Source organism: Zosterops lateralis (genome assembly GCF_965231275.1).
Source record: "Zosterops lateralis genome assembly, chromosome: 3".
NCBI lineage: Eukaryota > Metazoa > Chordata > Aves > Passeriformes > Zosteropidae > Zosterops > Zosterops lateralis.
In genome coordinates, this window is record NC_139764.1 from 80859008 (window position 1) to 80919955 (window position 60948).

At 39.0% G+C, this 60948-nt stretch overlaps 1 protein-coding gene across 1 annotated transcript; it reads left to right on the top strand.

Moving 5' to 3' along the window:
- The first annotated feature begins 26564 nt into the window (after positions 1–26564).
- On the top strand, positions 26565–60369 carry ELOVL4 (ELOVL fatty acid elongase 4). The gene is made up of 6 exons (XM_083857791.1): positions 26565–26797; positions 45841–46028; positions 49274–49354; positions 55886–56057; positions 58274–58401; positions 58899–60369. The coding sequence occupies exons 1-6, from the start codon at positions 26698–26700 to the stop codon at positions 59172–59174; spliced, it is 945 nt and encodes a 314-aa protein (XP_083713917.1). The 5' UTR covers positions 26565–26697; the 3' UTR covers positions 59175–60369.
- The last annotated feature ends 579 nt before the right edge of the window (positions 60370–60948 follow it).

Consider the following 60948-nt stretch of genomic DNA (forward strand, 5'->3'; position numbering starts at 1 on the left):
TTCTGAGATTAAGGCTTTGACAAAAGTGGTCAGTTTAGGCCAATTAGTCAGATAGTCACAAGTTATAATCTCTCCTGCCTACATTCTCGTCCAATTGGACATGTGTCCCATCTTTCCCAAAGACATGAAAGAAGTCCAGTTCAGAAGAGACACAATTGTGCTGGGACAGTCCTCTGACACCTGCCTGGAAAGCAGCATATGCTAGTTTGTGCTGAGTTCTTCTGCACAGCCCTTAGACTGCATGTGGTTCCTATGTGACTACTTAAGCATGGCCAGAGAAACTTGAATCTATTTTTGGCACTCCCTAAAGAGTGAGAAAACCCTGAGAGACTCCTATTTACTTCTTAATGAAAACAAGGGGTGTGGGCAGAGGGATATAATCGGTCAATGCCACCCAGTTTAAGAAACCTGAGACCTGAGTTTGTTCAACATCTGTTCTTGACATCTTCCCTCATAAATTCCTTACTTGAGACTTAGCTATTGTTAGGTTTTGGAGAAAACACTTAGACTATCAAAAAGAACCAAGTGAAAATATTTTTACTTGGGCAGCTCAAAGTAGTAAATTTAAGAATATGCATTGGTGAAAGATGCCTTTGTGTGCAATACCAGATCAGGGCTTAAAGTTATTACAATATGTCACCATTGTTCACTACATTATTAGGGTATTTCAGAGAGGAGGTGGGCCATAACACAATAATGTGTATCAGTCACTTTAACATGTATCTTTCCAAAGAGCTGTAATAGACATGTGAACGGCAATCACCATTGTAGCTGTGATGGGACATACAGGTATGGTATCAGACACTTCTTGTTTCACTGTCTGAAAAAAGGATTAATAGTAAACCACACTGTTTATTGCCAGATCATAGGATCCTGCAGAGAAAATAGAATACAGATTTGTTTCTGTTAATTCATGAGTCCATGTGACCATTGGGGTCTTTAGGAGGTTAGGAGAGCTATGAAGTGTTGGCCATGGTGCTCCACAGACTGTTAACGGCTGATACCATTGCAACTGTTAAAAGACTCCTTTACCACAAACAGTGAAAGCAAGAAAAGATACTGCATATTGTCAATTTGAACCAAATTGTGAATTTGGTTATTATGTAACACTGTGAAGTTAATATCTAGATTTCAGTAATCTAAATTGTGCTCTTAACCAGAAGGACATGAAATGACTTCTAAATATTTAACTAAGAAGCCATTTCTTATCATACTTATCAGGTCTTATATGCAGATTCTGTTAGCCAGTGTACCTGTGATATTTAGTAACAGAAAAAAAAAATAAAACCAACAAGAATAAGAACAACAACAGAAGAGTTAATTTTCCAGAAATCATCAGCTGGGAAAAAAAGAGTAGAATTTAGAGCATTAGAGAGATGGAATGTGTTTGAGGATAACTACCTCCAAGAAGGCAGAATCAAGGTCCAAGAAGCTTAGACAGGGTCTTCTGAGAATAGATCCAGCATATAGTAACATTTGCCGTGCCCCTCAGGTGTAATTATGACCCTATTTCTATGCTACCTCTTACTTGCAAGCTACTTCTTTTCCTAGCATCTCTTTTCAACAATTTTATAAAAGACTGAGCTGACAAAAAGCTAATAAGGGAAAGTGTTTTCTTTACAAGTCTTCCATTGTCATACTAACTTACAGCTAAGGCTTAGAGTGTGTTTTTTTTTTCTTCTTCTTTATCTGTGAAAAATGATGATGATAGTAAAGGATTTCTAATCATCTCAGTGCCTCATATGGAAGATACTATTATAAGTATGTAAATTGAGTTACTCTTATTATTGCATATATATAAAAATGTATTTGTACTGGAGCAAAGTGTCCCCTCATAGCTAAAAGAAGTAGGCTTCAAAATTTATTTAAATATTCAATCATTAATACTCCACCCTCTGAATTATCAATGCATCCAAACAATGTATCATTAAGCCACAGAGATTGCACTTCTGACCTGTTAATTAAACCTTTACTAATGGCCTTAAGACGGAAGGAAATAAAACATTAGTGAAATTGATAAGTGAATAGGAGGAGTTGGAATAGAAATAATATATAACAACCTTAGAAGAATAAAAAATTGAACCACATCATAAAACAAAATTATCAAAAAGACCCCTGTAAGCATTCAAAAAGAACAACTTAAGTGAGCAATCAGTAATGCTGCAAGGGAAGTGAAGATGATGTTACACAAGGGCTTAAGTATGTCATAACCACCCCCCAAAGTAATGGCATTTTATGCGATTGAACTCTGAAAAAGTTCTCATGAACTTTGTTTTTCACCCCTTACCTGATTTCTCCCTTTTCTGTTGTAAGTCCCTACTTTCATAATGCAGATAAAAAATCCAGAATACTTATTTAATCCCAGTGAAAGTGGGATGCTCCACTGAAGCTGTGCAGCTCAAATACACGTTCCTTTTGATACACTCTGCTACGGGGAAAGTGACCTGAGGCCATGGGATGAATGGAGTATCTCAGACTGGCTCACCTCTTTTCTCAAGCAGCATGATCAAAATATTCAAGGGCAATTACTCTCAAAATCATCTCCTAACCCTGGAAACAGATAAATTATTTTCTGCCTTGAAAGTTCTCAGTGTTTCTGTTGATAATAATGAGAAAACAACTCCAGTGTTAACAACATGGAGTGTTTGGCATTTGCCCCACATTTAGCTTTAGTGGAAGACTCCAGTGAGACAAAGCACTCATCTGCTCATTTCAACAGATTCTCCTGTGTTCAATGAACCATGAGTGTGCACAAACTACAGCTGTACAACAAGTTAATGATCTGCTAACAAAGAAGCTTGTCAAAACTTTTGCTACCAGAATTAAGAGATCAGATTCAGATTTTCTGATTTTTTTTAGCAGCCCTGGACAGACTGCATTGAAAGCATCACAGTGGCTCCTTGGTGGTCCAGTTGGATGGATATTTAAAATGAGAGCAGATTCTAGTACCATACTGATAGGTCAGCTTTGTGTTGCATCATGTTGATGTTAATTGTCTTGAACACTCTTTGGATTGTACTACCATTGTACATTGGTATTGTTGAGAAATAGGAGCCTGTTTTTTCCAATCATATAGGAAATAGGCATTAATCAGATTTTGCCAGTGAGGAGATAGGACGTGAGATGCAAAGTGTCTCAGAAAAATACCTGCTTGTGGATACTGCTTAAGCTGAAGTCACATAAGTAGTTTTTTAATTACCAATACAGCCAAATAATCTCATCAAACAAAATCTCATCATAATCTCTCTTTCATTGATTCTGCTGGGAGATTATTTTCCTCAATTTATTTCCCTCAAAATAGTCATTAGTTGAGTTGAATTTTGTGGTTTCATTTTTAATATTTCAAGAAAATAATATTTTCTCTGCAAGTTTTAAAGAGTGAGAAGTTTTAAATTAAGGCTTATTTTCTATTTCATGAAAACATAAAACTTTGGTCAACTGAAGATAATCATTTAATGATTCTTCAGCTATTTTGGGGATATGTTCCAGTAAATAGAAATATAAACTTTTCTCGTTTTCATAATGTAAACAGTGAAGTATGGTAGGATTTGAAATACCAGGGATTGTTTCCATTGCTGGAATTGAAAATAATTATTAAACTTCAGCAGAAGAGAAGCAAACTGAAATTTTAGAATAGATTCAAAACGGATTTAAATGCTGTTTCTGTGAAGCATAGAAGACATAGAATCATAGATTGTTTAGGTTAGAAATGACCTTTAGGATCACAGAATCCAACCATTAACCCAGTATTGCCAAGTCCACCACTAAATCATGTCCCTAAGTGCCACATCTGTGTGTCTTTCAAATACCTTCAGGGATAGTGACTCAACCACTTCCCCTGCAGTCTGTTCCAATGCCTGACCACCCGTTGAGGAAGACATTTTCCCTAATATCCAATATAAACCTCCTCTGGCACAACTTGATACTGTTTCTTATTGTCTTTTTCTTGTTAATTGGCAGAAGAGACTGAATGCTAAGTAAGAGAAGGAACCAGAGGATATTTTCCCCTCATATGGGGGATATGGGAGGTCTCATCTCTGATGCTCCAGGGGATGCCCATTTCAGTCCCTTTCTTCGATCTCTCCCTTCTTTGAAGTGATTAGATTTACTTATAACTGCTATTATTCCAGCAACAATTAATGCTATTTGCAAAGCAGCTTGCTGCTATGAGCAGTTTTACTACAGCATATTAGTCAGTCCCTGATCGTTTATATTATCTCTTTCAGAAAAAATGTGATTGTGATCTGACATCCACTTCTCATGATGTACTGCTGAATACAAATCTCCAGATGTCTTTCCAAAACAATTGTCCAAAAAACATACTAGTACTGACAGTCTAGTCCCCAATACTGAGTTATTGAAAGGTCTAAAATTGTGATACCTAGTGATGTTTTCCTGCAAAAAGAACAGGCTTTTTTTTAGCTGAAAATATGATTGAAGATTACACAGAAGAGCAAAGTGAATGAAAAATTTTAGTAGGCAGACTGCCCAGAATGGAGCCTCAGGAGATATATAAAGGAAAAAAATTGGATCTAAGCCTGACAAACATGAAGTACCTTTTAAGATCTTATTACTAGAAATAAATATGTAACTGATTTTTATCACAGCTGTAAATACCAGCATGATTGCCAAAAGATCCACCTCAGGACATCCTCGTTGGAACTCTTAATTTTAGCTCTTAAATGAGCTAACCTGGTTATTGAAAGCAGTCCAAGGGCAGCAACAGAGAAGAATGTGGGTTCTATGCACTGCTGAGAACTGTTGAGCTGAGAAGCCATGCACTATCCTGCACAGTTCTCCATGCTGTCACTGTTGCTTCTGGTACACAAATAGCATTTTTAAAGGAATACCTATAATATATAGCACAATAGTGGATACTGCCTGATAGAAAGTGTTGCTTTCTCCATAAGAATAAGTCTAATTTAAGATATGATGTAAATTTTGTGCAGAGTCATCTCTCTTATTCTGTCCTGAAACAAAGGTAATAATGAAAAATCAGGTTATTTCCCTGAGAATAAGATGTTGCAGGTTGACTATACACTTCCCTTATTGATGGGGTATGAAAGCAGCAGAGAATTAGGAAAGGAACCATAGTTTCAGTAGCAAACTGTGCTTGTGTTAACTCGCTGCAGCAACACCCCCTCCCAAGGTTTCTTAAGGATGGAGGTTACCCAAAAAGTAACACATACATTAATGGCATGATGGAACCAATCACCAAGAGTGATTGAATTCAAGGTATGAGAGTTGAAATTAGCAATTAGCAAATGTCCAGACACATGATACCCATAAAAGAAAAGATTAGAAGGCTTTGTCCACCCTGTTTCTATTGGGTATATTAGCAGCATGAGGAGACATGCACAAGTTGGTTAATCCAGTAAGCAGAGATAAACCAGCAGTCAAGAAATGGCAGTACAGTGTGGGCCAGGAAGGAATGTGTTAGATATTCACTGGATAAACCTGGAAACTGCTGATTATCAGCACTGTGGTTATTTGAGCTACCCGGAGCACAGCCCACATAGTGGTTCTTAGCAGTGCTGCTGCTGTCCATCCCATTTGTGGGTGAGCACAGAGAGAGGCCAGTGGAGGCAGTGGGTTATGCTATGCAGAGCATTACTCTTGGTTGCCTGCCAAGGTAACTCCAGGCTCATTGGAAGGGCTGACCTACATGTGGTAGTCTTGCAGCAACACTTGTTTACATTGTGCATGGAATAGATACCCAGAGGTAAGACAAGACAAAACAAAACTTTTTAAAATTAAGGCAATGAATAAACAGTTATCCTACACCTAGACTGCATCACAAGAGTATTTGTGCCCAGGGAGAAAAATACAAGGGTAATCAAAGGGGGATCCCCATAGCAGTGTACATTTCTGATGCTGTATAGGAGAGAAACCCCATCAGTTGTCCAGTTTATTACCTTATGCCCTGGGAAAGTTGAAATTCAAGATTATGACACTAGGAAACCTTAAGACAATTGTCTTAAGCAAGCAAATGTTCTTATTATTGCTCATACTAAATTCTTCAAAACTGGAGTAACAGTCACATGTAGGCAAGGTTGCTGACATTTTGACCCTATCTGGTATGTATTCCATATATACTAGGAAAACTGGATTATTGGCTACAGCAATTACTTGGTAGGACATTGTCACTTAACCTCATTCTCAGTGAGGAAGTTCTGTAGTTATGTGGTGCTCCAGTGTGTGAGCATGAAAACTAGTTTGAAAAACCTGTGCCCATTTGCAGTGGTGAGAAGGGAATTTAATTATGACCAAATGAAATATCTTGATTGTCAAAAAGAAAGGTCCGTAACACCAAAAAGCGATGCGAGGGCTGACTTCCAAATAGAGAAACCTGCCAGGAACCCTTCAAGCTCAACACTGTTTGAAGGATCATGTTGGAAACTTTAGGCTATTAGTGTCTTAAATCCCAGTGGTTGTTTAGAAAGTACTGAGGCCATTGAAGATGGCCTGAGTTTTGAACAAGGCAGCAGCAAAGATCAAGGACTGAGCTGCTAGCATAAAGAAAAGGTGTGCTAAGGAGATGACTGGAATATGTTAGAATTAGCAATTAATATGAACTGTCATTGAGTGATGTAAGGGAAATATACAGTACAGTTGTTGAAAGTGGTTTCAGAAGATGATCTCATCATTTCTGTAAAGCCTAGATCCTGCGTGTTTACAGGTATTCCTGATTGCCCAGCCACTAACCAATACAGGCCTCAGTACCAACTCTTTCATACCAAAATGTAATCTAACAGTTTTAGGATGCCTTAGAAAACCAGATTACAAATAAGAGTTGTCTTATTCACCAGAGTTATTACAAGTCCCTGAGTCCCATATTTCCAAAAAAGTGCTTGCTGTTTCTCCGAAGTCATGATATCTGAGTCCTTGATTTATTTGATTTCTCCACCAAAAAGACCCACAAAGCATCTTTTAAAAAGTCTGCCTAGTTCTCACCCATCATTAGGCAGACACAGGAACATTTTCTCACTTATGAAAGCATTACACTTCATTTTGATTTTTTTATTGGAATCTGAATTCCCAGGTCTAAAAGTACCACAGTGCTTAATATTAGCTGGCCAGAAGGCTGGCAGAGCAGACAATAGCATCAAATCTGTTTTTTCCCTGGTCTTTATCTTACATGTCTTCCGATAAGAAACCACATGTGTTCTCATACTTGTACCATGAAGGAAGATCAAAGAGAGGAACCTATCAGCCAGTTACTGTGGGCTAAGGTAGGGTCTGATTTTAGCCCAATTGCCCACGTTAGCATGCACTACTGTCTGGTTTAACCCCCAAAGAATATGGGCCACAAGTCACCTCTCAGTGAGCTCACTTTTACCACAAGGTGAGAGTAGACACATAGGGAGATACTGATGAGTTGATATGTGAGGGCTTCAGATCCCTAGATTACTGCTTGCCTTCTGCCCCCTTGCTGTTCTAAGTTTGATTGCTTGTAGGTCAGGGACAGTCACTGCAATTGAGAAGAATAAGTATTTCCATTCAGGAAACCCACAGCATCTGGCTTAAAGGCGTATTTCAAGATTTCTGCACAAAACAAAATACTTCCCTGTTTATTTACAGAGATGACATATTCAACTGCAGTTTCATGAATGCTGCTTACATAGTAAAGATAATAGGATCTGATTACTTTAAATTGAATATTTTCTAATACTATCATGGATTGATTTCCAGATTGATTTTTTTATGTAAAGTATATATTTTCTGGGAAAATATGTTACAAAAAACTCTGTAAAGGCCAGAAAAAATATTTTATAGGACTGCTTTGGATGTTTGAAGAGAGAACCATTTTCTCTCAAATTTGATTTCTTACAGTCTTCAGTTATCTACCCCAGTTACCATGACTTTCCAAAGATAATTGAGTGTCTTTTCAATTACATTGGCCAGTACTTGTGGGTGTCCCATCAGGTCAAGTATGTATGTATGTCCATTTTATTTAAATAGTCCCTAATATTATCCTCATCCACCAAAAAAAAGTCTTTCTTGCTCCAGAACCTTAATGTATCTTGGCTAACTCTGAGATTTATATGAGAGGATTTTAAAAACAGAAAACTTAAAAATATGATGGCATTGCAAAAACAAATTATTCAATTCTCATGTATAAAAATCATGTGGTTAGTGAGTAGGGGCTCAGACATGATCTTATTTTTACATGTGGTGCTGGGGAGTCTCAAATTAGTCAACAGCAAATGACTCATTTCCAAAAACCCAAGTCACTGAAATACACAAAAAGTCACAAAAATACCTCAGACTTGAACAAAATGCCTTTATTTTTTAAGAGGGAAAGAAAAAGGTGTTTGAGACTTAACTTGATTGCTATTAATCTCTGTTGGGAGGAAAAAGTGGATATTACAGTGGTCTATAATTTAGTGGGAAAAAAGTTCCAAGGAGCCAATGTCTGGAAGATAAAACTGGAGACACAGCACTGAGCATAAACACTGACATAAAGCTTTCAAGAAAATTTGTGAATAATCACCTTTGAATGGAATTTACTCTGAAAGAATTCTTTTTGTCAAAAGTTTCTTTGTCTCAATACAAATGTAATGCAGTGAGTCTGATATATCAACACAGATGTTAATTTCACAGTCCTGTCTGACTTAAATCTATTACATAATTCATTCCAGAGGTCCTTAGAGTGAGTTTGAGGCCAAAACCAACATCACACTTCAAATACTACTTCCTGACCTGACAGGTATGGTTGATGCTGCACATCTAAATACCTCAGTCAGGCTGAGGTATCTCTGATCACTCTTGAGGCATGAACACCAAAATTAGATGGGAATCAAAAACACACAGTGCATGAAAATAGAAAAAAAACGAGTAAAACATGAGATCATTTTATCAGAAAGAGAAGAGATCCCACTAAGCAGTGAACATTTTAAAACTCCTACTCAACAACGTTTCAATATAATTTTGGTACTAACGAAGTTTCCATGGAATTACATCCATTTTTTGTCATCATGGACTAATCATTTGAGTGTGTACATTACTCTGCATTCTTAACAACATTGCAGCATTGACTATGGTGTTGATTTCATTCTAGATAAACATGCCAGAACTATCAAATGCATTGACATGATTGTTTTATATTTATTAGTTACTTTTTGCTTCCTAAATGACTTACCATATGCTGAGTGACTGGGTTGTGTAGCTCTATAGGCGGTGTAATTCATATGACATGAATATTTTGTGGAAATTTTTTTTGCATTAGAGTTTCTATCATTATGCATCTTAGCCTTATCTCTTCTCTACTCCATCTGTTTAAATGGTGAACTTATTAAAGTTGGTTTTAAAATAAGATTTCTGAGAGATGGTTGTTTCAGATGTGACCTTTATGCTGAACAGGGAATACATAATTGTTGCAAGACTTACACAGCTTTTTCTGGAATTATAAATTTATCAAAATTTTGCATCATAAGAAGCAAAAAGAAAGAAGAAAATCAGCTCCATTGGAGAATTGAAGAGCTTGGGAATTGTTCTGAAGGAATAACCTGAGCATTCAGGTACAATCCATTTTTAATATACTTTTAAGAAAGGTGGTTGTATTGTACTCATAAGAGAAGCTACAGTTAGATTTACATGTGCATTGCATCTCTGATGGAATGATACTGGTTGTACTGTTTGTGTTTTCTTCAACAATCCCATCCTCTTGAGAGAATTCCTTCCCAAGTAACACTGTAAAAGTATACTCTTATTCTCTCTGTCTTCATATCATTTTTCCCAAGCAGAAAGGCACATCTGTTTCATCACCTACATCTGTCTTGTTTGCATCCAGATGCTGCTGTACTGCTGCATGTTTCACTCCTGTTCCAGGAGACACCCTACCAGCTGGATTGGTGCTGGAGCCAAGACTGGTCCGTCCTTCCTTCCTTCCTTCCTTCCTTCCTTCCTTCCTTCCTTCCTTCCTTCCTTCCTTCCTTCCTTCCTTCCTTCCTTCCTTCCTTCCGTGTTTCCCTCTCTCTTCTCTTTCACCCTACTCCTTATTCAAATTCCACCAGTGTTTGTTTATAGTAGAAGATAAGGGACTAACTTATATCAATTTCCAAATGTAAAATTTGCTAATAAAACTTTGTAAGTTTTTGAAGACTCTCTAAATTCTGTTGTTCTTTTCTGACCACAAGCATCTGTGACTGTTGGGTGCTCCCTTTCCCTAGAAGTGTGTGGGAAATGGATTTGTAGAGAATTCTCAAAGCCTGACAGAAGGCTCACATAGTATGCATCTGTATGCAAACTTTGAGATAAAGTATGCTGACTTAGAAAGGCGATGGAATAGGATAGACATCGTTGAGAGAGAAATTGAACTAGAAACAAGTTTCAAATGAAGACCTTGGAAATAGACTAGATATTTTTGAGAAATTGAACTATGAAAGATGTATTGTAGTAGGACCCATGTGGGATATTTTTAGGTTATTGGCTTAGAACCATTAGCAGCATTGTGTGGCAAAAACTGATAGGCCAAAAAACACTTAAAATGTATTGTAATTAGGAAATAGTTGACTTCTGATTGTGATGATGTGAATTGTAACATCTGTATTGTCTCAGCCTTCTCATGAGACTGAAAATGGAATAGAAGTCTTTAAAATGCCTCTCAGGAGCCCCATCTCTGGGTCAGAAAAAGGGTTAGTCCAGCAGGAGTGAGACACCACACATACAAAAGCAGGCCTTGAAATGATTCCTCTAGGTTATCTAGGAAAATTTTGCAAATATCCTTGAAATAACAGCTGTCTGGAATGGGACTTTCCAAGTGTCAGTATCATCAGTGGTACTCAAACTCATGTTATTTATCCATTAAATAAACACATGGAAACTGAATTACTGTGGCTGCTATTCCATCATTCTCAAGTAGTACTCAGCATGAGGTTGTGTATGTATCACAGAGTCACAGAATTGTAGAATCATGGAGTGGTTTGGATTGGAAGGCGACCTTGAAGGTCATTTAGTTCCACCCCTCTTCCTGCCATGGGCAGGGACACCCTCCACTAGACCAGGTTGCTCAGAGCCCCTTCCAACCTGGCCTTGAACACCTCCAGAGATATAGTAAAGGTGACATTGTGACATTTTTTTGTCACAACGTCATTTTGAGGATGTTTGCTCTTTGGGACAAGAGAGATTTTAGTCTCTTACTTCTAAAGTCATTATAAAGCACATGGTATCACAGTAGCTGCAAGAAGGCCCACAGACCTGCTCCTACTGTGGTGCCAATTGCAGGATGATGAAAGAATGTGCAGGCTGCAGTGAAAACATCAGTGTGTAGGGAAACACCCGGGTGCAGTCTTGGCCATGTATTTGCAGAATGCCAAGCTTACAGGGTGAGCACTTGCACACTAAATGTTACCTTTTCATCACCTGAACAGATAATGGCAGGCTCTGGTTGCATACATAATCCCCATACACACTGAGCTGTAAGTCTCGCACACACACAGACAGAAATTCTATCCCCTCCCTCTACATCTAAGGGGAAGCAATCAGGGAAAATGAGGGATGCCTCCTGCTCCCACATCCCTAGTGACATAGCTAGGAATGAAGGAATGCCAGGCAGCCCTTTGTCATGTTGTGTGTTGTGCACTGGTGTGGTATGCACATCCACTCTGCTGTTATGGACTGATATATGTTGTGCATCAGAGACCTCTGGGTTTATAGACTCTACCTACATTAAATGTTTTTGGTGAGACAACATGTTTCCCTTTCAGTTTACAAATACATAATACCATTTTTAGGGTACCCAGCCATTATGTACAAAAGCAAAAGTATGTGCAGAACAACAGAAAATAATTTTAATAGAAGAGGTGGAAAATGTTCTCTTCTTAATCTAAGCAAATAAACCCTTGTTAGGAATTGTTATCAACATGACATGCATCTAGTCCCATTTGAAAGAATGTGCATTTGGAAGCCTGCTCTGAAGTGGTGTGGGGCAAAATAAACAGAGGGCTCTATTAAGAATTTATTTTTCTTTATTAACTAGTAAAAACTTTTAATAACTGGGAAAATGTAAGGAAGATTTGCTAGCGAAAATAATAATATAACATGTATGGCATCATGGTTGTTTTACCAGAAATGGTTTCACTATTGCTTCATACTCGGTAGGTCCGGAACACATTAGTAATAGAGATTGAAAACAAGCAAACTATGGAAAGCATAATTCCATCTGTTAATGCAAAGAAAATTTCTTCATTACCTGGTGACTCAATAGTGTATTAAGGACTGCAACATGTGTTTGTTATGGAAGTTGCCATTGAAAACAAGCATTCACTAGCATCTCACTGACCACTGCAATTCTGGTAGTATGAAGTTGTCTGAGGTGTCCCTTGACAGCTAAAGGGAAAATTTAGACAAGCATGAAAAGAAGCTGAACTATGAGAGGAGTTCCAAAAAAGCAAATGTTTCACAAGCCTTTCCATATCCCTCTCAGTCAGAAAAAGCTTGCTGAAAAATGGCACAAGCCAAAGACTGTTAGTGTACCGAGTTCCACAGTCCATCCATTTGAGATAATTTTTCAGTGTTAGTTAATTTATCTTAGTTTACTGCTGTGTTAAAGCTACAAAAATGTTGGAAGAGATGGGTACTCTTCCTTAGTATACCTATATCTCTTATGTTTCTGCAAATTGCAAAGACAAATTGAAAGAGGCCCTAGTTGTAAGCTTATAACACTTCTCTCCTCCTCCATAGTTTCCCAGGTACAGGAAAAAAAAAAAAAAAAAAAAAAAAAAAAAGTGGTGCAAGAGAAATGTTCTTTTCCCATCTTTACACAAATACAAACCATAGCTGTAAACCAGTGATAAACTCAGTGCCTAAACCTGGATACTGTAGCAAAATTCAGGAGTCTCTTCCTGTTCTGTTACAACTCACTCATGGCAACAGTGAAAAGGATCAGGGGACTTTTTCCTGTTATAGATTCTCTAAGACACAGCTTTTACTTGGTTCAGTGCCTGTAGCATTCTGCAGAACATCTTCTAGTTCACCCACTGCCAGAGGCTGACCTCGAGGTCCATGGTCATCATGGTCTCTTCTCCTACCTTTCTGCCATTATTAACATTCAGCCTCTTCAGTTACTTTCACCTGTAACCTACAAGGAAAGGTTGAGAGAACCTCTGTTTGAAGTTATGTCACAACAGATGACGGTGGCTCAAGGAGCTGGCTGTTGGTGGCTCACACCAGCAGCTAACCCAAACCATATCATGACCCAGATTGCAGCAGGAAAAGTGTGGCATTGTGTTGGATGGCATAACTGTGATGAACTGTGTAGCAAATGGAGAGGGACACATGGAAATGGAAAGTGAAACATTGTGTAAATGTCGATTCATTAGGAAGTTGTCCAGTACATAGAAGAGTGAAAAGGGAAAAAGCAGGGAAAATAAATATGTGAAGAGAATTATATGAATAATACTTTGAAACTAGTTTAGCAACATGTTTGCTCCTTTCATATAGCAAAACAGGAAGTTAACTGCACAGGGTTTCTCCTGCAGCTCTGGTGATACTCACTGATGAGTTGAACTGTAACTCAGTACAGTTACACTCTTTGACTTGTGCCATTTCTCACACTGATGATAGGTTTAAACATGCAAATAAGTTCTGGGCAAGAATGGCAGTAGAGGAATGAAGCCAGGAGGGGAGAGGAGTGTTGTAGGGGAAAAATACACAGCAAATCTGTGTTGAAGACAAGTTCATACCTAGGCACATCAAGCCCATTGAAGGTGTGAACAAAACCTGGCATCAATAGAACATATGTCCCCAAAATAAATTGGCAGCAGGGATTGTTCAATATCCTGAAATGAAATTAACTGCACTAGCAAACTCCTAAAACACTCTCTGTCTTGCTTTCAGCCTAAACCAGCTGGGCTTCTTCCCAGCTGTTCTGAAGATTTGTCCAGGCTGTAGGACTCAGACACTGTCAGCCTGTCTTCATAGAAGAGGTGCTCCACTCTTTTGATCACTTTTAGGGCCTTCCTGTGGACCTGCTCCTGTGCTAAGGACCCCAGAGCTACACACAGGTGGGGTCAGAGGAGAGGGACAGAATCACCTCCCTTGACCATCTTGTCACACTTCTTTTCATACAGCCAAGGATATGGTTGATTTTTGGGGCTGCAAGTGCATATTTCCAGCTCATGTCCTGCATCTCATCCACCAGTACCTGTAGTCCATCTTATCAGGAGTATCAAATTGTTTCTTTGCTGAAAGATTGGATTCCACATAATCAAAATAAATGAATCATACAGACACACAAATATGTAAAGTATGTAGAACGGGTATTTGACCCTTGCCTCTGTCTTCAGTCTGGCTTCATCTGTACCAAATTTAGTGTATGACTGATGTGAACTCATAAGGAATTACCTTGTGCACACCACACCTCAACCTATTTACTTTGAATAGGCCGGAAGCAAGGACAATATTACATTGTTTGTATTGATTTGGGAACCACACCTTGTGATTACCTTATCTTTGGGCTATGATTGTGAGGCTTCCTCTTGTATTTACATTTCTGCCACTGGTTTTCTGTGCAACTAGGGACAACTTATTTAAATATGCTATGGCTCCATTTCTTCATCTCTAAATTGGATGCAATTCTTTCCTCATGAGATTGTTATGAAGACACATTAATTAACATTGATAAACAGAGGATATCCTGAGGTGAATGAGATAGATACATGAAAAGTATTCTTATTATTCATAGTATGACAGCACATTCTGATTGTATGTGCACAGGGAATATGCACACCAGCTCAGAATAGGTGAAGTTTACCTAACATAAGGGTGGGATTAGTTTTCTTTAGTCACCTAAAACCTACTAGTCACTATTGTAGGCTTTTTATATCATTGATAGAGACAGAAAACCCCAGGCAATGAATTTTTTATCTGAGGGTGATTGAAAACATCTTCTTCTGCAAGTATCTATTTCTCCCCACTGCATGTGGAACCTGGAGCAGCTCATAGAACATTTGCAGGTGCACAAAGTGACACCAGTGACACTTAGTGACACTAAGCACAGACTTGCACAAACTGCTGCTGTTTATTACTTATTCATTAGAATGATGAGGCTAAAACATCACCTATATTGTACCCACCATATCCTTTAAAGCTGGCTTGGACAGCCACATAACAAAAATCATACAAGTGTGTACCCAGCTCTATTATTGCACATGGGGGTTCACACTACACTGTGTTTCTAAGCATACAGACACAACACTGGAGAATCACCTGGAAACTATGGAAACTCCAAGTTCTGCAGGCATGAGCTCAGGTTTCTTTTTCTTCACTGAATGCATGGCAAGCCCTAGCCCAGAAACTGAATATGCAGCAAGGATCCATTTAAATTTAACATCAGAGCTGAGCTAACATTTGGAAGAAGGAGAGAAGTAGGAAGAGGTGAAGGAGGTGAACCCATCTCAGGTATCCATTTAAACATCAGTAAGATCAGTAAGTCATTGTTATAGGTCTATACCTATGTAGGAATATTATCTTGGCAGCCTCTAACCATAACATGGACCAGATGCCATATTCCCTAGCCTTCCCTTCTATGGCCAAAGCATTTTTCATGCAGCCATGTCAGAGTGTTTTAAAACTGCCAATATCCAACTTGCCTGCAAGATATTTTTATCTAAGCTTATTTTGCAAAGCCTTCATGGTAAGGGCTCTGTTCCTGTTGTAGGTATGATTTCTAGCATAAAGGTTCCAGTTCTAGTCACTATGGCATTACAGATAAACCATTACTATTTCCAATTAATAGAATATTTTCTCAACCTTCTATAATCCATAGTTGTTATACAGTGGATGTATTCCACTCATAGCTAAAATTCCATTTATACATATGTTAGACATACAGAATATTCACATGTTGGGGTATAGTGCAAGATAGTCTAACATGTTTACTATTATCATGCAAGAAAAATCTCTATACATTTATAAGTGCTCTATATGGTTTCGTGCTTGATTTTTCTAGGTAAAATGGTCTTCCAAAACTCTTGTGATGACCATATTGGATATTCTGGCTGTACTGTAACAGCTGTTATTATTATTAATCACAGTATTGCCATTTCTATACAGTAGCATAGTTGTGATTATTATTACACCTGTACAGTCATAAATACTCCTTTTCAGTATGATTTAATCTTATCATTCATAAATTTGAGTAAATTTAGGATTATAAGCACTACCTGATCATAAATCCTGTATGATGTACTGTGAGATAGGATATACTGAAAGTACAGCTCAGGACATGTCACATTTAAAAAAAAAAACAAAACAAAACAAAAACAAAAAACAAAAAAAAAAAAAAAAAAAAAAAAAAAAAAAAAAAAAAAAAACAAAAAAAAAAAACTAGGGATAGATTTCATTTTTACTTGTCATGCGAATTTTTTCTGTCAATTCTAACACATAAATGCTGTTCACATGGAATAGAATACAGTTTGCATCTCACCTAGACACTTCTCAAGTCACCAAGTAAAGCTATCCTATTTAAAACACTTGAGCTAATACTATAATTTAATGGATACAGATCTTTAATTATATTGGTTATATTTAAAATATCCAAACAGCACAGAAATGGAAAACTCAGAGTCCACGAGTATTAAAACATTAAAGCACTTGGCCAAATGACTCCCTTAAATATTAAAGTTGATTTTTCTCTAATCTGGAAAGACTCATTAATTTAATGTGCATTAGAGAAAACATGTTCAAATATTAAATTCGTTGATTTCACAAACCTGTAACTCATTATCATGACTCAGGTTCAGCACTCAATTAAAAAGGCAAAAATTTGATTTCATTAAAACAAAAATAAAATGTGGAAGCAATTAATGGCCACCAACCACATATTATGAAGTACAGATTTTGTTAGATAGGCTTACTATTTGAAGATCAGAAGTCTGACCAATAAAGACAATGGTACTAGCCTGCAAGATAAAGCTTCTGCAAGTATCTGAATTATGTGAGTTTAAAAAATTAGAGGTGCAAAAACTAGTTCATTTAATTTATATGGATTAACAAGTAGCTAAGTGAAAGTCAGGGTAACGACAAATGGACCATAAGCTGTATGGAGTACAATATTTTCTGAGATAACATTGACAGATCTGGCATTCACATTTCCACAAAAATACTGAAAACTTGCAAAAACTTTGGGGAACAATATAACATCTGGAATAGTCCTAACACTAATCATCAAAATAAGACTAATCTGGTTTGCAGTCCAATAAAAAAATCAAGAAGTTACTAAATGAAGAAATATGAATGGAATACCTACATAGAGAAGAGATTACTGACAATAGACTGATTTGTGCAGTAGAGCTGAGTAGGTATAAAAGCTGCCACTGGAAATTCTGACAAGTAAAAGTAATGATAAGTAAGAACCTATAAGTAATTAATTCAGAAAAAAACAGAGAAATGGAAACCCTTGTATGCCACAGATATGACTTCTTTTTCTTTGCTGCAAAAAGTTATATGGAGGCTATTTGATAGGCAGCCAGTCTGGGCTGAAACCAGAGCAGAGATGGTGACAGCAACCAAGAAGGATGTTTCATTTGCTTCTTGACACAGTAACCAGCAGGTGTGAGGACCACGTCCTCTGCGCCGCAGCCAATAAGCAGCTCAGGGCTGGCACTGGGTTATGCATGGACCTGCACTTCGGCAGAGTTTCTGGTGCACTCCCTTACCCCTGTATCAGCAAAATACAGGAGATGGGCTCTTTTACAGTCAGGTGCTGTCATGCACTGCATTTTTCTTCAGGTACTGATATTGTACTGTGTAAAATAGTAAAAAAATTAAAAGTATCAATTCCCCTCTGTAGTTAAAAAGCCTCTGTGGCGTTTGAATACACCCCTGGAGCTACTTCTGTACCTACAGATACCCCTCCTAGAGCATGCTGGCATAATGAATGCTACTATATATAATATATAGTGCATAGATACCAGTACTGTTCCATGCTGTTATTCTGTCCAATACACAGGATGGCATTTGTTGAATTTCATAAAATGTTTGTCAGCCCATTTCTTCAGCTTGTTAAGGTGACTCTAACAGCAGACATATCCAGCACAATGGTTGCTGCCTAAATTTGGATATCATCTGTGAACTTGTGGCAGATACAAGCTGCTCCATTGCCAAGGCTATGAATGGAGATGTTGAATAATATTGCTCCCAATATGAATGCCCAAGGAATACCACTTGTAAACAGACATCACATCATTTTCAGCTCATTGGGGTTTTTTTACTCACTTTAATTCACTCAGCTAGTGAATTAAACTAATGGGTAAACCTACTGACTCTGTCTATCTAGTTTAGCTCCAAAGATGCTGTAAGAGCAAGACAAAAGCTTGCCAAAGTGAAGGGCATCCACTTCTCTGCCCTCATCTTCAAATCCAGTCATTACAATGAAGAATGTAATTAGGTTGGTCAAGATCAATTTGCCATTGGTAAATCCATACTTTTTTTTCCAAACACTTTCTTCTTTTATGTGCCTATACATGGCTTACACGAGGATTTGCTCCTTAACTGCCACTAAGATGAAAGTAAAGCCAGATGGTCTCTCTTTCCCCAGCTCTTTCTCCTTGTCATCCTGGAAGATGAGTGTGACATTTGCTTCTGCTGTTATTGGAAACTTCTGGTCACTGTAACCTCTTGAAGAGACAGAGAATAGCCTTGCAGTGGTATCAGTCAGGCTTCCTACTTGGCTCTGTGTTCAAGTTGCATGGGTAATCCCCAACTCAGTCTTCCTCTAACACTGGTTATATTCCACCAAACATATGGAAAGCCTGAGAACAAATTTTGCCAATAAAAACTGGAATGTAAAAACCTCCACCTTTCTGACCCCTTTATTATTAGGCTACCTGTTCACTTGGCCTTATTCTTCCTCTTGCTGCTTCCTTCATGTACTTCTCTATTTTTGACTCTGGCTAGACTTTAGTTTTTTTAATTCAATTGTTTCAGACTTGAGCATTCCTTCTGTATTTATCCTGAGCAGCCCATGCTGCCTTCTGTGTCCCATAGGATCCCTTTTTCCTATCTAAGCCCTGTCAGGAGTTCCCCATTGAGATAATGTGGCCACTTCACATCTGCATCATGTTCTGCAGACAGAAGCTGATGCTTCTCATGGTTTGAGACTCACTCTCCTGGGCTCCTTTTCCTTTCAAAGGAGCAGCTCCAGGGAACTTGCACAACAATAATCTCCCTGAGGTCCTCTTCTTTTAAGTTAGAGTTGATGTCACTTCTTGCCTCTTTTGCTTTCCATCTTCAAATCTTACGGCTTACCAGGTCTAGACCAAGCAATCCTGGTTATTTTGTTATTAGAATCAGCTAGGCAGAAATAAAAACAAACTTTATTATTCAACAAGCTTATTTAAAAAGAAGACAATTTTTTTTATCTTGACATGTATCAATAAATTAATCCTCAGAATATACACTACTGTAAATATATTATTGTATTCTTATAATCCAGCATTCTTGGCCTTCCTCATACTGGCCACTTTCCCAGTGAAAAGGTGAGTAACATACTTCTCTTTGTGTTTCTGCTGTAAAAAATATAAAATAGGTGTCTGTAAAGACTCTGCTGAATTCAGTGGAGTCCTATTCATTTACACAAGATCTATTCCAGGTGTTGATTCATGAACTCTTGAAATAATTCAGATACAGAGCTATCCTTTTGTGTCCATGTGCCTCTCATTACCTCTGATTTTTTGGTAGATATTACAGTATCTGATTAACCTGTGTCATTTGGACATACTTTAATATTGCCTCTAACAGATAGATTCTCTTCCAATGTCAGGCTTCCCAGGTTTTGGGTTTAAGCATCCTGCTCTATGACATATAGATAAGACCTAATATCTTGAGACAAGACCTGAGGCAAAATAAAGATTTGTGGATAGATGCAGAGGTCATAAAATGTGCATGCAAATAAAATGTGCATGCTGATAAAATGTGCTTATTTGCTGCACTTACTCATAGGCAATAACTGTCTTTTAAAAAACATGATGGTTTAAGGTGTCAGCTTCCCTTCTGTGAGTCCATTTATCTGCCACGTAGAGCTGTGACTCTTACCTTGGGGACAGGTGACTTCATTCCCACCAGAGCTTTGTAATCCTGGTAAAATCTTCCTGAGTATTAATTGCCTCTTGCGCTAAGAATGGATGGCTCAGAGGCTAACACCAAGCCCAGAGCCACAACACACTGTAATGGGCAGTGCAAATCCCTGCAGGAAGCACAGCGTGCCTGCAGAGCAGCCCTCCCTGGGGATTTCCCTGCCTGTCACCAGGCAGGAGAGATGGATGGGTGGCAACTTGGGCTGAGTGTGAAGAGGATGTGGTTGAAGATGATTTCAAGGTCCTTTACAAAGTAATGACTGTATTTCTGATTTCAACAACTAAATATTCATATGTTCTATTATATTTTTCTGCTCTTGCTTTTTTCTCTGGAAACACTATTGTGTTGTACACACACATACACAAAACTACTACAAAATTTTATACTGCAAATCCTGACAACTAAAAGATTTACAGTAGTCACTGCACAAAAACTTAGAGCAAGAACTCATATGTTTATTAAGAAATGTGGAATTTCACTATACAAGTGTAGGAAGTGTTACATTATATACGTTTGTCTTGCCTTCAACTACCTGGTGGATCTTCAGGTTCCTTCCAAGTAGTGTCCTGAGGCTCATGCCCATGCCTGCATATGGCACTGGAAAGACCAGTGAACCCTGGCTTTACACCAGAGAGTGGCCAAGACACAGCTAGTTTAAGGGACATGCCAAAAATTTCTGCTGTATTCCATTCCAAATGGCTGGAACTGGTATCACTTTTCTCTAAGTTTGGTTTCCTCATACATAAAATTAATAATGCCAGATTACCTCGGTCAGGCTATATGGCTAACCTACTGTTTATACAATGTGTAAGCCTGTGGCAAATACTTTCACATGATTTTCTGAGGATGAGACAACACGCCTGTAATGAGGGCTGGCACTGACGCTTGTCCATCCAGAGCGTGCAGATCCACAGCGTATCCCCCTGGCAGAGTGAAAGGCAGAGCGTGGGCTAGGTCACACCAGTTCAGAGGCTGACACAGCCTTTGTGTAACTCCTTTACTACAGTTCTGTCCTCTGCACTCCACACAGGTAAAGGGTATGGGCAGCACCATCGTTACCACCCATACTCACACAGCTCCAGCCAGAGACAGCACAATGGCACCCAGCTTGCATAACCAACGCCCTTCCACCTGACTACATTGCTATAAGCAGCTTCTGCAGGGGACTATGCCCTACATTTCAGGCCATTACTAGTGCAGAAGCAAAGGTGCAAGATCATCCCTACAAACAGCTACACGCCTTCAGGAGGCTGACACACCCAGTGAAGTGGGTGCAGTAGCAGTGACACACACCTATGGAAAAGGCTGGATTTGGTATTTAGCGACTTGCTGCAGATCTGACTATACATGTTGCTGTCATTTCAACACAGTGCCCTCAAAACATCAGCCCATAGTTTAGCATCGTCCTTCTCCAGCATGTACACATATGAAGCTCTCATTGCAAAAGCCTGCTTGCCACACCTCACAAATGATAGATGCTGTGACAGATATCATAGTAGATAAAAATCTTAGCTGTGTAAAAGTATGAGAAACCATAAAGAAAAGTATCATTAAGGCAGAGCAAGGTAGCATATTTACAGGGCTTTATCATCCTCATGTCTGTTGAACACTCATTTTTAAAAGGAAGCTGAAACACAGGTAAAGAACATATGTGAACCTGCTGCGTACACAACACATCTCATATACTGGATATACACATTATCTTCATGGTTAGTGATGTCTCCCACACAGGAATCAATTATAAATTAATCTCTCACAATGGCACTGGGAAACACTGGACTAATGGCTCCTGTTCTGAACCAGCACTAAAAAGCAGCAGTTTAATCTGAATGCAGCTCAGCATCGCAGGCCAACACTTCCAGTCTCTGCCCTGACTGCAGTAAATGGGGTTAGTTGTACAGTTTAGGAAAAAACTCTCAATATAATGATCCTGAGTCAAACCACAGTTATATTTAATTGAGACTAAAGCTGATATGGTTTGGGAGAAATCTGCCCACCAGTTCCCTCATCTTCTTCTCGTCACCAAAATTTTATGCAGAAAGATGAAGAAGAAATGTCAATAGATATAGAGGGCCCTTTGGAAACAACTTGCATTTACTTCACTGGGAGTGTTTAATCTGGCCCTTGACCATTTAAACCAGAATGTTAAACATACTTTAATTCTCATATTTCTGTTAGAGCCACAGTAAAATGGCGGATGTTCAAAACATGAAGTTGACACATTTGAGGAATCCAATTCAGTACTGGTCACAACAGCAAGGTGGAACGAACCTTGTGGGAACTTTTATCAAAGCTAAGTTTTGGTCAAAGCCTGCATGGAGCATTAGCATCTCTGGACACTTTCTGATGCATCACTCCAATATATTTCATTTGGAAAAAAATTCTTTTGATGCAGTTAAATATATGACAGGACAGATGGCATCTAGCAGATGGTTTAGAAAACAAAAAGCAGGATCTGTTTCAGATCCCCTGGAAGACTCTATGTGCTGTGGAATACCTGTGTGCAAAGTTACCCCACCTCAAATTATGGAATTAACAGTGTGTTACGTAATAAACAAAAAAAAATTAATTAGTGCTGAAAGACACATTGTTGGTTTTAATGTTATTATTTTAAAGAATCATGGTTGTATGAAAGAAGCTTCTTTTAAGCTTTTATAGTATAAAGGTGCCTTAAATCAGCCTCTCTTTTAAAGCAGATAGTAGTTGGACTATTGCATATGAATACACTGGAGCCTGTACATGTTGATTCAAAGATCAAATGAGGTTCTTTTGGCTCAGCAAGCAGTCTTTATAAGGCATATCAACTTGAAAGTTTTAACACAAGGAGCATATCAGCTGGACAGGCTGTGCAAGAAAATGCCATGCACTGCAAATTAATGTGCTAATTTTTTTAATCATTGTCTCTCCTAGGACTTTGATGGAATCAAATAAAAAAGCATGAGAATTTGCTAATTAAAGTAATTAAAACACATTTCTAAAGTTAAATGCGTTTTCAACATTTAAATTTAGTCATGCTCAACACACATAAACTTTATGCACCCTCTTTACTGATAAGTGAATAGGTTTTCCCTTACCACATCATGTAACTTTTAGATCTGTCAAATGTGTTGATTCAAGCAATTTTATGCTTTCCCACCTGTTAAGTTCCTGGTCATGGTGATTCTCTTTGTAGCAAGGCAGAATTCTTTTACTGCTGTTTTTGTCTTTTATTGAACTGCCTGGAGGAATCGCTGTTGGCAACACCCAAAGCTCTGACTGCTTTCTTCGTACTACACTTCATAAATATTACCAAATATACCTGCATTACATTTTTTCCTTACAGCAATTTCATTGCCAACCTGAAGCAAAACCTGAGTGGGAATACTTTCAACTAGTGCAGAAGCATCTGCTGATTCATCAGTCATTATGATAGCATATGCTTCACGGAAATTAATGAATAAATGCATTTTTACAAACATGACTAAAGGCACTAATCATTGGGAACTTGTAACATTTCTATCGCTACTTTTTTCATGAAGATGCAGAAAATGGCTTGAAACAGGTCTGAAATGAGACATCATTGGGGGTTTTTTACAAAAATATCTTGAAGAAATATAAAGTTTGTATCTGGAATGGAAACTGGGAGGAGACCTTCCTAGAGCCACCTGTCCCACAACTTCCTGTTACCTTCTGCACCCTTCCCAAAGCACACAATTGCCTACTCCCAGCACAAGCACCCTGGAGCACTGGGCAAATGGCTGGAGCACAGCTGGGAATTTATATGTTCCTCTGGGATCAGCTGCCACAGATCAGCCTTTTCCTGGCAGAAATTTGCCCATCTGAGATGTCAGGTTTTAGGAACATGTAGATTACTAAGAAGAAGATCACAATACTGGCTAACTAATGATATTGAAAAAGCATCATTTTCTGACTACCATGCTGGAGATTTCCTTGGAGGATATTTTGATACTATGCCTTTGGGTGCCTTCCTACTTCTGCTTTCTTGAAGTAGAAGACATGGTCTCAGCATTCTTAAGGCAGCATATCCTGCTGGATGCACAAATGCAGAAGACTAGCTGGGATGTGTTTGAAAGCCCCAGGCACAGACCTTAATCTTAAAAGCATATTCACATATTTGCAGGCTGAAACTAATGAAAATAGTCATAAATTTCAGCAGGTTTTTTAAAGGCAATCTCAAAGCACAGAGGATGTTATTCTAGTTAGATAAGTTGTCTTCTTCCTGTTGTCCAAACTCTGCAACTCAGTTGTGGCTCCTCTCAACCCTTAATAGCTCTGTAAAATTATCTATGTACAATGATACTGCTAATATAAAGGATTTAATTGCCACCACGAAAAGTTATCAAATTGGAAATAGATGAAACAGTAAATTGGATTATATAAACATTTTATAAAAATTTTATATAAACATTTTATAAAACATTTAATAAAAATTATTAGTGTCAGTTGTGCAGAAAAAGAATTCCACAGAATAAATAGGTATTCTAATAAAGAAGTAAGCATATCTAGGCTATAATGTAAATAATTATTAACAGAAATATGTATTCATATTTCTAATATGTCTTGTTACTTTTTTATTCTTAAATAGACTGTGGATCTCCACTCCTTGTGTTGGTGGCACTCTCCTAAGTCCAAATCTTGCCCAACAGGGCAGGGGAGTGCAAATCTTTGTCATGTTGATTCACAAGTAGCCCGTGTGGCCAACGCAAATGGCCACATACCAATTTGAGGATTATGACTCAATCTCCTGGTTTCCTTTTGATTTAAATGATAATGTTACAAAAAGTTCTGAAGCTGTGCTTTAGACAATGCTAACCACATATCAAGATGTCCAACAATACACTCCAGTGGTTTCTCCTGTTGGAGGCACAGGAAACACAGCTAACTGTACACTGTCTGCCTGCAACTCAAGGAGTGGGTTGGTGTTCACCTTGCCCTACCCAGTGATAGATCCATTTCAGAGCTCTCGCCAGACCTTCTGCCATGAACAGCACCGTCAAAATAAGGCATAATTCAAGTCACTGTAATTCATGAAGAATTTTGCTTGATTCTTCTCATGTGAGACAATAGCAGCTGTCCATATGTTATCCACATGCGATGACCTTGCTTCACTCCAGCTTCCAGCCAGCATTGGGATAAGTTGGACTTCCCTGTCCATCGAGCCTTCAGGTGCTGACATAACTCCTCTTCCTCTTCCTAGCATAGGTTATCCCTACTGCCAACCCCCTGGTTTGGGTGCAGTGACTCTGCTTCCAGTGGAGTAACTAGTGATGGGCGGTGTGCCTCTCCTGCTCTCCTGTACCCAGGGCTGGGATGGCAGCAGCCAGAGCGGTGCGGGAGTTAAGCCGGGGGTGACTCACCCAGGAGGAGGAGTGTGAGCTGTGCTCACCAAGACCAAGTGACAGCAAGTGACAGAGGTGCTGCTGCACTGGAGGAGAGAGAGGCAGACACCATCTGATCTGCTGCCTGCTAGGAGGAAAGCTTGCAGCTTGTGTGGAGCAGGCCCCCTCCTGCCCCTCGCTGCCGAGGGTGTCGTGCACCCCTCTGCACTATGCAGATCATGGGACAGACAAGCTGCCAAGGAGGAGATAAGAACCAAAGAGTGTGAGCTGGTGCCCTCACACCAAACAGAGGGTTTGCTGGGACTGAAGCACAGGATGTGGAATGGATGCTTCTCTTGCAGCACCCAGCAACGCTCCGGGCAGCTGAATCTCTCTGCTCCATAAAGCGACCATAAAAGGCCTTGTCCAGGAGATAAGGGGAGGTGTGCCAAGGGCAGCTAGGTGGCGGCTGGAGAAGGCTGGTCAGGGAAGTGCCGCCAGGTGGTGGGGCAGGGAGGTAGCGAGGTCTCCTTGCGGCTGCCGGTGTTACCCGGAGGAGAAGGGCTCTCTTAGCAGAGGCTCCTGGAAGCATTACAAGAGCCTCGATACGCACAGACGGAGGTAACGCCAACACCGCTCACGTCGGACCCTGGCGTGTCTGTCAAGGGACAGCAGGAGGGGAAGGGAGAGGAAAAATCCAAACTGCTCCAAGAGAAAAGAAAGAAATTAAATAGGAGTTGGCTGAAATATTAATTTCCCCCTCCCGTTTCTGGTAAAAATAAATAAATAAATAAATAAATAAATAAATAAATAAATAAATAGGGAAAAGAATCCTATTTGACACAGAAGGGCAGAGCGATACCCGGCCCCTCGGCGGGAGGGAGGGAGGGGGTCCCCGCGCCGCCCCACCTGTCCCGCGGGCGCCTGCGCGGTGCGGCCGGGCCGGGCTCTGCGGGGCCGCGCGCTGCGGGCAGGGGACGGGGCCACGTGACGCCCCCGCCCCGCGCCGAGCCGGGAGAGCCCAGCCGGAGCACCGGGAGCACCGGGAGCGCCGAGGAGCTGCCCGGCCCCGGCCGCCGCCGCGCCGCCCCCCGCCCCCGCGCCCTCCGCCCTGCCCGCGGGGCACGGGAGCCGGTGACGGGAGCGAGGCGGAGTCTGGAGGGAAGATACGGAGAGATAGAGATTTAAATCACATCCCCGGCTGTAGAAGGGGCAGCAGCAGCAGCAGCCCCGGCGCAGAGGCACGGACGCACGCGCCGAGACAGGTCTGCCGGCTCCGCCGCTGCTGCTGCTGCTCACCATGGGTGCCGCCGCCGCCGAGCCCCCCAGCGCCATGGGCCTGGTGTCCAGCGTGGTGAACGACACCCTCGAGTTCTACCGCTGGACCTGGAGCATCCGAGGTAACGCGCCGGGGCGGCCGCGGCCCCGCCATCGCCATCGCCGTGCCCGGTCCCCCGCCCGCTCCCGCTGCCCCTGATGCGCGGCGGCTCAAAATGGCTCCGTCTCCCGGGAGACGCGGAGCTCCGGCTCCGGGATGGGCCAGACCCACCCCCGCTCCCGCCTGCCCCCCTCGCCCCTCGCTGTTTGTTTATCCGCCGTGATCCCGCGCAGCGGCCCGGGCCGTGCGGGCATCCATCCATCCATCCATCCATCCATCCATCCATCCATCCATCCATCCGCGGCAAGGGGAGCGCGTCCCCCGGGGGGATGGAGCCAAATCCGCTTCCCGGGGCCGGGCTCCCCCGGCTCCCTGCCGCCGCGGCTGCCTGGGGTGCTCCTCCGGGGAGCTGCTGTCGGAGGTAAGCGGGGCCCCCGGTAAGCGGTGCCGGGGCTCAGGCGGTCTGTGGCTCCTGCGGCAGGTGGGAATCCCGCGTCGGCACCGCGTGGAGTTCAGCAAAGGAGATGAGGAGATAGACGGTTGTTACCGCCAGTGCAGCAGCTTTTCATTTTATGTTAAATGTGTTTGGGTCAGTTCTGCTGTTTTCCGTTTTCAATATGCTCCATTCCTGTGTTGGCACTCCACGACTGCAGTGTGGCAGATGCTGAAGGAAGAGTAAATGTTTTGGAATATGGAGAAATATGCAAAAACAGCTTTCAGTGCTGGGACAGCAAAAGAGGCGGTATCTTGCTGCAGTGACCGGTAGCTCTGGAAGTGTTATTGGTCAGCGTGAATAGTTCTGTCTCGTGTGTCAAACGACAGGAGTCGAAGCGTTCCGAATTGCTGTTGTGAGTAGCCACTGACAGCTGACAGAAGGATCATTTGCTCCTCCGGATGTTTTCCCCATTTTTCCGTTGTCCGCACAGTGATGAGGTTTAGCTATTTTGAAACACACAGAGCAAAGCCGGAGTGCATGCAACTGTGGATGTATTTCAGGGCAATGTGATAGCTGGAGATGCGGGGCCTTCATTACAGCCGGGAAGCTCACTGCATCAGCAGTCTTTGCTTTTCCGCCCCCCTCCCTTCTGCCATCTGCCAGATAATAAATTAATCTTATGTTATAGATGGAAGGAGTTCAGTTTTTTTCACAATTTGCCTTTCCATAACTTCTGTGTTTTGCAATATTTTAAAAACTGAGCCTGCATGCATATTTTTCTCTTCTGTTTTTAAAAACTGCTAGAATATGAGAGCAAATAAAAATGCTTGCAGCAGCACTGCATTGTAATCTACCAGTGTTTGCTCCCTTTCTCTGACTCTTGCAATATACAATTGTTCATAGGCTGCCAGGTAATACATGAAAGAGATGCTATTCTAGTCAATGAATAGTATTTTCAGATGGATATAAAAGCAGATGTAGTACAAAGTTGATAACCTTATAGACTACTTGATTTATTTGGAAAAAAACCCTTCAAGTTATGATGTACTTCCTGAACTTCAAAACTGTTTAAGTCTGTCAATAGACTGTGTCTATTGTAAGCAAAATGATTGGGGGGAGGTGGGAAGAAGAAAAAGCAAGTAAATGTAAAGAATGTAATGATAAGTAACTGACAATGATAATACCTATAGAGCAAAACTTTTTTCTTCTGCTTCTTTGAAGGATGTTAAGCAGTAGTAGGATGACATTGTTATTGCCCCTAAAAATTGTGTAAGTCTTACTGATTTAATAATGGAATTTTTTTTAATTTTTGTTTTAAGTTCGGTAGCACTGCTGTTAAAGCAGGATTCCATTGTAATGAAGTAATCGCTCCTATTTTGTGGAGTTTCTTGTTCAGATTCTGGATTTCAGCAGGTCCCTGCAAGGTTACTTTTGGGTAGAGCCTAAGTCACATGAAAAACACATTAGAGTTCTTATTTATACCCAGTAGTATGTGAAACAAGATTCTCCTGTAGTTTTCACAGTCAGGTAGGGATAGGTGAAACGTGTAATGTGTCTCATTGTAGTTACAAGATAGCTCGGGATAAGAAAGTGTTACTCATGAGGCAATGCTGTGTGGTTGTTCAGTGAAATAATTTTTAATGCCCTAAGTTCTGCAAAAATGCCTATTCAGTTTGCTACTTTTCTGCATGTTTCATTGTTCAGACAAAAATAATTGTCTCCATTTGGCATCTCTGAGTGAACATACAGCATCCTTCCGGTGCCTGAAAGGGGATGTGACAAGAGAGCAGGAGAGGGACCTTTTGCAGGGGCATGTAATAATAGGAGAAGGTAATAGCTTCAGACTGAAAGAGAGTAGGTTTAGGTTAGGTACTAGGAAAAAATTCTCCCCTGCAAGGGTGATGAGGCATAGGAACAGGTTGCCCAGAGAACTTGTGGATGCCCCATCCCTGGAATTGTTCAAGGCCAGGTTGGATGGGGCTATGAAGTTCTAGTGGAAGGTGGAAGTGGTCTCTGCATGTGGCAGAGTAGTTGGAAGTAGATGATCTTTAAGGTCCCTTCAAACCCAAACCATTCCATGATATGTTAAAATTGTGAATTCAGCACTGTTATGAATTCATGCAATTCACCTTTGTGTTAAGAGCTATGACAGTGATGTTGCTCAACAGCAAACACAAATTATGGTATGCAAGACCATTGCCTAATGTTCAATATCATTAAATAAAAAAACTATACCACGCAGCAAAGTTGCTCAACAAATGATGCTATGCAATAGCATTACACAATAAATCATACTGAAACACTACTACACAGCAAAATTACACAACGAAATGTGAAGAAATTTGATTCCCACTACTACTCCTACACTTATTCTCTCCATTTCCCACTTCCATTTTTTATTGAACACCTGTGCATCTGTAGCCCTGTTCTCTGTATTCAGCAAGATTTTCTTGCCAGCAGGTGTTTTCTCCTGCTGCCTTGGACTCGTGTGATAAGACTTGCATAGAACTGTGCCAGAACATCCCACTGAGTCTTGTGCTGTTTTATTTTTGCACATTAAAGATTTGATCATTTTCGTCCCCTACTTTGTGCTATTTAAAAAGCAACTGACCTTTTCTGAGACCAAAAATCCCCAAAAGACCAAGTATATGATGAGCCTAAATGGATTTTGAGTTGATATTATAATTTCTTTTAGCATTAAGCACATGCTGTCTAAAGCTGATTTGCTTGTGGGTTTGGTTTTTTAAGTCTTGCATTTGGGAATAATAGCAGTGTTCTGTAACTTTTTCCCAATGTATATTATCAAATGCATTTTCAGCATTAACTTAATGCTTTTGCTTGTTTATTTGTTGAAAAACTACCTTTTTTTCTCTCCTCCCCTGACTACTTTTCATGAAAACTACCCCTTCCATTTAAGCTCAAAATCCATTGTAACCATATATTCACCTAGAAGGCTAAAAGGACACAATTTAGGAAGCCATAAACTTCAAGAAGAGATAAAAAGGTCAAAACCACTCTTAGCAACTCTTAGCAGTCATCAAGAGGAAAAAACAATAGGTGGTCGGAGGAACAGTTACTATCAGGAAATATGATCTAGGAATTCCATGCCCTTGTTTCTGTAAGGGCATGGGACCAGTTCTATGTAATTGCCAGGGCAGGGCTTCCTTCTTTCTCTCAGCTCGAGTAGCTGGTTGGGGTTGGATTTGCCAGGAAGGATTAAGGGTATGATTAGATGACTGAGCAAGTGACTTAAAGGGAGGTTCCAGGCTGAGTCCCGGGAACTATTAGGATGAATAACGCAGGACACGATCCAGGAAAGAAGAGTGTGGAAATCTCAAAATGTGGGTGAAGAGACCATTGTCAGTTGTTGGAGGGGGAATAAGAGACTGTGGCTTGAAAAGAAGATTTGTGAAACAATGTACAAGATTTATTTAGAGGACCTAGTTAATTTGAATGTACTGAGCTAAAGAACAGAAGGCTTTACTGACTTTGGGTGAGAATGATTGTTCTTGGAGCTCAAGAGTTTAAAGGAGGCAGGGCCATCCCAGGCCATGTGGAACAGCAACTATTTACAGCTGTTGCAGTTAATAAGATTACAGACTTTTTCCATCAGTAGGAAAGGAGAGAGATGCAAACTTTCACTTTAGTGGTAGGGTAGGGTTGGGTTCTATGTAGCATCTTGTTCAGGGGCAGCATCAACTGTAGCTTTTATCAGCTGGGTCAGAAGTGTAAGGCAGTGAGGACAGAGAAGATGGGAAACTTACAGCTGCTTGCCAAAAAGTGAACCAGTGAAGCAGCTTCCTTGAGAAAACCAATTGCCATAAATGCTTTAGCCAGATCTTGGGACTAATTTAAAAATGCCCAGGAAGTTCAAGTTAACTTTCTTTTTCAGTCTAGGGAACAGAACCAGAACAAAACACGTTTCTTCTTCCCTTCTACCTTCCCCCATGGAGAAGCCAAGTATGACCAGAAGATCCTGAGTGTTTATGCTAGAGAAAAGTTCAATGAGGTGCTTAGCAGAACACTCTGAGTGCAAGTAGTCCCTTGTAGCTGAGGATTTGTGCCAAAGCTGGAGGCAAGTAGAATCCCAGGGAAAGTGCTTCAGACGGTGATGATGGGGAAAGAGAACAAAGGGTGAGATTAAGGTTCATGAAGTCTGTTTCACAGAAACAAAGCAGAACGTGTTCCTAAACTTTCAGAGGGCTGGCTGAGCATCAGATTTGGTGATCTGGCACAATACTTATCTTGCAGATACACTTTTCTTCTCAAGAGAACAGTTTTTTCAGTCTGTGGCCATGATTGGGTAAAAGACAAGGATTAGACATGGGAGAAACACACCAGAAATGGAGAAACTGTCTCACTGGGCTGGCTGTCTTGTGGCAGAAACAAAAAGAAAAAACCTGTGGCAGAAGCAGCACTTGGAGAAATTGATTATGAAAGTAAAGATTGTTAATGCCTAAATCATATTAAACAGCTGTCAACTAAAATGAGCAATAGGAGCATCCCAGTTTACTTGATTCATTTGACTTTTAATTGCCAGTTAATGAAGGGAGGGAATTTATTAGTGAAAAAAAAAATTAAGCTTGGTGTTGAAGGCAATTAGCTGGGTGTTTGAGTGAAATTCTACCCCCATTTCATCATCAGGAGATTTTATCAGGTTGTACAACTCAAGACATAATCAGAACTAAACAGATACCAAGAATTTTTGGAAGTGGAAACATCATTCAGAAAAGTACATTAGTGAGGGGGAAATGTCTACTTAGAGATCTTGGGTCACCAAGCTTCAAGACCTTGGTCATGAGGGAGTAGCATCAAGCCAGATGAACTCTATCGGTGAGAAGCTGAGTTACGTGTGGAAGACTTCTCTTTGCTAAAATGAAGGAGAAGTTGTAGATATGCAAATCTCAGCTCCACCAAAAAAATGAAACAGAAGAAAACCTTCAAAGAGCACCAGCAAGAATGTGATACAAACTTCTGTTTGAACACTCATCAGCATATTCTAGAAGGAAAAGGAAATGTGTAGACAAAATGACAAGAACATAACTGAATGTTTGAAAATTAATTCTAAAACTGTGTAGGTAGTGTGTCTTGAAATATTTGAAGGAAATAAGTTGTTATGAGTACTCTTAAAGGAGAATCCATGGGAAAAAGATCAGGAAGCAGCTGTATGCAGAATTTAACCAAGATGATTGTGTGACCTTAGTACCTACTGCAGAAGGCCAGATGACTAGATGTATAAAATTTGGCACATGATAAATTGCTGTTGTGGAGTTCTCAGCAAATCCTGATCTTCAGCTGAGGCATCGTGAGGTGTAAATCACTCTGTGGTCCTGGAGCCCCATAGTGCAACCAGAGGTGAAGAATTCTTGAGAAGTTGAAATACCCTTGCTATTGAAGCAGATGCAGTCATCCTGGAGACTCCACTGGTTACGTGGATCAAGGATAATGGCTGAGCTCTTTTCATAGCTAGCTGTCTCTAGTTGGAGTATCTCGACTAGGAGTGTTCATAGTTGTCACCCAGCATGTATGCTGTGCTCAGGGTGGAGAGACATGTAGCCACAGGGCTGTGGTTATACATATGAACAACCAGAAGAGGTTGTATTCAAGGTAGCTATGCAATGCTGTCCTGTGCAACCAGGGAAGAGTGTCAAAGGCTGCATAAGGACAGGTAGTAGAGGAAGCTTAGGGAACATAGGATGTAGTTCCTTTTAAGGTCTTGTACATCAGGAGTCATGAGGAGTAGGTGAGGCACGACTCCACTTTTTCCTCTGCCAGTCCAGACAGGTTTTTGGAGTTACTTGATTCAGATGGATTAGGAGAGCATTTAGATAAAAAGTGAATGAATGAAAAGACTCTAAACAGATATGGAGAGGACTTCAAGAGGAAGAATTTGCGAGGATGCAAGGCTAGGGGAGGAGAAGAGGCTGTTGTGTGTTGTGAAGAGTTTTTTGAGGTAAGCCAAGTAGGGTTGAATGAATTCCTGAATGGCCTGAAAAACTGGAGCTAGATGAGAGTTCATTTATCAAAAAAAAATTACTATTAGAAGAGTGACAGCTTTGGCTTTTAAAGAGTATTGATATGGGTGGAGTGTTCCCAGAGCACAGAAATTGTGACAGAGTGATTTTAAGGACAGATCTGTTCCATAAGATGGGACTTCTCTGACTAGCGAATGAAAAGGCTTCACTTTCTCAAGCTGTATTTGGAAACCAAGTTGGAGCTACCACTGCACTTCATAAGGAACTCTTTGAGTGGGATTGTCTGACTGACACCTCGTTTAGGAGGATGTAGATGCTGAATACAGTTACTGGATCTTGTGTGCTGACAAGTGGGTACAACTATGCTCAGTGTTGTCAAACTCAAGTGCTTTCGAGTGTATGAACTTCAAAGTCTTGTGGAATTTTAAGGATGTAAATGAATGCAGCTCTGAAATTCAGGCTTGGCAATACTTAGGTGTTAGCCCTGTTGGGGTTTTGAGTACTGCACCCTTGCTTGTAGGCAAAGCAATAGGTAGTTGCAAGGCAAGCCTAGAGATGAATAGAGTGACACTGATTTGTATTAACTCCTTTTGTGTGTGCTTGGATCTCAAGATAAGCATGAGCTAGATTACCTTTCTCTTATGGAAGGTGAAGGAGAATAAGCTACCTCAGTTTGGCTTGCATTTGATGCAAGATAGTGACACACCTGTGAGCTTCAAATGCTCTTCAGTTTGTTTTGCTTATGTGCCTGCAACTCAACTTCTTTCTTTAGGTACTTGAATAATTTCAGTGGTTTTATCTTTAACTCCTGTCCTCCAGTGTTCACTCTCTCTGTGACATTGTGTCTGCTTGTATCATGGGTTTCTTCCCTTATACTGTGTTTGCATGGCAAGGTTTTGTTACTAGGGGGGCTATGCTGGAAGCTTTCCCCATGTCCAACAGAGCCAATGCCAGCCCATTCCAAGATGGGCCCACTGCTGGCCAAGGATGCGCCCATCAGTGATGGTAGTAAAATCTCTGTGACAAGAATCACACCATCAAAAGCAGCATGGCCAGCAGATTGAGGCAGGTGAGTCTGTTCCTCTACTCCACTCTTGTGAGACCTTAACTTGAGTACAGCTTCCACCTCTGGGGTCCCCAGCACAAAAAGGACAGTGACTTATTGGAGCAAATCTAGAGCAGGTCCACCAAGCTGATTAGGGGGATAGAGCACCTCTCCTATGAGGAAAGACTAGGAGAATTAGAATTGTTCTCCCTGGAAAAGAGAAGGCTTTGGGGTCACCTAATTGTGTCCTTCCAGTATCTAAAAGGAGCCTACAAGAAAAATGGAAAGAAACTTTTTACAAGGGCATGTAGTGAGAGGATGGGGCAGAATGGCTCCAAACTGAAGAGTAGAGATTTAGATTAGAAATGTTAGGAAAAAATTCTTTACTCTGAGGCTGGTGAGATACTGCAACAGATTACCCAGAGAAGCTGTGGATGCTTCATCCCTGGGAATGTTTGAAGCCAGATTGGATGGGGCACTAAACAACCCAGTCTAGTGGAAGATGTCCCTGTTCATGACAGTCATATGAAGTGGATGATCTTTAATGTCCCTTTCCGAACCAGGCCATTCTATGATTCTACAATAATATATTTAAGAAGAAGGGGAATAAAAAAAATGGCACAGAATTAATTGCAGCCAGAGAAGAGAGGAGTGTTGATAGCTTAGACAAATCACTCTGCAGACATGGAGGTCAGGGAAGGAAAGTGAGGAGGTGCTCCAAGTGCTGGAGCAGAGATTCCCCTGCAGCCTGTGGGAAAGACTATGGTGAGGTACCTGTGCCCCTGATGCCTGTGGAGGTCCATAGGGCTGCAGAGATCCATCTGCAGCCTGTGGAGGAACCTCACACCAGAGCAGGCTGATGCTGTAAGAAAGCTGTGACCCTATGGGAAGCCTGTGCTGGAGCAGGCTCCCAGCAGGAAGGATCCCACACTGGATCAGTTTGTGAAGAACTGCAGTCTGTGAGAAGGACTCAGGCTGGAGAGTTTAATGGAAGACTGTCTCTTGTGGGAGCAACCTGATGCTGAAACAGGGGAATGCTCCTCCTAAGGAAGAGGTAGCATCAGAAACAACATGTGATGAATTGACTATAATCCCTATTCCCTGTCTCTCATTGCCACTGGCAGGGAGAAGGTAGAGAATCAGGAGTGAAGTTAAGCCTGGGAAGGAGGGAGGTTTTTTGAGAAAAGTGCTTTTCAGGTTCGTTCTACTTCTCATTGTACAACTCAGATTTTGATTGGTAATAAATTCAAGTAATTTTCCCAAGTCACATCTGTTTTGACAGTAATCAGTTTGTGACTTCTCCCTGTCCTTACCACTCTTTACAACTGCCTGAAAGGTGGCTGTAGTCAGGTGGGGGTTGGTTTCTTTCGCCAGGCAGCAACTGACAGAATGAGAGGACAGAGTCTTAAGCTGTGCCAAGGGGAATAAAGGTTGGATATTAGGAAAAGGTTTTTTATAGGAAGGGTGATAAAGTACTGGAATGGTCTGCCCGGGGAGGTGGTGGAGTCATCATCCCTGAATGTGTTTAGAAAAAAATTGGATGTGGCACTTGGTGCCATGATTTAGTTGAGGTGTTAGGGCTGGGTTGGACTCAATGATCTTGAAGGTCTGTTCCGACCTACTGATTCTGTGATTCTGATTAACTCTGATTTTCTTCTATTTTCTCTACCCTGTCCAGCTGAGTGGGGAGTGATAGAGCAGCTCTGGTGGGTACCTGGCCTTCAGACAAGGTCAAACCACCACATCCCTGGTTTCACTTTCTGTTTCAGCATAATCATGAACTCTCCATTGTTTGGTTTGTTTCCATCATATTTTCCTATTCCTCTTATCTATTTCTGCTCTATCTAAGAAGTGTGTTCTTCCAGCTCTTGCACATGTTGTGCTTAGTTTACATGCTTGACTGTGGTGTTCTTCTATTTTTTTTTCTGCTTATAGATATTATTTCCTTGATTCCTTCTCTCAATTATGACCAATAAGAAAAAGTGTTTCATTGCTTTCTAAATGTTCCTAGAATATTGCTGGAAAAAGTGATTTTATAACCCATGTCTTTCACTTTTTCTGTTGAGCCAGGAAATCTCTGACATGTTTTTATGTCATTGTATGCTTAGAATATCATTGTAACACCTTGTATTTAAATGGTTTGAAGTAGCATTTAGTGGTTTACCAGGAACAGATGTGCCCAACAGAAATAGTCACAGAGTACCCCAAAATGCTTTGATAATTAGGTCAGGTTTTTTTCTGCTGTGTCCCATCTCCATTTTAGTGATCCCTGAATTTTTTACGAAGACTGAGAAACTTTATTGCAGAAAACATTAGAGAAGCCTGGAAGGTTACCATGTGTTACCATGGAAGGTAACACAACTGTAGAAGTGGAAAGACTTAGTTGTAGCAGTCATTTGGACATGGATATTATGTAGCTTCCAAGCTGATGATTTTGCTACTGTGTACTTAGTGAATGAAACATACAGACACTGAGCATTCTTTTCATCATTTTTGGGTTAAGAACATTTTGTCATTCAGTTCATATTTTAAAAATCCACATTTCAAAATTAGGGGGTTTTGTGTGTGTTTGCTGGTTCCTCACCCATGATTTGTCTTTTTTTCTGATGTTAAAGGGATGTTGAGGAATTAAATTCTGAATGTTTTAGTGTTGTGTTTTTCCTTGGAGGCTTTGACTGATGTATTTGTGTTAAGCTAACAGAAAACCTAATGTATCTCACAACTGTAAATTTACTTCTGCCTCTGAACTTTGAAGAGCTAATGCATTTCAGTAACTCCTTTTGTAGTTCTTAATCAAAACAAAATTCTCATCTCATTCATCCTTCTGTGAAACCAAAGTGATGAGGAGCATCCTTGTGATAGCACAAACAGAAAAAACAGGTCTGAGAGCTATCTGTGAGAGAGCTATCAGAGAGCTTTCTGTGCAGCTTCTTGCAAATTTTCTCCAGTAGTTTTGTGGTATTATTCTTAGGTAGATTTTGCTTGCTCTTGCTGGTTTTCATGCATGCTCAAGCACTGCATTTAGAACTCTCTAAATGTTCGTCTATGACCCCAAATAACTATGTTACAAGAGCAGCGGTGTAAGTGGCTTATATTTGCTATTAGTTAAGCATCACTGTCCTTCCAGTGTGTTAGCACATTAGACATGTATCAGTGCTGAATTTACTGTCCACTGTATGCTGAGTGTGTAACATTTGACTCTACAGTGGATAAGACCTTGCAGAGTTGTTACTGAACTGATGTTAATAATCTTTCACATTTTTCAATGAACTTATGTTTAAACTGGGGGAATCCAGTAACAATATCTGCTATGGAGAAGATCATCATACCCTATGATCATCCCGTTCAGCATTATGAAACTCTGGGTGGGCCAATAGACTAATCTGTTGTTGCAACATTGAATGTGCATAAATCCTGTGTTTGTATTACTGCTTACTGATACCCCTACAACTATTTTCATAGTGCCAAACTCCAGCACTTTTGTGTGAAGTAATTGCATGTCCAGTCTGAGCTCTGAGAAACAGTTTTGGCAAAAACCACAAAAGTTTGAATAAAAGTAGGAGAAAAGTGTGAAGTGTGTTTTGTGCAGTACCTTTATTGCTTTAGAAATGCAGAGACATAGACTGGATTATAAAGTTTGCAGCTAGTTTATAAAATTACATTGTGCGGTAGGGTTGAGGGTTTTGTTTGGTTTCATCTGTTTACTCCATAACTTATAATATTTAAGAAAAAGCATGCAGATATCACTGCACTGGGAATACATCTTGCATTTGTGACGTTTGGAAAAGAAGGTTTGGCAACCAGAAGAATGCTTCATGCCTCGAGGGCTTGTATCTTACAAATCATGTGTAAGCTTCATTGAGGATTATATTTTTATTATTCCTCAAAGCAGAGAATTTGTACTGTCCCCACAAGTAATCATAATCAATGGAGAAGATAAATCAAATATAATTTGAACATGGTAATCTCTTTGGACTTGAAAATCCTGAGACTTGATGGTAAATTGTCATGTGTCCTGAACTTCATAGTAATTCCATTATTATCCTTGTCTTGAAATATGTGTACCATATAATTGCTGTACATAGGCACAAAGACAATATGGAATTAATGACTGAGTGATAGGAATCCTGAGAAGACTAGAATGCTGGTCAGAATAATGGGAAGGCTAGTTAAAATACATCTGGCCTTTGGACAACAATTTGGGATTAGGCCTTCTTGTTACTTTAATGGGAGTTTATGAAACACCTGCACATTACACAGGTGTTCAGTAGCTGCAGGAGATGTTGCTCTTAGCTGTGTGGCATTTTGATTTTACATTGCCATATACAGCTTTTGAGTAGACTAAGCAGTCAATTGCAAAGCCCTGAAATTCAAAACAAAGCCACAGCTGTTTGTCTTGCCTTGTAGTCTTGGTTTTAGGACAGGCATCTCTCATTTCTGACCACAACAGGATTTTATACAGCAAATTTAGAATATGTGGGTTTCATTGTTTTGATTCTCGGGGTATGTGCTCTCATTATTCGTTGTGCTTGAGGCTGAATATTCTTATTCTTGCACCTTAGTTTTATGTTTTATGGCTTGTTAAATGACAATGCTTTGTCATAAAATTTTGATGTCTCTTGTTCTTGACCCAAAAAAAATAGTTTGTTTCTCACTAGTTAAAGCTTAAGGATAGACAAAATACTTAATTCAGATGGTTAGATTTATTATCAAAGTTTGAAAAAGAAAAAAAATTTGCTTTCTCTCTACTGTTCTACTAAATTAATTAAAAAAAATTACTTAAACCAGATCAGCTGTTGTACTTTTTTTGCTGGGTTTTGGGAACCTTTGTCCATATAACATCCTGTGCATGTCATCCTTAGGTTTACCAATACCATACAAGGGAAGAAATTCTTTACTGTGAGGGTTATGAGGCACTGGAAGAGGATGCCCAAAGAAGCTGGAAGTGTTCAGGACCAGGTTGGATGGGGCTCTCAGCAACCTCTAGTAGGAGGTGTCCTTGCTCATGACAGGGTGGTTTGAAGTGGATGGTCTTTAAGGTCCCTTCCAACCCAAGCTATTCTATGATTCTCAAATCTTTGTTTTCTTGCCAGTCATTACTACCATGGATTCTGTGACTTAATGATAATACAGAATTTTTTGTGTGATAGAGCAGCAGGTACAAAAATGATGGCTCTACGAAAGAAAATTATGATGAACTAGTTAAAGTTTAATCCTAATTTCTTTGGCTGTAGAGAACAACTTTATGCAGTGGGTCTAGTTAACATTTTACAGCAGGCTGCTATATGTTCAGAGGCTTGCTACCTCTGAAAAGACATACCCTGTACTAAAATGGGAAATTCTTCTAAGATCTCTTAGCTTATACATGTGTTAATGAAAGCTTCATGGCCTTTGCTTTGTAGGTGATACTAGATAATTTCTGAGTTAGGTACAGGTATCTTTGACCCTCTCAAACTCCTTAGAAAGCCATAGTGACAGAAGACTGCAGACATTGCCAAGTATGATAGATAAGAAAGCAAACTGGCCATCCTTTTTCATCCCAGTCATTTTGCTTTCATGCAGCAATCTGTCTGCCCGATCCCTCCTAAGAAGACATGGACTTTTCTTTTGCCTGAAATGTGGATGAGGCTACAGGGATATCATTTTATTTCATGCAGTAGCTTCAATCTGCTATTACAAGATTTCTCATTTAAAAAAACTTTATAAACTGAGATTATTAGCAACAGGACAAGAGGAAATAGCCTCAAGCTGTGTGTGGGGAGGTTCAGGTTGGACATCAGGAAAAATTTCTTCACTGGAAGAGTGGTTAGACAATGTAATGGGCTGCCCCAGGAAGTGGTGGAGTCACCATCCTTGGAGGTGTTCAATAGATGACTGGACATGACACTTAAGTGCTGTGGTTTAATTGACATGGTGGTGTTCAGTCATTGGATGGACTCAATGATCCCGAAGGTCTTTTCCAACTTTAATGATTCTGTAATTCCATGAATTGAGGATTAGAGTGCAATTTATGCAGTGAATAACCAATAGCAAAGCAGGTAAGTTAATTCAGGCAATGATGACCTAAAAGAAAAAAATCATTTGGGGCCATATGAACAGCTCTATTAAAATAAGTGAATAATTTTTTTTTTTCATTCTATAGATTTTTGGTTCAAAAATAAATGGCCTCTCAATTTTCACTCTGCAATGCTGCTTCATTATCAGTCTTCAGTCTCAAACTGTGCAGCCCATGTAGTCATGTACTGTTTTAAAGGCTATGTTTATATCTTTAGCCGTTGTTCTGAGGTATTAGTTAGTCAAAGAGTTTTTTTCTTGAATTTTATACCAACTGTTAACACTAAATCTACTTTTAAATTATCCTGATGCATTTACTCAGTTTAGTTTAAAAGCATAGGGTTTAATCAGGTAGATTCTTATTCAAGTTTACTTTCAATGGATCCAGTCTGAAGTGGTTGTGTAGCCAGAGTGAATCTTATATTCACTTTCTAATAAAAAAGTTGGAGAAGTATACTGTATATTTATCTGTAGCCAGAAAGAAAAGGGAGAGGGAGGGGAGCACTAAAGCACTAAAATTATGGAAGGGATCTAGTGAAAACTTTGTCAACATTTTAAGGTATCTGAAGTTATGTTTCTCACCTGGTTTTTTATATATGTGCTTTCATTTTGTAATTATTTCAGTAAGAGTTGTGGTGGAACTAACAAGATGTGGGAAATTCTTAGGTAATTAAAACACTGTGGTTCATGGAACAGTACTTCAATTAGGTAATACTGCTTTGCCTTCCTTATATTGTGGGGTTAAAATTTGACTTGTTTAAGGAAATTTTTCTTAAACTTGAGGTTGGCTTTGAGAGTACTTTTGTTAAAATAAGGATGTTCTGCAGAGAGCTCTCACAAACCACTTTTAAATGCTCACTGTCATTTCTGCAGTGTCTTTAGAAATGTAATGAGACAGATGGATGTGCTGGATTGGCACTGTAAGTGTCTTTGCGCTGAGAATAGTATCAATAGCTATTAATAACTTTGAAAGTCTCTCCAGATAAATTGGTTAGTACTGACCTTATAGCTAAGGAATAGATATGTTGTTAAACTAAAAAAAAAGATTTTAAAAGTATTTATTTTGAACCTAGCATGAACACAATGAATTGCAATAATCATGTATTTTAGTAATGTAATATTTTCTCTAAAACTGATTTTAAAAGCAGAGATAATCACCATTGTACTGTTTCAGGATTTCTCTAGGTGAATATAAAACTGATTGTGCTATGCATTTGTTTGCTTATTTTTAAGGTTTGTATTTCTTGGAGAAAGAAAAAATTGATCATAGCTAAGTAAAATGCAGGAAATTGAACCATCTAAAATTTCTTCTATCAGAAAGGAAATGCTGAACCATGTTTAACAGAAATGCTTGCATATTAAAACAATTACAGTATGTTTGACAAAAGTTTCTTGCAATTTTTAACACTAGAACACCATCACTGCAGCCTTACTTATTGAAATTCATCTTCACTTTCCATCCATATTTCAGTATAGGTTAATTATGTCCTCTTTGGACGTTGCCAGGCAGGATATTCAGTCCTTTTCACTGGTCCTGCTCTACTTCTTGCTTTGAAGGAAGAAATCAAAGGGGTTTATGTGTGTATTTTTTGTTAGTTTCCCCACAAAAAGAATTTCCTGCAAAGGTAGGTACCTCAGGACAATTTCAATTATTTTTATATAGATAAATAATAATATATATACTTACATGTAATATATAAATCTATAAATATATAGATGTAAGTTCTTCTGGGTTTTGTCTTTGCAAAGTGAAAAGTTAGAATGTATATACATGAAATGACAGGAAAGCCTTGTGTGTGTGCATATTCCCTACTATTTCCTTACATAACAGTAATTTTCTATCAGTAACATGTTAGCAGATGCCTTAGTCTAAGCTGGTTTCATTTTTGCTATAAAGTGCAACCCTAAGTGTTTGTTCTAAAATTTTTTCCTACTTTACCAGAAGAGCACTGTACTACAGGCTGTGCCATCACAGCAGACATTTTATTTGTGATGGAATTAGAATCTGGGTCTTGGGATTTGAAAGACAAACGCATTAATCCCCTGAAAGATTCAGTCAATCTCTGTCAATTCTAATCAGGTAAAGGCACTGGTCTTTTTGCTTCACACCAGTTGGAGGGATTTTTTTTTTTTAATTCAGAGACCTGGCTTTTTTATTTCAAGCCAATTTCATCTTTGAGGTAAAAATGTCCCTATTCTGTGTGAAATACTGCAGGATTTTGTGCATTCATATATCCCCTTAAGCTATCGCAGTTCTCTGTAATTTGCAGAAATCTTTTGTGGTCATCAGCACAGCTAGTAAGTAGGACACAAAATTATGCTGGTTTTGCTAAAACAGGCTGGGGGATGGGAGGGAGGAAGGTGTTGGAGTAGCTTGGAATGTTTGTCACTTGAGCAGATGACTTAGAATAGTGAATATATCTTGGTTTGAAAGAAAGCGTCGGAAAAGAAGTTTGGAGCAAAGGTCTGCATTTTACTGGGTTTTCTGTGTAGAACATGGACAAGCAGGCTTGCCAGGTAAACTGAAATGAAATTGGTTTTGTAATACCTTCTGTGCAATATGAATGATACATGGAGTTGACTTAGGATGCAACAAATTACTTTGCATTATCCAGGAGAGATCCTGTGATGAAAAAGTTCTGGGATTAATAGTATCATGTTTTCTGATGCCACAGTATTAGTTAAAAATAATTATATGCAGAGGCTCCTAGATGGCCTCAAAATAAATGTAAGGTGATGTTTGTAGTTAGCACAGTAGAACAGACTCTTCTACTGTTTTGGCCAGGATGTACTCCAGAGCTGAACTGTCTACTGTGTTCCCTCTCATGGAAGCATTTTGTGTTTTAAGTGTAATTACTTGTCCTAGGAGAGGGCAGGCCCCTGAAATGGCAATGGTAGATTCCCTGGGCAGTGTGTTACAAGATTTTTATCAGTAATACAGGTTTTTCCTGTAAATACTTCAAGACTTCTCTGAGATGTGGTGGCTCACTGTCCAAAAGCCCTTTGCAGAGGGAAAGTAACAGGCTGAAACCATGATAGGGAAGAGCAATGGCAGCTTCTCAGGTGCTCTTATGTAGTTAACAGAGTTAATGAAATATATCTCTTGGTTTTCTCCAGTAAAGTTCTTCAATTTGTAGTATTTGTGGAAAATAGGTGGAAGAATTGTTTACGGTGCTGATGAGGTATGAGGCAAAGCCTACTTGCAGTTGGATTTTAACATAAATTGTCCCTTTGTCTTTCCTTTCACTCTCTAGAGAATCCTCATTCTTCTGTCTAGAAGTCTAGAAGTCTTTGTCTCCTGACACAAAAAGAAATCTGGAATATGTCATGGTTTCCTATTTTCAGCAATGGGTGGTAACATTCACCTCCTGGCTAGAATTCAAACCTTCTTCTTTCACATTTCTTTGTATTCCCACTTTAGTGTGTAAAATACCATGAAACAGTGTGTTGGAAAATAGAAGACAGGTTCTCTAATGTGTCTTTTCCTCTTTATCCTCTTTATATTGCTTATTGCAAGAAACCTGGGAAAGCAACTGTGTCTCTTGCCTCACCTGCTCTTTAACTCTTTGTACACTACAGTGAACAGAGATCTGGAGTTGATAAAAGCATATCACTCATTGACTATTCCCAGAGCTGTCTCTTAACTGACACCTTTCTTCTTGTTTCATGATGAGTCCTTGCCTATTACTTGGTACTAGGTAGATTATGAGATTCTCTTTTTGTGTTATCTTTCATTCATAAATTCAGATTTGTAGATCAATCGCTAAAGGCAAGAAGGAACTAAAGTGTAAAGGATGTAAGAGTGTAATAATTGCAATGCAATAATGATTTCAGCTTTGGTAGTTGGTGTTCTGTATAGTTTCAGGAGCTTGCTGAAAAGTTAAATGGTAACTGTCTTCTCTCTCTCTGTTCAGGCCCTCTTTTATTGCCTGTATTTCTACAGCTGATCTATCTGATTTTTTGATACTCCTTCCTGTAGTCCTTGCTGTATCTTGCCCTTGGCTTCTTTTGGTGGCTGTGGCCACAGGACTCAATCCCAACATTCTGGCAGTATCAGTGTCCTTTCTTGAAGTTTCCATGCATTAGGATGAATTTTCTCTTCTGGTATTAACAACTGTAATGGAAGCAGTTAGGCTTCTCTTTCTTCTTTTCATTTCTTTTTAGGCCTCCTAGCATCTTGGAATGTGCAGCTCAATTATTGTTAAATCATCTAGAAGTAAGAAGAATCTGTGTTCTGCATGCTCTCTTTTGATCACTAGATCACAGTACTTGTTGTTTATTAGAAATAGAAGGCCTCATGAAATTTGTTCCTAAAATTAGGTTCTAATTTATGGCCTGAAGTACAACAATGGAAACAATAAAGAGGAGTAGGAGAAGTAATGACACCACTGTTCTGTCACTTTCCTCATTTTCTTAATAAGAAAGGTTGTCTAACTTGCTGGTTGTATGCCTGAGATCAAGGATTAATTAACAGTATAGGGATTTTTCATGGTCTGTGACTTACAGTTCTCTAAAAGAAACTTGTCCTCTAGGTAAATCTCTGGGCAGCTGCATTTGTGAGTTTGCCCACACTTGACTGAAGGCAGGTGTTTCAGATGTTTGAGCTTCCCAAGGAGCCCTGTGATGTGATTTCCATATGAACTGTAACTGGCCTAAGCATCTGGGAAATAATCCAGTTAGTATCATAGAACTGTGCAGTATCTGAAGTTCTGACAGTTCTGAAGTAGTTACCTTTTATTTCTTGCTGCAGCTTGATATTAACCTTCAGGGCAGGGGGGGACACGTGACACATGGGACAGCACAGGCTGTCACTGCTGTCTCGCTTCCCTCCTCTAGCAGAGCTGTCTTCTAATCCTAGATGTCACTGGTTCATCAGGCTAAGACTGCTTTTTTCATACTGATCCACAACTTAATATAGCATATTCTGTAAATAAAACCTTTGTTTCTCGTATGGCAGCACAGATTGACTAGAACCATCCCTTTAGAACTTTTATTTGGTTGTTTTCTGGTAACACTGTTAGTATTCTCTCTGAAACATGATACTGACCTACATCAAATAGCAAAGGTTATCATCATACAACCTATATAAAATTGATAGGAGACTTTCTAGTGCCTAATTTTAAATGAATAAAGGCTATGGATTTTATCAGTATTTTGCCAAATTTGTGTATCTTTCATTGGCAGTGGTGTTGAATATTTAATTGTACTGCCATTGCACTCACTATTCATCATAAGCAAAATTTGTTTGGTGTGATTAGTGGGTTGATTTGTGTTTGAGCTCATGTGATTATTTGCTTTATTGTTTTGGGTTTTAGAACTGCACAATAGAGCTTGAATGGCATAACGAATCTCTCTGTGAGGTAATGTGATATAGTGGTGGGGGGGGTGGTTTAAACTATTTTATTTAACCTTCCTAGAAAGAATGAGTGCATTGTGTTTCTACTAGCTGATGCAGCTATTCCAGGAGAAAATAATATTAACAAATTCAATGCTTAAAGGGGTGATGGAATTTGTTTTATTCAGACCTTGTTGACTTCTTCTGTTTGCTTCCCCAGACAAACGTGTTGATGATTGGCCCTTGATGCAGTCTCCATTCCCAACATTGACCATAAGCACTATTTATCTCCTCACTGTCTGGCTGGGCCCCAAATGGATGAAGACGAGAGAGCCCTTCCAGTTACGCTTCCTGTTGGTTGTTTACAACTTTGGAATGGTTCTGCTCAACTTCTTCATTTTCAAAGAGGTGTGTATGCCCTTTTGCAAGAGGGAATTCTTACTGAGGTTTGTCAAAATGAAAATGATGTTGCATATTGTTGATGTCTATTGAGAGTGAATGTTTTGCACAGACTTTAAAGATGAGTTTGCCTTTGAGGTGAGTATTTCTATAAATAGGTAGTTTCTGTTTGAGAATAATTGCATTAAATGAGTCTACAGAGAATTTGTGTTTGAGCTATTCCAAGTTCTTCTTAGATTTATGTTAGTCTAAATACTGGAAAGAATAAAATCTGTAGATTTAACCCCTGTAACTGATACTTTTTTTTTTTCATCTTAATAATCCTAAGGGGTATCAGAATGTATCTTGTTAGAAATTGAGCTGTTTTTTACGTTTTCAGTGTGTTTATAATATTTAGAAATTCAGATGTCTGTTGTCTGTAGTGAGGAAAAGTATCTTGCTAATACATTATCTTTAAGAATAAAAATGAAGTGAACTATATCTTTAAAAAAATAAAGGGATACTGACTTCTAATATTTGGTTTGCAATGTTCTGAATTTGTTACTTGTAATAAATTTCAGTGTTGCTGCATTTTTCCTTTGATGGATTTTCTGGACAGAGGAAATGAATAGTAATACTACAGTGGATCAGCTGTGTAGCAGTAGCTAAGTGGGATTATTTAATGGTTTGGTAATTATTATTCAAGGATAGCTGCACAGAATATGGCTGATGCTAAGTTTATGCTGCTGTGATTGCTCGTGTGGATCAGGAGTTGTCTTCCTGAAAGACCTCTGATCATAGATTTGCAAAATCTGTTTCCAGAATTAAGCAAATTAACAAAGCAGTTAAAATTACAGCATTGCAGAACTGTCTGGTCTGTTCTGTACTTTTGCCAAGGAAAAATGGCTTATCTGATGATGATCTGCATTTTGACTTTTCCCGGAGATTCTAGTATAAAATCATTAATCATAAAATTATTTCAGCCTCTCTTTAAGGCACGGTTTAGTAAAATTTTAGCCATCACACCTTAGTCATCATTTTGGCTAAATAATTTTCTTGGAGTATTCAACTAAATAATAAAGTGCAACAGGTACAGAAGAATTTAATGCTGACATGAAAGCATAGTTGAAGGAAGAGATTAAATCCAATCATCTTGGCAGGCTAAAACTGAAACTCCTGAAATTAATTCTGCAGTGTTACTGCCATGCCTGTCTTTTTCACATATTCTTTTAAGCTTGTTTGTTTTATCCATAAGCTGAATTATACCAAACTTGCAGTCAAATAATTTTCAGACCTATGTTCCTTATAGGATACATGTTTGTAGCCTTTCTGAGTCACTGAATTAACATAAAAATGAGTGAGACTGCAAATACATATTTGTTGTTATTATACTGAAAACTCATAACTTTATGCACAGAGGTTCTAGTTTCCTGCTCTCCCCTAATGGTAGGTTGTTATTCAAAGGATGTTAAGGCAATGGACACAGCACTTCCAGCAAATGTTTTTTCTTGATTGTAAAGACTGATAGGAGGAAGGTGTTCAAGTTTCAGTTGTTCCCTCTAACAAGGCAATTTCTGCTTCCAAAGTTCACAATACCACTGTGCCACTATTGTAATTCACATGAGTTTTAATGTAATTATTGAGTAAAATGATAGTGTTTGTATTTTGTGGGTGACTGTAAAGTTTCCAGACACTGCTAAGGAACAGAAATTGAATCTGAAATGCCTTTAAAAGCTATTTAAATAACCATCCCGATGGGAAGCTCTTTTGTTCATCTGTGGTAGCACATGTTTAATAGTAAGTCATAAAGCACTGAGAATCTAGTGCAGGACTCATACGCTGAATTCAAATTCAGGTCCAAATTAGGAGCAAATTTTGCTTAGAATATGCAGAAGTCACAATGGAATAGACCCTATTGTGCCACAAAATCATGAATTTCTTATTCTACTTCAGGGCAGTCTGGTGAAGTCAATTTACTGCCTTTTTACCAAGGGAACCTTGGTTGAGTTATCCAGTAGGTCACAGTAGAGATTACTTGGTTTCTGTAACAGTGCAAAGTAAACTTTCCTTGTTCTTCTCTATTAGTACTGGATGTGCTTGTGCCTGTGTGGGACCACACTGGAGTTCCAGTTAGTTACAGTAGTTTGTAAATGGACTGAGATGATGCAGAAGTAGTTATTTTCTAGGATAATTTCTGTGGATAGTTCTTTAATTTATCTCCTTTAATGCACATGTAGCAAATAAGTCCAGAGGTTCACAAGATTTGGTGTGTTGGGTTTTTTCCCTGCATAACACTTGTTTTTCCATTTGACTGCTGTGTGCAAGATGAGACACCAAAGCATACTGAAGTTCAGTCTAAATAAGATGGAAATCAGGTTAATTGTAAGAGTAGCCAGTGCCTATCCATGACAGGATTTTCTGAGATCTTTTTGTATCACCTCAATTTGTATCTGGTCCACTGCAGTCTCTCTTTGATCCTTAATAGAGTGGGGTTACTTGGCTTTAAACATTCTTGGATCATAACAGTTATGAATGTCAAGATTAAAAGTATTACTTGAACTTAGTACAGCTCTAGACAAGTGTACTTCTTTCCATTGGGAGCTTGCTCAACTGTCAATTTTATCTTTCCCTGTCCAGGTTTTTGCAGTGTGCTTAGTTTGGAGAGGCCCTACAGAAGCACTTCAATTGCTTTAGGCCACTTTTGTTGGCAAAAAATGGGGAACTTTTCTCCATCCTATTCCCTTTATTGTATTTAGTGGGTATTCAGCTTTGGCTGTTCAAAGTGGGGAGGGGAGAGATGTTCTAGATTTTGATTGTTATACTGTGATAAGAATTGTAGATCCAAATTATCTAATCCCTGTCTCTTGAATAGTGCCCTCTTCAATACATACTGGGAATAGCATTTCTGTCAATTGTAGTGAAAGCAATTAGGTATTTTCTGTTTCTGAAGCTAGAGCCATCAGAAAAAATATTCGTGTCCAAGTATAAGATCATAATGGAATTTGTTGTACAAGGCTCTAATTATCTGGACAGATACATGCAGGGAAAAATGAGTACTTTCTTTTTAATTTATAAGAAAAAAATAAATAGTCTGTAACAATAGGTTGTTAGTACTCAATATTGGCTTTCTTCAACAGTATTCTCAGGACTAATAAGCATATTTTAAGTATTTCTGTTCAGGTAAGTTTGATGTAGCAAGAAACTTGCTGATAATTGTTATAAATGTACTTTGTGTATTATATTTCCCCTCATTTTCTTGTCTTTAATATTTTCAGTTGTTCTTGTCATCAAGAGCTCGAGGGTACAGCTATGTCTGCCAGACTGTGGATTATTCAGATAATGTTTATGAAGTTAGGGTGAGTATTTCTTTTTTGTATTTGTATATGAATGTGTGTAATATATAGTGCTACATAATGGTTAAACCTTTTCTGAAAATAGTGTTTGCACAGCTGCTGTGAGCCATGACTGTATCCCGTTACATCCTCACTTCAGGTTTGACTACATCATATGTAGCAGGTTTAATCAAAGTGCATCAGCATATTTGTGCTAACTTTCATCTGACTGCTACAAGTAAGGGGAATCTTAAAGATACCATCCTTGGCTTCATCCACGGTTGTACAATCCAGGGTAAACTTTGTGTACACACTTTGGTTCCTAGATTTGCTGAAGTTTGGGATACCAGGGTAACCACAGGAAAGGTGGTGTGTTCCAGCTAGATCAAAGCAAGTGAGATTTGTCATCTTATCTTGTGGTTCCACTTCACCCATACTGGTGAGGCAACTCTTTGTCTCCTTTACCCATGTTTGGCTTTATGAGGTCTTGCTGGCATTTGTCAGATGTATTATCAGTACATTTCATTGTATAATCTTAGATTTCAAATATCTGGGTTTTGGAAAACATCCGAATTAAAAGCCAAGTGCAGATCCGTGTTCATTTTCATAATGCTGTTGATTAGCTCAGGTGCTACACCTTATCTTCCAGCAGAGCTGACACTTGAGAATCTCTCAACTGTTCTTGCAAGTTTCATGTACAGATTAGGACACGTTCCTGAAAATGCAGTGAAAGTATGTGTTATGTTTATAGTAGTTTGAAAAATGTTTGTTTGGCAGGTGGCTGTTCATGGATAGCGTTAGTCAAAAGCTTGAGCATTTGGCAGGGGTGGTAGAGAGAATGAAATGTTTGAGTCTTACACCTTATTTATAATGGCTGATGTTGCAGAACAGCTCTGTGTGTGGATTTTTATTGGCCTTATCGTAGCCGCCAATCTTTCACCTTTGCCAATACAGTGCTCTCACAATGTCGGTCACTAGGATGATTCTAGTTAAAATGTTAATGTTAAAATGTTAGAATGTTAAAATTTTTGTTGAAAAACAAGATCTAGTGAGGTAGAGTGAGTGCTTGACAAGTTTCGGGTTTTTAATAGATAAGCAAAATAGAATGCCCTTGTAGTTAGCTGAATGACATAGAGGACTGATGTGGTATATATTGAAAGAATTTTTATATTAGCTAAATACAAGCAGTGTTCTGTTTCATAGCCTCACTTTCAGGTGCACTTGTTTGTGGGAGGCAGTGGAGAGACCTGCTCAAAAAAATTGTCGTCTATTTTGTTTGTTAAGGCAAGCACAGCATTTTTATGCAATGAAATAAAGGCAAAATGACCTGAAGAATGTATTTATACTATATCATATGTCCAGAAAGGAAGGGTTGCTCTGGCAATGTATACTCTTTTGATTTCCTGACTTTTTAAAGAAAAATATTTCAAAATTATTTCCCAGAATTGTGGATTTGCATAAAACTTGTTCCTGAAGTTTAAAGTTGTAGCATTTTCAGTTTGCAACTGAGGGAGTTGAGGAAGGAGGGAAAATGGAGTCCTCTCAAGTTGCTGCAGCAACTGTATATGCTGTCAGTCAAGATTCTTATCTTGACCATTTCCTGGTAGTTCTTTTGAATTAATTCTCAGTTTAGGTAAATAAGTTGCAAGTAGAAAATTGTACTTTCCACAAGTGTGCTTTGTCTAACTGAGGATTTTAGAATATATTTCTGTCCTGCTTTATAGTATATTGTGCTCTGGATTTAGAAGGTATGTGCTGTTTTTTGACCCTAACAGAACAACAAAAAAATTAAAACCTCAAAAAACATCAACAAACAAACCAATCCAAACCACCTCAAGATTTCTTTCACTGTCATTTTTCATTATATAAACCTGCAAAAGCAATTTTAAAATGTTTTTGCAGTTTTGAGTATAGAATTGAAGAGCATTTTAGCATCTCTCGCACCCTTTTAATAGATCTAGATACTAAATGTCTAGCATTTGTTGGCACCAGTTTTGCTCTGCAGAGAAATGCTGTACTGCAATAGTAAAATCAATTACAAATGCAATGACCATATTTGCGAGGGAATGAGTAAATAAATCCTGTGTTGCTCAGATAAAGAAGGCTGGGACAAACTCACATGCATCGAGCCCAGAAGGCATTATGGAACATGCTCTGAAAAGCAGAGCTTCATATATGACTTTAATTTGGGGCTTTGAAATTTGGAATGAATATTGAGAAATATGAAACTGATTGTATACAGTGATCTAAATGGCAACATAGGAGCCTTGGCAGGGTCTCTGTTTCTGGTTTTTTGGGAATGTGCTGCTGTGATATTGCCATCACATTGAGTGGCCTCTTTAGTGTAAAGCTCTTGATCAAAATAAGGGGTCAGGAAACCATCCTTTGTCCTTCAAGATAGTACAGAGAACTCCCAGAAAACAGTTTCCCTTCCCCCCAAAAAGTGGCTATCCTGGATACCAGAGAATGACTTTCTCTGCCTCTCCAACCCACATCATGTATCAAAACAGTAAGCCAGTGATTTTAAGAGAGCAGCGTAAGGGCATGTGGTGGCACTTCCCCTGTACAGTTTAGCAACACAGCCACCTGTAGCTCAGAGACCTCCTCAGACACAGCCTCTTTGGTTTTGCCAGTTTTTAGGGGGATATTTTTCCATGTATTTGTCTGTATATTTTCTTCAACTTTGTTGATCTTCTGGCTTTCACCAATGGTTAATTATGTAGGTAGTTTACACAAAATTCGAGAAAGCTAGTCCTCCTGCTTACTGTTTTGAACCTACCTACACATGTTATTCTCATTCAGTCTTTCCTGGCTGTTCTACAAGAAACAATGGACAACTGGAGCAAGCAGGAATGAAAATTAAATTCCCCAGTTGCAGAAACATTTGCTGAAATAAACTCCTTCATGAAGGACTTATCTGATGAATGTAGTAGATAGCCACTGTACTGACTGCTGGGAGGAAGCTGAGTGGTTTTGTTAAGAAAAAAATAAAATGCTCATAGTAGACAAGAAAGAAAAGGGGGAACAAACCTCTATGAAAGTATTTAGAAGGATCTACAAATATATCTTGCAAAAACTTTTTTGGTTATAACTTAAGAGTCAAAATAATAAATCCAAAGGGCTGAGATGTTAAATCCATGCTTTGCAGTACTCCTTTGGGAGCTTCAGTATCTGAGGTCAATGATTCGTAACACTGTCAAACTTAATGTATGCTGGTGTCTGTGAGCAGTCATTTCCCCCCTCTGCTTACATTTGTGTGTCCTTTTTTCCCAGGTCAAAGTTCATCTATTTTATTAGCATTTCTGAAGAATTGGGAATATGAGGCTATGTGAATTAGTTCTTATTTTAAGTATGCTGATTGTAATCATGATGCCTAGCAATGGTTGTTTTCTGTACTGTAATTGTGATTGGCCTTGTTAATATTTATGTCTAGAGCTTAAGTGGTTTCCTCTTCTGGAAAAGACTTAATATACTTTAAATTTCAGTAAATTTGACTTCACAAATTCTGTAAACAAAATTCTATAACTGAAAGAGGAAAAAGAGTTAACTATAAGAGCTATTTTAATTTTCCACATTGCTTTCACATGACCTTCCAAGAAGTACCTGTCCCTTCATACCCCTTAATGAATAAATGTTCCCAACCCAAAACGAGAAAGAATGGTGCAGAAACAGAGTCCTGTAATAAAACAGCCCTCCAGTCAAAATCTCTGCAGCAGGCAGAGAACATGGGATTGGACCTCTTGTTGACCCCCTTAATCCTAGGCTGTAATGTAATCTTTCAGTGCCATCTGGTGTTTTCACAGATTTAGATTGGTGCATATGAAAATTACCAGAAAATATATAGTTGTGACTGGTATTGTTCATTACAAGAATGTGCCTTTTTAATGCATGTTTCCTTTTCTTTTCAACTAAGTCTTTCTTGCATGCAGTGTCCAAAGGCTACAGGTTAGGTCATGATTTCTGATGCTTTGCAAAAGAAGTTTAATAGTAGCCACCTGCTCCTGACATAGCTTACATATCAGTGTATTGTTCTCCTCTATTTCTGCCCTTTTTCACTGATTTTATCCATGGCCTCAGGCAAATGACTTGACATCTGTTTAACTTTTTTCTATAAGCCAATGATGAAAACATCTGCAGAAGTCACTGGAAGTACTGAAATAAATCATAAGTACACAAAACCGATCAGGTTTGAGGGTAAATGGTAGAAAATGTGATGATAGTAAGAGAGAAAAGAAGCTGACAGGCAAAAAAATCTATAGGAACACAAAATCAGCAGGTATAATCCTTCAAAGAATCCTGATGTTTTTCTTAAGTAATGGGAAACATTTCAATCAAAAGTTCAGATTATTTTTGCCCATGGACTGTATTTGTTTTTTCCGCTAGATGGAATTCAAAAGAAGAGCAATGAGATGTGGTATGTGACTTGTCCAAGAATATATACGAACTTGTGGCACTTTGAGTATAAGACTGAAGTATTTTTGTAGGATTTTTATATTTTGCTCTGTGTAAATTGGCTATTTTCTTATTGTCTATTTGACTTATTATTCCCCTATTTCATTAACAAAAATGTCTATTTACTTTATAAAAGAATTTTATGGCAGTTTGCTTGTAACTGACCTACTGGTTCTCTAAAAGTTTTTTTGAAGGGAGGATCTCCAAAAGGCTGTGCTGGATTGTCATTTTATGGATATACAGTCCAAAGTGTTTATTATTAACTTATGAAATGAAAAGATGCTTATCTTAATTTATTTAAGAGATAAAACTTTAGCAAAGACCTGTAAAAGATGCTGGACTGTTATGCTAACCCATCGGGTGTGAGACAAACCTCAATGTGGGTGTTATTAAATACCTGACTATCTGTCCCAGAAGGTAGATATTGGATATTGCTCACTGGATATTGAGCAATATATGCATATATATATATATATGTATGATTCTTGCAGCTTGCCTGTGTGCCTGGGAACTCCAAGATCTGTGGGAGTCACTTTTCTGTCATTAAGCCTCTCTCCAGCTTTTGATATTAATATCTCTTTGTATAAAAGTGAAAAAACCTGCCTCCTCTTCCCAAGACCTGAAGTGGGCTAAATCACATCCAGAGAGTGAAAAGGATGTTCATTAATGGAAGGCTGCAGTTTGGCATCAGTAAGATGTGCAGTCCCTCTGGGAAACTGCAGAGCCTGCAATGCAGATATGCAGCACTCTTCTCCTATGCTGCATTTTTGCTTCTGCTGTAATTTCTCCTAAACTATTCCCCAGACCAATTATGGCTATGACAAACTTAGTCTGTGGAGAGATGTTGTCCTTTCCCACTGGTTTAGAGAGGTGGAGGTAAACACCATGCAGGGCTATAGCATTGCTCTCTACAGCTCTTTATGATTCCCCTTTATCTCACCTAAAAGTATGTGTGGAGTTGGGTTGGGAAGCTACCCTGTGTTAACTCCCTTTTCTTCTGTTTTCCCTGGGGACTGAGGGAGTGGTGGGGCTATTTCACACCATGTCAAGTTAAGAAAGTCTGGTTTACCATCAACTGAGTCCTGAAAGACAAGGCCAACTTCTTACAAATAGGTGTGTTGTGACATTGCCTGCTCTCCTTGCTGGTGGTACCAATTCCAACTTTTTTTTCACTCTCTGTGTGAGTCACTATCTGGTCCCACCCTTGCATAACAAGCTAGATGACTTACAATGCCAAAACTAGACTTGTTGCTATGTTTTGGGATCTGCGAGGGAGTCCCTACCACCACCATACTCCCATATCATAGCATTAGCATATTGCTACACAGAGCTTCTGGCTTTACTTGCTTTGACAATATCCAGATTTCAGCAGGAAGCCCTGTCTATGTTGTATCCTGGGCAAGATGCACTGTGATGGGTGGATTAGAAAAAGAATTTTGGGTGTGTAGAACTTCCCTGTTGGGGAAGTTGGATTATATTTGCTCAGTTTTTATGGCTCTTGTGGTCTCTTTTTTCCTAGTCCCTGAATAGCAGAGAGCCACTGGGGGAATGCTGCTTTACTAAGGCAGGCCAGAAGAAGCTGAGGGAATGTTGCCATAAGGAATGTGAAATCTGTACTGCATCTAACTTTTTTTGTTATCTTTTTACTCATATGCCTGTGGTACTGAAGGTTTCACCTTTGTAACTTCATTTTATCATAATGTTTCTGCCTCATTGTTCTGACCACATCAAAGTGTTGCCTCATTAGAAGGAGAAGCCCTGTGGGAGACTTCTGCAAAGCTTAGGAGAGAATGAGGACACAAACTTTCCATGTTTAACTGGTAAACTCTTCAGATATGGCAAAGCTTTTAACTATACCAGCTCTTTTTTACAGATGTGATTTGTGAGCGATAGGCTCAGAATAATCTTCTTCCACGTCCAGAATAGATGAAAAGAGTATTTTTTTATTGTTCTCATATTGTCAGATGTTTGACGACTCCTCAACATTTAACCAGGATTTAGGGAAGGAAGAGGTATCCTTCTCTTACAGCAGATAGATGGTGAGAACTTTATTCTGTTCAGCTTGGAATCACTAAAACTTACATATTCTGTTTTTCATTGCAGATAGCTGCTGCTTTATGGTGGTACTATGTCTCTAAAGGAATTGAATATTTGGATACAGTATTCTTCATCCTGAGAAAGAAATTTAACCAAATTAGTTTCCTTCATGTCTATCACCATTTCACCATGTTCACCTTGTGGTGGATTGGTATTAAGTGGGTTGCAGGTGGACAAGGTGAGTTCCCTTCCTCTCATATGCTTTTGACTGGGCAGAAGGGAGAATTATTATTGTTTGGGAGCAATAGTAGAAAATTTTATAGACCTGACTTTATAATATACAAAACTGTATCTTAATGCACGCAGTCTGCCTCTGTGGGAAACATGGGGGAGGAAAAGATAGCAGAGCAATAATCTAATGAATTGCAAAACTTCTTTTCTTTTCCTCATGGGCATCAATTGCAAGCCTGAAGTTCTGCCTTCAAAAGTATCTGTATCTGTGTGAAACAGAAACATGTATGTCTTGCCTAACTTTAATTTTCGCAGATACAGGGAGCTGCAAAATACAATTGTGAGCCACATTCTGTGTGCAAATTTAGTGAAGTCAATGGAGATGTTATTTTGGCATTGTATATGAGTTTGAGGTTTGCTTTTATTTTTATAAAGAGGCATGTGTAAAATTCTGAAACCTTCTCTTGGAGGTGAGCCAATAAATCTGTCAATTCACTTTTTAAACCTATTCATAATGGCATAAGTCTAAATTCATTATCAGCCTTTTTTTCCCCCTCGCTTTCTTTCTAAAGCCTTCATCAAATAATTTTATTATTGTTTATTGCACTTGCCACACCCTTCATTGCCTACATTGTACTCTTGTTCCTGTTGTTTAGCCTTGTCTCTCTCAAATTGAAAGCTCTGCAGAGCTGAGGGTACAGGAAAAATACGCTGTTTCATTTGATGTGTGCTTTGTGGGCTTGCAGCACTGATAATACCATATAGTGAATTCAAAACATGGTATTATGAGCACCAAACTAATATTTTAGGTTTGGTGTTTTGGTTTTGGTTTTTTTGAACCACACTAATACTTAATGCATGGGGAGTTTATGCTCACATTTACCGTATATATTTTGTACTGAGTGGACACTTACATTTCAAAGAAGAAATATGTAAATTTAGTGTCTGTGACTACCTTTTAATTTCTCTCACGTAATACACAGGAAGCAGGTACTCAACCAGATGTTTCATTATCTTTATTTGTAACTGCACCTATAAAATAAGATTATTAGAGACTGGATGGTTACTTGTAGTCTTGCTTAGAAATTCCCTGGATATCTCAACAGACCCACTGCCTTGTTGTCTTTTTAGAATTTTCATGCTAAATGTCAGCAGTTTTTAATACAACAGTTGCAACTATTTCCAAATTTCTTTCAAGTTTTGGTGTTCTAGCACTACCTCTTAGTTCCTAGAGCCTGCAAAAGGAAAAACAGCAGTTGCTTTTCTGCATTTATGTGGCAGCGCTGCATAAATGTGGATAGATCTGTGTTCTTCTATTTTCTAGTTGATAGCACATTGCTTACATAGACAGGTCTATTATAAACTACACCCTATTTGAACAACTAGGTCCAGACCACACGGGCATCTGAGCTGTTTGATGTCAGTAGCTATTGTCTCTATTGCCCTAATCTTATACATTAGAGCATTTTTGAGCCTCTATGTCAGCATAAGAATACCTTAACAAGATATAACGTGTTTCTGTTAAATGGCTGCTAATCTTGACAAAGCAGAGATCTTAATGCAAATGAAATTGTCAACATGGATCTAACATGGATAATGCTGGAAAATGTTGTACTATACACTGGCATATTTAAGAACGTTGGATATTTTAAAACATAAATAAAGAAACTAAAGATTATTAATTTAGACAAACTCACCTGGCAATGCCTTAAAGTCCTGTAAACACAAGTCAAGTTTTGCTTTGTACAGCTTTTTTTGGCCTATTTAATCAGACTTCCATGTGAGTTTCTTGACTTCTTGCTGAGAAGTGAACATTGTGCTTTTATATACAGTTTAAAAGATTTAACTTCAGAGCCTGGTACTTTGTACTTCATTGTCAAATAAGGCTTTTAATAATCCTTTAGACAAACAGTTGCAGTTACACTAAAACAACTAATGGGGAATGGATGTCATTTATATCTGTTCAACGAAAATCTTATAAAAAGCTTTGACATAAGTTGTTATATGGAAGATGTGACATACTACTTGCATTAACATCTGTTTGTGTTAGCACATGTTGACAGCCCGGTCTGTATTATACTATTCAATATTTTTGAGATGGAATCCTGACATGTCCTGTGCTTTGTAATTTTTACTATTAAAAATAATTATATAAATAGTACTGGAAAAGAATCCTCTTTTTCCAAAAATTACATGATGTTCTTCCCTTCTGTTCCTGGACAGCTTTTTTCGGAGCTCAAATGAATGCATTTATTCATGTCATTATGTACATGTATTACGGATTAGCAGCTTGCGGCCCTAAATTTCAGAAATACCTGTGGTGGAAACGATATTTGACCATATTGCAATTGGTAAGTAAAATTCCTCCTTTTGGGATAAAAGGTGTTGTCTCTGCATGGATTTGCATTTGCAGAGCTTTGGATCAGATGCTGCTCCTTCCAAAAGTTCTTCTCTGCCTGACACTCCTCAATTAGGATACTTCCTGGACATGGAAGCATTTATTCAGCTTTGAAAAAAAAAAATGCAGCATAGATAAGAGTTGTGTGAGTTAAAGGCTAATGCTTCCTTGCTGGTTGTTTCAACTGAAAAACAAAAACATGTTCAAAATATAGAGAAAATCCAGATCCTTATTATCTTCTAATTTTCTTGTTTCTAAAAACTGATGCCAGATACTACAATAAATTTGACGTTTCTGGTCAAGCATAGATGTGCCTTCATGAATGTGACAGCCAAATACAGCTTCCCTACCACCTACCAATTCAGCAGTTTTCATTACTTAATGAATTGGTATAAATTGATCTACAGACTATATCCAGATGTTTTTGATTCTATGTTTTCTGTCTTTCAGGTGCAGTTCCATGTGACTATTGGCCACACAGCCTTGTCTATTTATATTGATTGTCCTTTCCCTAAATGGATGCACTGGGGTGTCATTTTCTATGCTATCACCTTCATTTTCCTGTTTGGTAACTTCTACTATCGGACATATAAGCTGCCCAAGGAACCTGTAAAGAATGGCAAAATAGCAAATGGTGCTGTTGCAAATGGAGTAAGCAAACCAGAAAATAATGCGGTGGTGGAAAATGGAAAAAAGCAGAAAAAGGGAAAAGCAAAAGGAGAGTAACTTGATCCAGGCCTTAACCATTGTTGGCAGTGAGGAACCTCCCGTTTGGTTTATAAAAGGAAGAAAAAAACACTATCTGTACCAATTAACCTTAGGTTACTGAAGAGCTAGAACACAGATATTTTCATTATTTATGAAGATTGTTTTAAGAACAACACTAAAGTTGAATTTCTATTGTAATTATGTAATTATCATGCATATGGTCTCTGTGTAAACTTGTAGACTGCTGGTGTTGGTGAATGTAAGGAAGAATTGCAGTTGATTCCATGTTTAGCAGTCCAGAAGTTAATACTACCATTGATACAGACAGTTAATACTACCAATTATACAGGCACCCACATTTCTCAGGGGGGATGGGAGGGAGGGGAAGGAAGTAGCATTTGAATACTTGTGCTTTCTTTCCAGAAAATTATTAAATTTCAAATCATGATGTATTATCTAATCAGAATGCGCAACTTTTCTTGTCCTCCTTGGAGAGTACCTTCAGACAAAATATGTGCTGTCAGAACAGTGTTTGACTTTTCAGACATTACTTGATCTAATTGAGTATCTGTTACAGTTTGGTTTTTGTTTTATTATTTTTTCTTGTGTGGAAATATACCTACCTCTTCATCTGCTGGAAAGAATATTGAGCATTAAATAACTGGTTTCTGAAATATGGAGTCCTCTAATCTACATATCTGTTAATACTAATTCAGGAGAACGTGTGTTTCCCTGTGGGAATAAAAGGGATTTTTGGTGGTATGCTTTGATCAAGTCATGATTTTAATGTAAACTGAAATTTTGGAGGGGTACTTTTAGTAGAGCCAAGTCAAGAATACATTTTAAGAATGTATAAATATGAACAAATATATTGGTTGAAGCAAGCAGTAAAAATAGGCTTGTTGTCCATGACCTGCATTAAATCTGTGGCGCTGACTGATGCTCAAAATGGTAAGATAATTCTATGGTGGAGAGAAAACAGTATGTAATTCCATTTAGAAATGTTGTGTGCATGGGTTGCCATGCTAACTACAAGACCAACCATCATTTTATTGGGAGAGAGAATTCGGTTTAAAAGTACTAAATAGAGCAAACGTAAAACGTTGGAAATGTTGCTATTGCTTGATACCTGTCAAAACTATTTGTTAGACACTTGGAGACAAAGTATTGCTGATAGACAGGCCACCATTGTAACTCAAAACTGCTAAAATAAGTAGAAACTTTTAGGTGGATTTTCATTTACATATTACATAAAGGACTTTTTACCATTCCTTTTGTGAAGAAAATGTGGAAAGATTTATACTCCTTCTGAATAATGTGATTACTAAGAGATTCATTTTTGAGCTACTTAGCATGCAATGAGTAGAAGATGGGTGGAATTAGAAACTATATCCTGAATTACTGTGTTCCTCGACCATCACTGCAAGAGCTGCACTGTTGCTGTCCAAATGCATTCCCCCCAGCTCTGATCAAAAACATATCCAGAGGTAGCAACAAAGTGGCAAGTGGCACCATTGGTGCAGAAATAATACATGGGACTCTGAGTGTAAAGTGAGTGACACGTTTAATAGATTTTTGCATCTCTATCATCCGTTGACTGTTTATAATATTCAAGCAGATCACATATTCTGTGTCTCAGGTTTGTCTTTATAAGGAAAAAAATCTAAACCAAGAAAACAGGTCCTAGCGAAAAAAGTTTTGGATATGGTCTGTTGTATTAAAAAATAATTCCTAATGCTGGAGTTGGTTCAGCTGGAAGGTGGTTCATCCCTGATCACCACCACTGTGGATT

Bases quoted from the DNA above. Each gene is read 5' to 3' on its own strand.
- ELOVL4 (XM_083857791.1), top strand. From the start codon at position 26,698: ATGGGTGCCGCCGCCGCCGAGCCCCCCAGCGCCATGGGCCTGGTGTCC. The intron at 56,058-58,273 runs GTGAGTTCCCTT...GTTCCTGGACAG, and splicing joins GTGGGTTGCAGGTGGACAAG to CTTTTTTCGGAGCTCAAATG. The intron at 58,402-58,898 runs GTAAGTAAAATT...TCTGTCTTTCAG, and splicing joins ATTTGACCATATTGCAATTG to GTGCAGTTCCATGTGACTAT.